At 45.8% G+C, this 70,381-nt stretch overlaps 3 protein-coding genes across 6 annotated transcripts; 1 reads left to right on the forward strand and 2 right to left on the reverse strand.

Annotated features, from left to right (window-relative positions):
• Positions 1-295: 295 nt before the first annotated feature.
• Positions 296-32,405, reverse strand: SMC1A (structural maintenance of chromosomes 1A). 3 transcript variants are annotated; one of them, XM_068533030.1, is made up of 25 exons: positions 32,211-32,405; positions 27,262-27,450; positions 27,031-27,143; positions 25,841-26,044; positions 25,509-25,747; positions 24,610-24,868; positions 24,376-24,516; positions 23,049-23,131; positions 22,687-22,894; positions 21,158-21,343; positions 20,885-21,064; positions 20,638-20,784; positions 20,401-20,538; positions 19,307-19,423; positions 19,094-19,200; positions 15,838-15,979; positions 13,953-14,098; positions 13,708-13,861; positions 12,548-12,658; positions 3,720-3,876; positions 3,091-3,245; positions 2,820-2,971; positions 1,632-1,701; positions 1,236-1,346; positions 296-802 (listed from the first exon to the last, which is right to left on the reverse strand). In XM_068533030.1, the coding sequence occupies exons 1-25, from the start codon at positions 32,317-32,319 to the stop codon at positions 719-721; spliced, it is 3,702 nt and encodes a 1,233-aa protein (XP_068389131.1). In that variant the 5' UTR covers positions 32,320-32,405; the 3' UTR covers positions 296-718. The 3 variants fall into 3 exon arrangements, with proteins under 3 accessions (XP_068389131.1, XP_068389132.1, XP_068389133.1); XM_068533031.1 differs by lacking the exon at positions 27,262-27,450; XM_068533032.1 differs by lacking the exons at positions 27,031-27,143; positions 27,262-27,450 and having other exon boundaries at positions 32,211-32,301.
• A 171-nt stretch (positions 32,406-32,576) lies between these two features.
• On the forward strand, positions 32,577-47,032 carry RIBC1 (RIB43A domain with coiled-coils 1). 2 transcript variants are annotated; one of them, XM_068533325.1, is made up of 8 exons: positions 32,577-32,735; positions 33,062-33,154; positions 38,897-39,013; positions 40,631-40,712; positions 40,917-41,267; positions 45,719-45,837; positions 46,279-46,673; positions 46,789-47,032. In XM_068533325.1, exons 1-7 carry the CDS (start codon positions 32,664-32,666, stop codon positions 46,660-46,662), a joined length of 1,218 nt encoding a protein of 405 aa, XP_068389426.1. In that variant the 5' UTR covers positions 32,577-32,663; the 3' UTR covers positions 46,663-46,673; positions 46,789-47,032. The 2 variants fall into 2 exon arrangements, with proteins under 2 accessions (XP_068389426.1, XP_068389427.1); XM_068533326.1 differs by lacking the exon at positions 32,577-32,735 and adding an exon at positions 36,760-36,852 and having other exon boundaries at positions 33,067-33,154.
• Positions 47,033-47,187: 155 nt separating this feature from the next.
• HSD17B10 (hydroxysteroid 17-beta dehydrogenase 10) lies at positions 47,188-49,570 on the reverse strand. Its single transcript, XM_068533327.1, has 6 exons — positions 49,493-49,570; positions 48,969-49,133; positions 48,166-48,330; positions 47,909-48,037; positions 47,722-47,830; positions 47,188-47,522 (listed from the first exon to the last, which is right to left on the reverse strand). The coding sequence occupies exons 1-6, from the start codon at positions 49,517-49,519 to the stop codon at positions 47,332-47,334; spliced, it is 786 nt and encodes a 261-aa protein (XP_068389428.1). The 5' UTR covers positions 49,520-49,570; the 3' UTR covers positions 47,188-47,331.
• Positions 49,571-70,381: the final 20,811 nt, after the last annotated feature.

The following is a 70,381-nucleotide window of genomic DNA, read 5'->3' on the forward strand; positions in this document are numbered from 1 at the left end:
CTCAAATTCAAAGTACCTGTACATGATTCAGCTAACCACGGGAACTCATGAACCCACTAGCATCTCCTTAGTAGGAGGGTAGAGATCATGTCTGATTCAGTTCTGTATTCCTAGCATAGAGTCTGACAAAGAGGGTGTTCAGTACGTATTTGATGAACACACGAAATGAATGAAAACATTAATGAGTGAATGAGGGTGGTTTCATGTAACTGCCTGAATCCTGAGGTCTGGCTATGCCCAGCGCCGGGGTGCTGTCATACTAAGCTCTCTTGGAATCAAATTCAGCCTAGGCTCCTTCTAAAATGGGTCTCCAATATCTTTATTATTTTTCAAACACACCCACATGCGCACATGTGGACACATATACACACACGTACATACCCACACACAAGCAAAATGCAGGGGGCCCAAGGAACCCATGATTATGGGTGATGGGGTAAGGTCCAGGGTGGTGGAACGGGGGATGCACAGATGGCCCTGTTCAGCTCAGTTCAGCTCAGCACCTCCTTCCAGAGGCCAGGATGCTCCCTGAAGCTCAGGGATTTTTGCTCCAGAACTAACATCACCTCTGTTCCTCTTCATGCTCGATAGCAGTGCCTAAATTTCATGATTATACCAAATAGGGACAGGAGGTAGGGAAAGGTTGGGAGCCAAATATCCAGAGATTGGGAGAGGCGTAACTTAGGGATCTAGACAGGGCAGGAGGGCAGAACTACTGCTACTGCTCATTGGGGTTGGGGTTGGCATCTGGGTACTTGGTGAGGTCGAAGGTCAGGACTTTGCTGATCACACAGTCCCCTTGCTGAAGGAGGAGGGAGAAAAAGAAAAATAAAATTGTAAGGAGAGAATTAAGAGGGGTCAAGTGCCCCAGGACTGTGGGGCCTCAAACCCTCCTCCCTACATACCTGCCCAAAGCCCAGGCAATGGTTCTCTGGGTATGAGAGGATGTGCTCAGTCCCATGTGCCTTCTTTTCCTGCCTACCTCTGCACTCTCCTCCTTTTCTCTGCTGTCTGGCTGCCTCTGTCTCGCCTTTCCACCTGTCCCCAAATGCAATGGCCCTGCCCAGGTGAGCTGGCTAAGCCTCCAGGGCAGGGCTCCAACAAGCCCAGATGGTCATTCAGGACCTGAGTCCCTATGCTCCCCCACCCCCGTGCCCCTCCACTGCAGCCTTCCCTTCCTGCCCTGGGGAGTCAGGCAGGGAGTGGGGCTGGCTCCTGAGCCAGGCCCGCCCTACCTCGGGGTAGACTCCAATGAGGCTCTCAGCCTTGGTGTAGAACTCCTCCTTGAGAGAAATGACGATGGCCTGGAAGTTGCAAGTCGACTGCTCCTTGATGTAATTTGCTACCTGTGGGAGGGGCCGTGGAGCACTTAGCAGGGCTGAAGCCCTAACACTCCCTGTCTTATCCAGTCAGAACCAGAGGCAGATGGGGTGGGGTAGGGGGTGGAGGGTTGGGGGAAGAGAGGCTGAAAGGAGGCCACTGACTAGCACAGTGCTGATGACCCTGGGCCCAGCCTCCCAGGCACAGAGAACAGGCTGCAGGAATGGCTAGGGCGCACTCAGGAGTTGTTCCCTGAAACCCAGCCCCAACCTGGGGGCCTCCCTCCCGGGCCCCACTTTCCTTGCACCCACCTTGCCAATGTTGGTGTTATCCAGGGCGGCATCGATCTCATCCAGGACGAAGAAGGGGGCTGGCTTGTAGCTGGGAGGGAACCAGTAGGTGAGCTGACACTGATGGGGGCAGGGGCGGGGCACGACAGCCCCAGAGCCCATCATACAGGCCAGCACCCGCTTCCATTTCTTCAGAGATTAAAAAACCCAGGTCTGAATGTTGCCTGAGCCCCTAAAGGCCAATATACCAACTGAGTCCTCCTTTGCATCCAGCCCTGCACTCCAGGATCCCACAGAACAGAAGACATGGTCCTCTCTGGAGCGTCCAGGTTGGCTGGGGAGATAAAGCTGTCCTAGGCTCTGGCCATACTGACCAAGCTACCTGGAGGTCTACCCCACCCACTCACACCATGTCTCCCTGCCTCTGCACATGCTGTACCCTCTGCCTTGGAATGCCTACTGGTCTCCCTGGCTAACTTCTACTTATCCTTTGCATTTCCTACTCAAGTGTTAGCTGCCCTTGAAAGGCTTTCCTGGCTACCCACACCCTCCCAGATTGGGTTGGTGGCTCTCCTCTGTGCATCCACAGCTCACACGCTCAACCGGTTACAACATTTAGCTCACTGTCTGTTTACACATCTGGCTTCCACTAGACCATGAGCTCCTCGAAGACAGAAACCATGTCTGACTCATCTGTGTCCCTAATCCCCCAACAAGGTCTGGTACAGAGCAGCCATCAAGAAATGCTCACTGAATGATGCTGTACAATCAAGCACTAAGTTGTGGGGGGGAGTCAGATTCAAGTACTGTTGGCATTCAGTAGGGGGAGGTCAGGGTATGCCACAGTGGTCGAAGCAGGCTTCCTAGAGGAACAGGAGGAAGACAATGAGATGTGAAGGGGTGGAAGGTGATGGCCAAGCTAGATTTGCATGAAAAGGGCTTATGAGCCAGCAACCATGTGAGCAAAAGCCTGGAGGTGGAACTGAATACATGCAGGGGAGGGCATGCTGAGTGGATGAGGCTGGATTGGGAAGACAGGTCCAGGAAACCAAGGCCAGATATGCTGTAGTAGGTAGGGAAACAGGGATTCAATCCAGAGTCTACCAGATCATCTTCACCTCGGCATAACTCTGCATATCCTTGGACCCCAGAGCCTCCAGTGGCCTCAGTACAGTCTCCACCAACTGCCCTGGGGGGGCACAGCCATACCTGTGGATGGCAAAGAGCAGGGCCAGAGCTGCCACTGTTTTTTCCCCCCCTGACAAGTTGTCCATGGGCCGGAAGCGTTTGCCAGGAGCCACACAGTTGTAGTTGATGCCATCCAAGTAGGGCTCCTCGGGGTTCTCAGGGCCCAGGAATGCCTAGGGGGAAAGGAGATGGGTCAAGGGTCTGGGTCTAGATGGGGAAGAGGACAGGAAGCCTAGAGGGAAGGGCAAATGAGGATGGGTAGGGGCTAGTTGGGTAAGGGGCTCCAGCCTACCTGGGCACTGCTGTTACGGGACAGGGCCTTGTAGATCTCATCAATGTTGGTGGCCACTGATTCGAAACAGGCATTGAAGCGGTCAAAGCGCTCCTTCTTGATCTGTTCAAATGCCTGCTTGGCCTTCTTGGCTCGCTTTCGGGCTGCCTCAAACTCTGCCACAAGGGAAAGACAGGTGACCCCTCAGTACCCAGGCTCTGCCAAGGCTGAGGACCATGCCCTGGCAAAAATGACCTACAACTGACAATCCACAGAGCAGGGACATCCCACAGGAAGAGGAATGCCTGCAGAGGGGCCCCGGAAGACAGTTCCACGATCACCTGTATCCAGTGGGCCAGCCACATAGTGCAAAGGAAGAAACATGGGCTTGCAGCCACATAACATGATTCTTCCCTGGGCTCTACCAGCAACCAGCTGTGTGACCTCAGGCAGGTCACTCATTCTCTCTAAACCTCAGCAGTTTTCTACTCTATAAAACAGGTGTGATAATCCCTACTGTTTAGGGCTCTTGGAAGTTTCGAGTAAGAAAGCACGTAAAAACAGGAGCTGTTGTGATGTATAACAGGCCCTTGCCATACCTCTAGCCTCCTGCCTTCATCTTAGAACCAAGAAGAAGAGGAAACCCTTACCATCTGAGGTTTCCTGGAACTTGTCTCGGACACTTTCCAGCTTTTCCATGGCCTTCATGTTGGGGGCAGCAATACGCTGGAGCACACTCTGCTGCTCATTCAGCTTCTGCTGCAGTGTGTTCATCTCCTGCTTGATCTCCTCCTCGGCCTGGGCATCCTGCAAATCCCAAATCCCAGGCCCAGCAACATCAAGAAGGGCCAGGCCCCTACAGAGATACCTGATCCGAGCGGGGGCCTGGGGACCTACTCCCACGCAGAAGGCAGGTTCTTTTTCCCTAACCCTGCTCCTCTCATCAGGTCCTGCCAACAGTAACCATTCCCACCGTCCCTAGAAATTACAGGCTGATGTCGCTTTTCTCATCTCTAGCCCTTCCCCCAGGCCCTGTCAACCTCTCCATCTCTCAGGAGGAGCAGCTGGTGGTGCCCCTCTCTGGCTCTCAGCCCAGGCCATGAGCCAGCGCCATCCCAGGGTGACCTAGAGGCTCCCACACAGGCTGGTCTGGACTCCACTTACAGCTCGACAACGAATAAGGCAACTCACGTTTTCTGCTCAGATCACCACACCTGAGCAAATTCCATTTGAACTTGGTTTTAGGTCTTATGGATGTTGTGATGCATGTCTGGGCTTGTGCCTTTCTGCCACTTTTAGTCAATAAATATTTACTGAATGCCTTCCAATGCCAGGCACTGGCCACTCATATCCTGTGAGTCATGGCTCCTGTGTTCACAGAGCTCATGGACTAACAGAGGAATGCATATAAGCAAACAATCAGAACATCGTATGGTGAATACCCAAACAATGATAAACAGATGGTGATGGGTCAGCACACAAGAAGGGCACCTAACTCAGACAATGGGGCTAGGGAAGGCTTCCAGGAATATTTTTAAGCTCAGGCCTGTAGGATGAATGGTGAGGACAGAGAGAAGGAATAGTCTTCTATGCAGACAGGAGTATCACATGCAAAACCAGGGTTTATTCATGGTTCATTCAAGGAAATCAAAGCAATTCAAAAAAGTAATCAACTTTAATGAACTTCAAAAGCCAAACAGGGGAATTCCCTGGCGGTCCAGTGGTTACGACTCAGCGCTTTCACTGCTGGGGCCCAGGTTCAATCCTTGATCAGGGAACTAAGACCCCGCAAGCCACACAGCACAGCAGAAAAAAAAAAAGGCCAAACAAATAAGCAAAGGGCAATTCAACATGGCAATAGTAGCAACTGCGTGTGTGTGTGTGTGTGTGTGTGTGTGTAAGCACACGCGTGCCTGTGCGCTAGGCAAAGAGACAAAGCTGGTGGCACATGAAGAAGCCCAATGATAACGGGCCTTTTAAGAAATCTGGACTTTATCCCAAGGGAGGTGAGGTACCACTGAATGACTTCAAGCACAGGAAGGACATGAATATATATATGTTTTAGAAAAGCCTTTCTGAACATCTCTCTCTATATATATATGTATGGAGTGATTCGTGGATACAGTATAAGTAAAATATGAAAGGTACACAATAGAATGCTATCTTTTATCTAAGAGAGGAAATGTGAATAATTTACATACAAATATATTTGTATTTTAAAAATACAACAACAACAAAAAGATAATCCAAAAACTAAAATGGTCACACATACAGGAAGGGGGGTGAAGTTGGACAAGAAAGGAAGCTAAACTTCTCTTCACATACCTTGTATTATACTTTTGGTTTTAGAATCAAATGAAGAATTTACATAATTATAAAACAAAATTAAATTGAATCAAAATGTGAAAGCCACTGGGTAAAAAAACTGTTGGGGAACAAGATACTGACAAGATGCCAAAGAATCACCCTAAAGATTCCTTATTACTTACAAAGGTAAAAGTGTATGCTTAGCATTGAGATCTGGCAATTGATACCTTAACTGAGGATCAAACCTAGCATCATGAATAGTGGGACACCCTAACACTATGTGCCTCCTGGTGTGGTGCAATATAAAGTACACAGTGGGGAGTTCCCTGGCGGTCCAGTGATTAGGACTTGGTGCTTTCACTACCATGGCCTGGGTTCAATCTCTGCTCGGGGAACTAAGATTCTGCAAGCCACGTTGCACAGCCGGCGGGAAGGGGGAGTACACAGTGAAATGTTTTTGCCAAAAACTTACTTAACCCAAATCTATCAAGCCTCTAAAATAGTTCAAACTTCCAATTTATAGGAAATACAAGGTTAGGTAGAACAAATTAAACAGAGTAATGAAAGGAAACTAACATATCCATAATGTACCCATAACATATCCTGTTCTTCAAGACAACATGTAGACTGTTCAAAAGACCAGTGTTATGAAAAAAAAAGTGAGGGGACTGCTCCACATTAAAAGAAACTAACTAACTAAATAAAAGAAACTAAAGAGACAGAACAACCAAAAGCAATGCATGAATTTGATTGGATCACAGCTTAAAAAAAACAAACTACTGGGCTTCCCTGGTGGCGCAGTGGTTGAGAATCTGCCTGCCAATGCAGGGGACACGGGTTCGAGCCCTGGTCTGGGAAGATCCCACATGCCGCGGGGCAACTGGGCCCATGAGCCACAATTACTGAGCCTGCGCGTCTGGAGCCTGTGCTCCGCAACAAGAGAGGCCGCGATGGTGAGAGGCCCGCGCACCGCGATGAAGAGTGGTCCCCACTTGCCGCAACTAGAGAAAGCCCTTGCACAGAAACGAAGACTCAACACGGTCATTCATTCATTCATTAATAAATAAATAAATAAATAAATAAATAAATAAATAAATAAATAAATAAATAAATAAAAGAACGTGAATTTCTTTAAAAAAAAAAAAACCAAAAAACAAACTACTACAAAAGACACTTTGTAACAACTAGGGAAATTTGAATATGGGTGGAATATTAGATATAAAATTATTAATTTTCTTAGGTATAAAATTGAACTGTGGTTATGGAAGAGAATCCCTTGTACCAGCATGCTGAAGAATTTAGAGCTGAAGTCTACAACTTCCTTCAAAAGGTTCAGCAAAAACAAAAAAAGTGTGCAGTGCAGAGGGAGGGAGAGAGTCAAGAGAGATAAGAGAGAAAGCAAACTGGGAAAATGTTCATTGGTCAATCTAAGGTGAAAGGCATATGGGTGTTCAACTGTACTATTCTTTCAGTTTTTCTTGTAGGTTTGAAAAGTTTCAAAATTAAAATTGGAAAAAATAAAGGAGAATACTAAAAAGCAAAATCCTTTAAAAATTGAAAACTAAACAAAAGAAATCTGACTATATATTAAGCTGGTTAAACACTCAGAAGATTCTTTCAAATCACTTTAAAACATAGGAACACGACTATCCATGCCCAGTGAGCCATTAGCTTAATGAGCCATTAGCATCAAGGAAATCTTAAATAGCATTCAATAATCGAATTGTTACTAATAATATCTTATTATGATTTTCTATATATATGATAGGCTAAAGTAAATATACTATTGAATACTTGCTAGAAACCAGATTTTCAGCAAGAATAATTGGAAACTCAAACATAAAATCAACGTTAAACTGTGAAAATTACAATTTCAATTGGAAGTATCAATATGAACTCATGATACATTTTTCCCTCAAAATAAAAAATGCATTTTGTAGCCCAGTCTACTGAAAAGTTCTAGAAGCACTGAGCAACCCAGCAGTCATGAACATTCCAGTGTCCAGATGGTAGTTGCTAAATAATAGCACTCCCTACTAAAAGAAGTCAGAGCTTCTCAGAGAAATGGCTAATTCCAGATCTGGGGTGGGAAACGTAAAGGATGAGCCTGGACATACCAGAAAGCAAGGAAGATATCAAAGACTACAAGAGGGGACTTCCCTGGTGGTCCAGTGGTTAAGAATCCGCCTTCCAATACGGGGGGGCGGGTTCAATCCCTGGTCGGGGAACTAAGATCTCACATGCCATGCGGCACAGCCAGGAAAAAAAAAAAAAAAAAAGACTACAAGAGTTGTGTCAAAATTATTCAGAAGGGGCTTCCCTGGTGGCGCAGTGGTTGAGAATCTGCCTGCTAATGCAGGGGACACGGGTTCGAGCCCTGGTCTGGGAAGATCCCACATGCCGCGGAGCAGCTGGGCCCGTGAGCCACAGCTACTGAGCCTGCGTGTCTGGAGCCTGTGCTCCGCAACAGGAGAGGCCGCGATAGTGAGAGGCCCACGCACAGTGATGAAGAGCTGCCCCCGCTTGCCGCAACTAGAGAAAGCCCTAGCACAGAAACGAAGACCCAACGTAGCAATCAATCAATCAATCAATAAATAAATCGTTAAAAAAAAAAAATTATTCAGAAGCCAACTTGAACGAGTTCCCACTGGCCAAAGATACAACACCTTGATGCAATGAGAAGGATAATAACCACAACAGAGTGCAACACATCAAATGTGTTTAAATCCATAAGTTCATAATAACATGAAAACAACTCAGTGGACAAATCTTGAGAATGCCTAAGAACCAACTCATTATTTTATAAACTGGTAAATAAAGGGCAAGAATCAAGCACATATATCCTGCCTTTCCTATACAAACTACCTCAGGGTAACCAAATAATTGACGAGAGGAAATCTCTTTACAGTATTCCAGCTAATAAAGAAATGATAGAATAAGATGACCATTTTGCAACCCCTGACAAATTATGTAATGGATCTAGGCAATAATCATCATGGCTGCAAGCCACACAAAAAGAGCCAATGACCAGACATTATAAACCTCCTGATGGAAGTAATGACGTCATATGAAGTAGTCTTGACCAAAATAAACCCCAAAACTTGAATCTAATCAAACCTCTAGATCTGAGCTGTCCAATACAGTGGCCACAAGCCACATGTCACTACTGAGCATGAAAAATGCAGCTAGTGTGACTGAGGAACTAAAGTTTTAATTTTATTGAACGCTAGCTAATTTAAATTTAAAAACGGATACTCAATTCAGTTACTACAAAACTTCTAAGTATATTTGGAACAACTTAGGTATGTGGTTCTCCTTTTTCAATTGTAAATTTTAGGATATCTAAATACAGATCAAGTATTTCTGAGTAAAATTTAGCATCCAAATTGAGATGTGCTGGAAGCTTAAAATAGATAATGAATTTTGAAGACTTAGTACAAAGAGATGGTTAAATTTCTCATCAATAATTTTTATACTGTTTACGCATTGAAATGATCATTCTTTTGGATATACTCGGTTAAACAAAATATAGTATTAAAATTAATTTCACCTTTTAAAAGTTACACATGTGGGTGATACTGTATCTCTATTGAACAGCACTGATCTACATGTAACTACCCACTTACAGGAACTATGGGGGACAGCAGAACTTATTTTTTTTGCTTTGTTCTGGGGGAACATTTTAAAAACCACAGGATACAATCAACAAAGTACAGAATGTAGAAAATCCTTCAGGAGAAATGAGCAAATTTCTTCAACAACAATAAATATTGCAGAGAAAAATAAAAACAGACAGAGGGGGAACTTTTGGATTAAATGAGACTTAGGAGACATCATCAACCAATCACTATATCAATCATCTATCCCTCTTTCATCTTACTTGACTCCCAGTTCAAGCAAGCAAACTGTGAGTGTGTGTGTGTGTATAACAATCAGGGAAATGTGAATACTAATCATAATATTATTATTAAGGAATTATATAATAATATATAATTCCAGTGTTAAGTAATTGGGTTTTTTGTATGATAATGATTCTAAATATTTTTAAGGATTTTCTCTTATAGAGATACATTCTGAAATATTTACAAATGAAATGACATGGTGTCCAGAATTTTTTAAATAACCTGGGGGTGGGAAGGGGAGGATGGAGTGTGTGGGGGTGCATATGAAACAAGTTTGGCCATGAGTTTATAACTGCTGAAACTGGTGATGGCCACATGAGACAGCACTGTACTATTTTACTTCTGCATATGAAATTTTCCATAATAAAAATCTAATAAGAACAATAGCAAGAATCAACTTGAAGTGGCTCCCGCTGGCCAAGAATGGGACAATTTGAATATCAAAAAGAAAAATGACTCCAAATAGACTGAAACATACCAAAATACATTTAAACACTTAAGTTTATAATAAATATAAATTAGAAACGTCACTGGTCACCTTTAAAGGTTACAAGGGCAACCAACTCATTCTGAAAGCTGGTAAATAAAGGCAAAGAATTAAGTATTTATTCTACCTTTTCTGTACTAACTGAATTTCAAGGGAACTAAACAGTTGATGTGAGAAAGTTCTTTTTTAGAAATCCAATTAATAAATGTAGGAGGAATGAAAGAATCAGAAAATTACCATTTTGCAGCCCTTAATAGATGTAGGCAATGATCGTTCGTTAATAGCTGCTAAAACCAGCTGTGAAAGGCTGATAGGGAACTTTATAAGATTGATGGGGCTAACAACACCTGAACATGGTGATCATGATTGTTTTTCCTTTTTTAACTTTACATTACGTAAATTTTTAAACATTCACAGAAATGCAGAGAATAATACAATGAACCCCACGCACCCAGCTTCAATAATTATCAACTCATGGCCAATACTCTGCCATCTATATCCAATTTCTTTCTATATTCAACTATTTTAAACCAAATCTCAAATGTTTCATCCATAAATACTTTAGTATGTACCTCTAAAACAGGGTTTCTGAATCTCAGCACTAATGATATTTTGAGCCAAATAATTTGTTGTTGTGGGGGCTGTCCTTTGTGCACTGTAGGATGTTTAGCAGCATCCCTACTGTCTACCCGCTAGATACTGGTAGCAACCTCTGCCCCAGTTGCGACAACTGGGTGTGACAAGAGTATCTCGACATTACCAAATGTCCCCTGGGGAGGCAAAATCCACCCCACCCATTGAGAACCACTGTTGTAAAAGGTAAGGACATTTTAAAAATAAAACCACAATACCATTATCACCTAAAAATATTAACAGCAATTCCTGAACATCATAAACTATCTGGTCAGCGTTCAAATCAGCCCAATTGTGTTACATAAAAAATTTTTTGCAGGTTTTTTTCAAAGCAGGTTCCAAATAAGGTGCCCACATTACAACTGGTTGATATGTCTCTTAAATCTCATTTAATCTATAAATTCCCCTGTCTCTCTTTTCTTTGCAATGGATTCAAGGGAAGGCCACACATTGTAACTGGTTGATTTGTCTCATAAGCCTATAAAAGTTCTCCCTTTCTGTTTCTTTCTTTCTTCCCATTTATTTATGGAAGAGACCAGGTCTTTTGTCCTTTAGAGTTTCCCACAGTCTGGATCTAGTTAACTGCATCCCTGTGCTTTTATTTAACATGTTCCTCTGGCACCAGTGTTTCATATAATTGGTGGACATAAAAGCTTAATCAGATCCTTGTTTGAGTTTTTGGCAAGAATATTTCATAGGTAGTGTTGAGCATTCATCAATCTTATCATTACAAAGATAGAGAGAACGAACTGACATTCAGTGTCTACTGATGCGATGCAAAAGGAAGTTCATAAGTACACGGTACCACATATGATATATTCTTGCCAAAAATAAAAAATGAATCTGAATCCAATCAAACCACAGATTTAACTACCAGTTTATAGGAAACACAAGGATGGAAGAACATGTTAAAAAACATCATGGGACACAATCAGCCAAATTCAGAGTATAGAAAATTGTACAAGACCAATGACCCAGTTTCTTCCATAAATAGCAAGAAAAAAATAAAAAGGGATAAAAAAATGTTATAGACCATAAGAGACCAATTTAAACACATGGACCTCACTTGAATCCTGACTTAAACACAGAAACAATATTTTTAAAAAAGATATTTATGGGACATTCATGGAAATCTAAACATTTATCGAGTATCAGATGACACTACACAGTTAGTGCTAATTTTTTGGTATAATATCGTGGTTACATTTTTTAAAAAGGTGTCCTAGAGACATATACTGAGGTAATTATGAATGGAATATCTAGAATTTGATTTAAAATGTGCCAATCAGGAGGGGGAAGGGTATAAAAAACAGGATTGGCCATATGTTGCTAATTACTGAAGCTGGATGATGGGTACCTGGGGTTCATCATATCATTCTCTCTACTTCTGTATCTGTTTGAAATTTTCCATAATAAAAAAGTTAAAAAAAAAAATCAAGTCCCCCTGCCTGGCTATAAGGAAAGATTGGAAAGCATCAGAAACTATTTGGAAGGCTCCTACAGTAGTCCATGTGAGTGGTGAAAGCAGCCTGAACTAGAGAGACAGTGGAAACAGAGAAAAGTAGAATTCAGTAGATATTTGGAAGGTAGAATTGACAGGGCTTGGTAATTCATTGAATATGCAAAGTGAGAGAGAGAGTTAAGGACAAGGCTCAGATTTCTGGTTTGAACCTGGGGCTGGCACTGAAGAGAAGAGGCCGATTTGGGGAGGAAGGCTGGGGTTTGAGGTACCTGTGGGCCCTAGCATAGAGACGGCAGCTGAAGCCAGGGGAGTAGAGGAGATACCCAGGATGAGAGAACACCAAATGAGAAGGAAAGGATGCCTGGGACAGAGCCCTGAGGAACCCCCGAGGTCTATCTGTTCACTGTACAGGAGCCTGTTCTCCGTGTATCTGGGCTGAGATGTGTACACAGGTGGAAGGGGAAGACTGGCAACAGGCAGGGATGGGGGCAGGTGGAGGTGGAAGATGTGCCTGTGTCTGTGTTTGTATATGGGGGGAAGCCATGGATCACAACTCCACCCCACCCCCCGCCTTGCCAGCTCGCCCCTCTTTCCAGACGTGGTCTGTCTCCACAGGGCCCCCAGATGAGCTGACCCTCTCTCTGGACAGCTGGGAGGATGTACCCACTCCCCGAGGCTGAGCCTCACCTTCAGATCCTCACACAGGTCGCCGTAGTCAATCTCGATGAGGGCCTCTCGTGCATAGATATTGGAAGTTCGTTGGGAGCCACTCACTGAATCCTCCCCCTGGGAGCTACCCTGCAATGGCGAGAGGGAGATTCAAATGGAGCCGAATGGCCATAAGAGCACTTGCTCCTCTAGAGGGGGCTGAGGGGCTCCTTTGCAGCCTTCGATGTCTTTGAGAAGCACCTTGCTAGAAAGTACTTGTGGCAAAAGGAAGAGCAGCTCTGACAGCAGAAAGATCTGAGTTCAAAATTGGGCTCTACCGCCGACTAACCGTGTGACCCTGGGCAAGCCATGCTGTTGCTTGAATCCTCATTTAAACACACAAACCCTCATCTGCAACACAGGACGATGCCTGCCTGGCAGGGTTGTGCTTAGGATTAGGAGTAATTATATCACATGCTACCATGATGCCTGGCACACTGCCGGTGTTCAAAATATTTTGCTGAATTAAATGGAAATGCTATTTGGGAAGAAAGGAGGGAGAAAGACATGTGGGACTGAAATACATGTTCAGGACAAAGACAAGATATCTGCAAACCTCCTCTCAGTTAACATTCCCACCCCCTTGCTACCAAGCTTCACTTTCAGTGGATAAAATGCCTTGGCTCTTCTATTGGCTGGTGTCCCTCCCTTTCCCATAACTAAGCTTCATCACCTCTGCATTGCTGATGTCCCTTACCCAACTCTCTCCTGGCCAATCTCCCTCACTGCAGCTAAGTTACCATCCCTCAGGTCCCTCAATTCCGTCTTCCTTTGCTCTTGGCTAATGTCCCTCAATTCCCACTCCTACCAATATCCATCACCTGCTGGAACTATCTTAGCTCAAGTCCCTAAGGTTAATGAATGACTTCCTCTTCTCCTGGCTTACCTCCCTCACCACCTACTGACATGCAGCCCTACCCCCAGCAACTTCCCTCTCACACCAAAGCTATTACCTTTCACCTCACCTGCCTTCACAGCTTCACCCTGCCTCATCTCCCCTGCATCCCTCCTTTTGTCTCTCACCACCTGCACCCACCATCCTTTTCTCTCTCTCTCACCTGCCCTCCCTAGCGACCTTCATCCCCCATTCTTGGTTATGTTATTCACAGCCCGCACCCACCACCAGCCTTAATACTCACCTCTTCCTGACTAATATCATCCATGGTGCCCTTAGACAGCGGCAACTTGATGTCCTGCATCTTGCAGGCCTGTAGCAGGTTGTGGCGGTCACTGCGTTTCTGTTCAAGCTTGGTCTCAATGGCTGTCACCTCCTTCTGTAAATGGGTCATTTCCCTAAGAAGATCCAGGAAGATAGGTGAGACCCAAATCCAGCAAGCTGCCCGTACTACGTACTTCCCCCAGGCCCAGGCCTGAACCCACTCACTTGTTGGCGCCCCCCAGTTTCTTACGAATCTCCTCCATCTCATGGTTCTTGTCATTCACCTCTGACTTCTTGGCCAGGTGCTGATTCTTCAGGTCTTGTAGCTGGGCCATGGTCTCATCTATGATCTTCATGTGTCTTTGTTCCTCCTGGTCCCAGCACGGTGAACAGGACAAGAAGTGAAGGCTTTCCCCAGCTCACCTTGGGATCTTCTCCCATTGTCCCCACCCTTTCCACCAGACAGTTTGCTGGAATCTGTTTCAATGAGCTCTGCTTTTACAAACCCCCATCACCCCTCTGAGTTCTTTTACCTTTTTCCAAATTATTTTGTTGACCTCCCCCTTACCCCAATATACAAGTTGCCTGCTGTAGAAAAGTTCAAAGTATAGGAAAAGTATGAAGCAGGAGGAAAAAAAGAAATTACTTGTAATCGCACCAGCCAGAGAGAACCAATTAACATTTAGCCTATTTCCCCCTCAGCATTACTTATGGACAGGTCTACATAGCTGAGACTAGATTGTAATTAAAAGTCTATATTCTGACTTAATGTTATTTAAGCATCTTTTCCACACCAAGACTACTGTCATGAGCAATAACATCAATGTTTTTGAAACACCCACAAAAACAATACTGTGTACTTTCCATGAGTACATATATATGAATGCAAAAGTATTTAAGTAAATGCCTATAAGGTCTGGAAGAATACACCCTACATGAGATTAGCCCCAGGAAGAGTAAGGGGACTGGGATTGAGAGTGGTCAGTCAAAGGGGACTGTCATCTTACCTATTATGTTCTGATTTTTTTTTAAAGGAGAATGTTTTCATTTTGATCTGAAAGTCACAGAAGGGGACATATCTGCAACTTTCTCTCAAATGGCTCATAAGAAATAATATGCAGGGCTTCCCTGGTGGCGCAGTGGTTAAGAGTCCGCCTGCTAATGCAAGGGACACGGGTTCAAGCCCTGGTCCGGGAAGATCCCACATGCCGCGGAGCAACTAAGCCCATGTGCCACAACTACTGAGCCTGCGCTCTAGAGCCCAGGAGCCACAACTACTGAGCCCGTGTGCCACAACTACTGAAGCCCGCACGCCTAGAGCCTGTGCTCCGCAACAAGAGAAGCCACCTCAATGAGAAGCCCGCGCACCACAACGAAGAGTAGCCCCCGCTTGCCACAACTAGAGAAAGACCATGCGCAGCAATGAAGACCCAAAGCAGCCAAAATATAAAAAAAATAGTAATAAAAAAACTTAAAAAATAAACAACCTGGGGGACCTCCCTGGTGGCGCAGTGGATAAGACTCCGTGCTCTCAATGCAGGAGGCCTGGGTTCAATCCCTGGTCAGGGAACTAGATCCTACACGCATGCCGCAACTAAGAGTTCGCATGCCAGAACTAAGGAGCCCGCCTGCTGCAACTAAGACCCAGCACAACCAAATAAATAAGTAAATAACAAAACAAAAAACAAAAAACAAAAACATCAACCTATGTGTCAGCATTTTGGATTTCCTCATGTATTACTGAGGAGAAATGTATTCTGAAGACTCTCAATGGATGGTGCCATATGGCCTAAGAATGTTGGTTTTGTGCATCATGGCCAGTATCCTTTTTTTAAAAAAAAAAATCTTGGGTGATGTGATAGGAAACAAATTACACATAATTGTTTTAATTTGCATTCCTTTGATTTCTACTAAGGCTAAATTATATATACGTGTTTATGGGTTATGTGAATCTCTTCTTGAACTGTTTGTGCCACTTACTCATTTTTTCTCCCTATTTAGGTCTTGGTGTTCTTCTTATTTAGAAGAGGGCTTTATAAATTATGGATATTATCTCTTCCAATTTTTCCTCTTAGCTTTTAGTTTAGTTTTTCATGGTCTCCTTCCTTACCTTCTTGAGCTTTTCTATCTCATTTTCATCTTTTTTCACTGTCTGCTCCCACATGTGTACTTTATCCTGGTCCTCCTTCAGTTGGTTCTTTTCAAAATCCAATTGGATGCCCAAGCGAGTCTTCTGATTCTCGAACTCCAAACTGTGGGGAGAAAGGAGAACTAGGCCTGGGGCACAGGGACTCAGTTACTGCTGAATTTTAGTCACCACTCAGCTCATCCACATAAAACTGTCCCCTGAGGTTACAGAACTAAGTTCCTTGGCCTAGCTTTGTAGATATGGCACAAGGCAGAGGAGATTGGGCCAAACTCCATGAATCCTCCTTTAAACACTGGAGCCCCTGTTCCGAGTTCCTAGAAGGAGGCACAAAAAGGTCCACCTGAACCCACCAGCTAAGATAATTCCTATTTATTAAGCTTCTATGTAATTTACATACATTACCTCTAATCCTCTAATGAACAGCTCCACAAGAAGGCATTATTATCCTAATTTTACAAATGAGGAAACTTGGGCCAAGAGGTAAAAGACCTTGCCCAAGGACACAGAGCTGGCAAAGTGAGATTAGATCCCAGGTGTAAACACCAAAACCTGGGTTTCTTCTCCTACGGCATCCTTGCAATATAATGTGGTGGGATAAGGGGACTGGTATCCCAACTCTGCCATTTACTATGAATCTCAGACAACTTAGTCATACTCTCCATGCCTGTTTTATCACCTGAAAAATGGAAATAATAATTAATAGTACTTACCTCAGAGTTATTGGGAGTTAATATGTATAAAGTCCTTAGAACCATGCCTGGTACACAGTAAGTACTCAACAAATTTTAGTTATCATCACCATCTCCAGGTATACTGGCTGTATTCAGTTCATATCCAGTTCATGGGCTTTGACTCTTTCCAACTACCCCCTAACCCCCGCATACACCTCTGCCCCAACATTCCAGAATCTCTAAAGGGGCAGAGCTTGGGTAGTAAAAAAAAAAAAAAAAAAAAATGGAGAAAATAGATTCCTGCTAGTTCCCTCCTCCCTATCTCTATAGAAACTCAAGAGTATGTAACCAGCATACGCAGATACTAGCAGGACAGGCAGGTCTAACTTCCAACTGTCCCTCCACCCCCCAATATGGTGTGACAGATGCTGCCAGATGTCATGCTAGCAGCTTAAACCTATTAGTCACTATAATCCAAATGGAATGTAATTAACTCTATAATTTTGAGCTATGCAATTTTAAGTTCAATCTCCTAAGCATGACTCACAAAGCCTTCTGTGATCTGGCCCCTGCTGACCTCTCCAACACCTCCGGCTTCCTCCTGACCCCATTTTTCTGCTCCAGACATTCAATACTTAGTTTGCAGAACAAGGTATGCTCTCTCACACCTCTGAGCATGCTGTTCTCACTGCTTGGAACTCCCTTCTTCTGTCTACTGCTTGGTTGGCTAAATCCTACTCACTCTACAGGTCTCCAGTTCATCACTCCTTGGTCTGCAAAACCTCTCCTGACAATTGTGAGCAGGTTCTTAGTTTCTACTACACTTTGTTGGGTTCCTCCCTTTTTGGTATAATCATACCCCATAGTCCATAAAACACTTATGATCGCTGTGTGTACAAGACCTTTCCCTTGTCTCCTTTGGTTCAATCTGATTTCTACTCCTATTATCTTCCCTACAGTGAGCATGTACACCCAAGTGACATACATACATACATACACACATATACATACGTACGTATATAACCTTAAAAATGCATATCCTTGTAAAATGTTGTTTTGTTTTTAAATTTATACAAATGTACAGTGTTATAAATTTATCCTGTTACTGCCTGTAAATCTAGTTCTTGTCTGAACTGCTACACAGTATTCCATAGTCTGTATAGTCATCACATTTAACTTATACTGCTCTGCAGTGATGGCCATCTACATTGCCACCAATGTCCCACTATTACAAATTATGCCAAGATGAACAACTTTGAATGTGTCTCTTTGTCACCCTGTGGCCAAGACTCTCTCTGGGATATAGACTCAGGAGTGGCTTTGCTAAGTCATTGGGCTCGTGTAGACTTATTTTCACCAAATACTGCTAGATTGTTTTAATTCGCATTTCCTCTAATTAGGAATGAGATGGAACATCAATTCACAGTTACTAGCCATTCAAGCTTCTCTTTCCATGAAATGCTAACTACATCCTCTCTCCATTATTCTATTGGGTCTCTAGGTTTTTATTTTTCCTTTTGTTGATTTGCAGCTCCTTGAACATTTTCCTCTGTATTTTCTATCTACCTCAAGTACAGCATCATTCTGAAACTGCTGATCTACTTGTTTGTCTCCCTCATTACTCCATAACTCCCTGAGGACAGGGACAGTCTCTGATTCAATTCTATATCCCTTGAGCCTGACTTGGGGGTAGGAGAGCAATGAACAGTTACTGTATGGGTGATGGGCTAGACGAACTGCTGACTGAAGCCCTGGGTCCAGGGGGTGACCTCCTTCAGAGAGACTGTGTCGTGTTCATCTATCTTACCCTCATCTCCCCACCCTCTCCAATACCTAGCACAGGACAACTTGGCACAAGTAGGTATTCAAACAAGGTTTGTTGAACAAATGAATAAACTAAAGTGGGAAAGAAAGGAGAAACTTGCTTTGTTCTTACTATTCTTCCAACCTAGAACTTTGGTCCTCCTCTCCCACATCACCCATCAGGACAATGACAATAATAAAAGCTAATATCTATTGGGAGTTCCCTGGTGGTCTAGTGGTTAGGATTCGGTGCTTTCACTGCCATGGCCCAAGTTCAATCCCTGGTTGGGAAACTGAGATCCTGCAAGCCACATGGTGCGACCAAAAAAAAAAAAAACTAATATCTATTGCTCTTAGTAGGTGCAAAGTATCATGCTAAATACTTTATAAGGATTAAGCCCAACCTCTGATCCACCCCAACAATTCTATGAGATAGGTATCACAATTATCCCACTTGACGCATAAGGAAACTGGGGCTTAGAGAGGTCAAGTCACTGCCCAAGATAAATGAACCATGGAGCTGGGATTTTAACCCAGGTAAACCACGTTTAAAGCTGGTACTCTTAATCCCTATACTGTGCCACATGCTTCCCTGATGTCCCTGTTCTTTAAGGATGACCTACCATAAATGCCCATCGTTGTAAAAGCTGCTCCCTGCCTTATGATGGCATTTGACTTCCCAGATGTCAGGCTAGGGGCTCAAGGGCACCCCAGTCTCCCCTTCTAACCACACTTCCACCTACCGCTTCTTGGCGATTTCATTCTGCCGCTTCACCTTCTCTTCCTCAAACTCCCGGATGTTGCGCACACCAATCTCCCGACAAAACTCTTCAAATACCTCATCCTCTACCTGAGGGGAGAAGCAAGGGAGAGAAAAGGCCCTCTGGGTCAGAGTGCTGCTTCCAGCCTCAGTCCTGCCCTGATGCACATGCTGGCATGGCTCATCCTCTACCAACCTGGTTCATTTTCTCCTTCAAGTCTTTCATTTCCCTCTCTCGACTCTGGATGATCCTCTTGATATCATTGATTCGAGGCCCAAAGTTGGCTAGCTCACTCTCCAGCTTGGACTTTTCCTGAAGGAAACAGGGTTGAGAGGACAAAAGAGACCAGGATCCTTGGAGAAAAAGAGCCACCCTGAGTATACTGGCCCCATGGACAAAAAGGGCTAACTCGCCACATGCTGAGAGAACCTGACTTAGCACTGCTGTCAAGGCTGCATCATATCTCACTTGGACCATCACATGGCTTCCTCCCTGGCCTCTAGTCAGCCAGCTTCAATCCAAAAGGCTGGGCACACAGTAAACATCATTACTTACAGGTCCACACTCCCTCATCAATAACCCCTGGGGCCAGATATGTTTTGGAATTCAGACTTTTTGATTTTAGAAAAATGATACATATACTACATATTACATAACACCTCCAGGGTGAGCTGGGGAACCACCCATAATCAAACACATTAATATGTCTATAAAACTACCCCCACCCACAGGGACTGAAATATCTGTAGCTCACTTTGAAAACTTTCAGAAGAAACTCAAATATTTGTTGAATGAATTAGTTATGTTAATAGCACCTAACATTTACTGAACATTCACTGGCTATGAGGAATCAGTCTAAATACTTCACATATATTAACTCATTCAATCTTTGTAAGGACCCTATAATTCTAACCCCACTTTACAGATTAAGATGAAAAAATTGACACTGAGAGGTTTATTTTGTTTGTTTTTTGTTTTTTTTCCTGTTTTGTTTTGTTTTTTGAGTACCTGCAATACATATGTTTGACAAAGATATTGTTTCTGGAATATATTTTTCAAAAAACTTACAAACCAATACAAAAATGAGCAAAAGATTTGAACAGATACAACACAGAGGTTTAGTAACTTGCCTAATGTCATACAGAGCCAAGATCTGAACCCCTGCTTGTCTGACTTTATGCTATGTCTGGTCCCCAAAGGAAGTGGGACAAGTTCCCCACCCCCAGAAAAACCTAGGCCAGGAATGTGAAGATGGCCTTTGGCAAACAGGGCTGAAGGCCAGGCCCCACCTGCAGATTCAGGGCCAGATGTCGTGTCTTGGTCTGTTCTAGGTCACTCTGTGAGTACTTGAGCCGCATCTGCAGTCCGTGGGCCTGAGACTGCACCTGACGTAGTTCTGCCTCTTTCCGCTTTGCCTTCATCTGCTCCTAAAGTGGACAAGAGAGGGGGGCTAGGTGGTAAGAAGGTGGGCAGCTGGCCTGGGCTTCGGACCCCCATTCCTAGGGACAGCCCTGCCTATGGCTTACCTTCAGCTCTTCTGTCAACCGCTCTTTCTTCTCTTTCAACTTGTCTACTGCTTTCTCATCCCAGCGCCGGGCCTTGGCCTTCAGATCACTAGCCCCGCCAGAGATCACCCCTGACTTCTGGAACAGGGTCCCATCCAGTGCCACTGTCTACATACAGCAGGGAGTAGAGAGGAGAGGGGAGAAGCTAAACAGAGGAATCGCCAATACTAAGCTTGTCCAGCTCCAATTTGGGCAAGGGAATCCATACCTTGTGGCGCTGGTGGCCTCCAAAGGCAATGCGGCGGGCATCCTCCACATTGTCACAGACAAGGGCATTGCCACAAGCGTACTGCAGGGCTTTTTTGATGTGAGGTGGCTCATAGCGAATAACATCAATCACCAGCTTGGCCCCCTTCAGCTCCCGGAGTTTCTCATCTGTAGGTTTCACCTGTGAGAAGAAGCTCAGTTAAGTGGCGGAACACGGAGGGCTAGGAAGAGCAGCCCTCTCACGCTGCCCTGACCCCATCACCACCAGCTTCACCTCCAGGTAATCAAGAGGCAAGAAGGTCTCAGGCTCCCCACGCTGCTCCTTGATATACTGAATACAGTCCCGGCCTGTCTTCTCTGAGTCCACGATAATGGCATCCATGTTCTTACCCAAAACCTTGGTTACTGCAATCTGATACTTCTTTTGTGTGGGCTGGCAGAGGTCAATGAGGCGGCCGTACTAGGGAAAGTCAGAAGAGAAAAGTGAAGCATGAGGCTTTTGGGAGCTGGCCTGGGAACCCCAATTCCCAGCCTGGAAGGGGGTGGGAGCAGGTCAGAATTTCTACCAGGAACACTGCCCCCACACTATGGAAGAAAAACCTACTCTGGCCCCAAAGCAACAACAACTTCAGGCAGTCATGTCTGAATCCAAAAATCATCTTTCTAAACCTCACTTTTACCATTTCACAGACCACTGCCACCCCAGGCATTATGCCAGAGACCCTATATGCATTATATCAAATTCTCACAAACACCCAGCAAAGTAAATCTCTTTGTTTAGTTCACTTCCCCCATGCCCCCCAAATCAACCATGGTTCCCTAAGAACTATCAGATAAAGGGTAAGATCTTTAAGGGCAGTGACTGAGCTTAACTCCTTCTTATCAACTCCCCAGCAGTGTCTATAGGAAATATCAGGAAATAGTTGTGGAACTCAATTAAGTTGAACCCAGGGATGGAATTACAGCAATAGAGGAGTAATATTCAGGGAATCTGGGGACTCAGGATTTGGTTTAAGAGGCCAAGAGATCTGATAAAGCCTAGTGAATGAGCTGGTTGTTACATGCCAAAAAAGCTCATACTGAAGCCTGCACAGAGCTACTTCCTGGGAGCTAATTCCTGCCCTGTGGCCCCTTCCCTTCCCAAAGCCCTCTCCAGTTTCCCCACCTCCCACAGAGGAGTGGACACAAGCAAGACAAAACTTTCAGAAAGATACAACTGGTGTGATGAAAAGAACACGAGGTTAAGAATCAGAACAAGTTGGGTCTGAACTGCAGTTTTTTTTTCTTTTTTTAAATTTTATTTATTTATTTATTTTGGCTGTGTTGGGTTTTCGTTGCTGCACGCGGGCTTTCTCTAGCTGCGGTGAGCGGGGGCTACTCTTCGTTGCGGCGCGCGGGCTTCTCACTGCGGTGGCTTCTTTTGTTGCGGAGCACGGGCTCTAAGCACGCGGGCTTCAGGAGTTGTGGCGTGCGGGCTCTAGAGCACAGGCTCAGTAGTTGTGGCGCACGGGCTTAGTTGCTCTGAGGCATGTGAGATCTTCCCGGACCGGGGATCGAACCTGTGTCCCCTGCACTGGCAGGCGGATTCTTAACCACTGCCCCACCAGGGAAGTCCCTGAATTGCAGTTCTTATACTTATAAGCTACGCTGTTTTGAGCAAGTCATTTAACCTCTCTGACCCTCAGTTTCCCTAACTGTAAAAATGGGATTAGCAATCCTGTCCTCACAGGGCTGCTGTGAAAATTATCTGACAGTGAGTGTGAAAGTAAGTGCTCAGGAAATGAGTTCCCTCTCCACTCTTACCACAGAGCCAGGGTACAGGCGCTTGATGCTTTCCATAATTTCTGCCTTTCGCTGTTGGCGGCTGCTCTCCTGGCGGTCAATGCGTGCATCCCCCAGCTGCTCCATCACCTGGTTCAGCTCCTTATTGATCTCATCAATTCGCCGCTTGGCCATCTCCACCTCCTCTGTCAGCTCCCCCTCTAGCTTCTTCTGCTCCTCGAGGGACTGCCTACAAAGTAAGGAAACACAAGGGTTACCCTGGCTGGCCAGAAAATATTCCTGGCCGAGAGGGACTCTGTGGGTCCTGCCTGGAGAGGGGCAGGACAGGAAGGGTTCACAAGAACAGGCCTGGAAGTAAGAGGGAAGGTTACAAGACCACATACTTGCTAGTTGTGATGTATTCCTCCAGTTTCTCAATCCGCTTCTGATTCTCTTCAATCTCCCTCAGCTTTTGCTTGATCTTGGCCTGGGAGAAAGACAAATACACTACATCACCATAGGCTGAGTAAGTTAACTCCAAGACCATGGGGCCCTGGCTCACCCTCCCCATGTGCCTGCTCATCCAAGAGCCCAACAGTCACGGACAATGGGTCACTAGTGCAGGAGGCCCATTAAAAAGCAGACACACAGGGACTTCCCTGGTGGTGCAGTGGATAGGAATCCGCCTGCCAATGCAGGGGACACGGGTTCGATCCCTGGTCCGGGAAGATCCCACATGCCGCAGAGCAACTAAGCCCGCGAGCCACAACTACTGAAGCCCGAGCACCCTAGTGCTCGTGCTCCGCAACAAGAGAAGCCATCGCAAGGAGAAGCCGGCACACCGAACAAAGAGTAGCTCCCGCTCGCCACAAAAAGAGAAAGCCCGCGCGCAGCAACGAAGACCCATCGCAGCCAAAAATAAATCGAATTAAATCTTAAAAAAAAAAAGCAGACATACAGATGGTGTTCAATGTGGCTCTGCTAACTGATGGGGTCACCCTGGGCCCTATGAAACCCTCTCATAGGTGTTCTACCCAGCCTGGGCTAACTTCCTCACCAATCAAGAGAGGCTCGAACCAAAACAAAGTAAAGCTTTCTGGGCCTTTCTGCACCTCTGTTTTCTCATCTGTAAAATGCAGGTAACCTCCACTTCATATGATATCCATTAAGTGCTTAACATACTTAGCTGTTAATACTAATGCCTAACGCCTTCTTTTAAATATTTAAAAGTACTTAGCATAATGTCTGGAACACTGTAGGCTCTTGGGGTACTATAATAACTTTCTATCATTCTTATTATTTTATTATTATTGTTATTAGGGAAACAGTAAGTGAAGTATACTTCAAAGTGTGGGCTTTAGGGACTTCCCTTAAGGTCCAGTGGTTAGGACTCTGTGCTTCCACTGCAGGAGGCGCAGGTTCGATCCCTGGTCGGAGAACTAGGATCCCACATGCTGCAAGGTGCGGCCAAAAAAAAAAAAAAGTGTGGGCTAGACTGCCCAGGTTCACATCCCAGTTCTGCCACTTAATAACCTTAGGCAAATTACTTCACCTCTGTGCTGTACTTTCCTCATTTGGAAATTGAGGAATTAAATGACTGCATACATGTAAAAAACAGTGTCTAGCACACAGTAAGTGCTTGCTAGATGTTAGCTATTGTCATTACTGTTAAGACTATCATTACTTCCTTTTCTCTGGACCATCATTCCTAATCTTGTACGGCATGCCCACCTCTGTCTCTACTTTCTTCCGCTCTTCCAGATCCAGCCGGTCCTGGTCGGCCTTCTGGTCTCGATTGAACTTCTCCAGCTCCTGGGCCAGGGTAGCTGCTCTCTTGCTGGCTTCTTCTTTCAACCGGTGATATTTCTTCACCTGTGTCAGGGACAGGGAAGGAGGACAGGGATGACCAAGTCAGTCCATGTCAGCCCAGCGATCTCTCTACTCCCCACCCCCCCAAGAGCTTACCTGATTCTCCTCCAGGGTCAAATCTCTGCCCTGACTCTGACTCTCCTCTTCCATCCGTTCCTCAAACTCCTGCCGGGCTTTCTCCACTGACAGCATCTCCTTTTCCAGCTCGTCCATGTCACCTTTACGCTTCTTGTAATGCTTCTGAGCATTCTGTAGGGACTTCTTGGCTGCTTCCAGCTTCTTGATTTTGTGGGAGGTATTCTCCTTGGCTTTGATGTACTGAGGCCGCTTCTGGTTCAGCTCTGAGTCCTTCTCCCTTTTGCCAGAGGGGAGGGGGGAAACCAGTTAGCACTGTGGGAGAAGGGAGGGTTCCAAGGCTTTTTAATCCAAAGGGGGCCTAAACTCCAAGCCTCAGGGAAGTGCCTAAAAGAACAAGGGCCTGATGTCCCACAGATCCTCAAAAAAGGGGCTACTCCCTAGAAATGATGGCTTCAGCCTGGCATTCCAGCCACTCTATAAGGTAAAGCTACCACCCCTGCCTCAACCCTAGCCAGGCCAGGCCCCTCAGTAACAACTCCCAAGAGTAACCTGTGTTCACGTAATCTGACTTAACCTTTTCAAATTTCTGTCCTTTAAACTTCAAGCTCCAGTTTCCCTCTTCTAGGAAGAGACTACCAGCCACGAGTGGCTTCCCATCACTTCCTCTCACACTTGGCAAAGCCACCACCCCTTTCAAGTTCTCCTCTTCTGAGTACCTATCTACCCAGAGTCTGAGTACTTAAATACTCTATTTGTCTAAAATGCAAGTCAACAAATGTGCCTGATTCTAGCCAAAGCAAGTCAAGGGGAAGATAGAGAAACTAGTATAGGCACTGGGCTCTGGGCTCAGAGGAGCCCTAGGAAACAGCACAGCCTCTTGGCTTTCCACAAGTCACATGCCCAGGTCTGCCACTTACTTGATCTCCTTCTCAATCTGCTGCTGCTCCCGCATCATTTTGCCCAGCTCCTTCTTCTTCTCCTTCAGCTCATCCTCTACCTTGTCCATCCGCTTCTTGTCCTTCTCGATCTCCTTGTTCTTAGAGGCCAGTTCTTTGTTGAGCTTCTCGATTTCCACTTCATTATGATAAAGTTTGAAAAGTTGCAACTGTACCTGAGCTCGCACCACCTCATCCTTCAGGCGCTGGTAGCGGTCAGCCTGTGCAAATAGGGGTGTGGAGGCAGGGGTGCATCAGTAAGGCACTGGCTTCAATCTGGCCTCTCAGAGCCCAGAGGCAACCTGGCCACCTACCTCTTCTTTTTCTTGTTTGGCCTCCTTGCGTTCAGCTGCGATGTTTTTTTTGCGATGGTAATTAAACTGCGTGTCCTCTTCAGCTTTCACCATTTCCTTTTTTCGCTTGTCATATTCCTGGGCCAGCTCCCCAGAGCGACTGATCTCTTCAAAAAGAGCTGTCCTCTCTTTGGGATTCTTCATGGCAATAGATTCCACAGCGCCCTAGTAAAGGTCAAAACACTCTCCCCACTTAGACCCTAGCCAGTCCAGTTCCCGCTACCCACTCCCACTCAATCATTCAGAAAAAGTTCACTGATCCCTTCCCCACACTGGGTGGCACATTTCACCATTGAGCTTTGAGGACACATTCCCTGCCTTTTGAGGTACATGGGGAACAGAAGAGATAGAAGCAGAGACAACACCGTGTGTTACATACAATGACAGCAGTAGCACAGAAAAAGAACTAAATGAAGCTTGAGGGTAGGAGACTGGTAGGGGTACCTATGTAGGAAGGTTTCCCAAAGGTGACATCTAAGCTGAGTTTGGAAGATGGGGAAGAAACTAACCAAGAAAGTAAGAGAGACGAGGTTATTCCACGTAGAGGAAAATTAATATTGCAAAGGCCTGCAGGCCAAAGAAAGCAGGTGAATTTGGGGAACTGTAAAAGGCTTAATTAGGCTGGAAGGCAGGGCTAGAAGGGAAGAGTAATGGCATATGAGGCTAGTGAGGTGAGCAAGAACCAAAGGGTGGTGTTTCATGAATGATAGGAGTTGGATTTCATGCTAAGGCAATGGTTCTCAAACTTTAGTGTGCATCATAATAACCTGGAGAGCCCGGGAAAACACAAATTGCTGGGCCCCACCCCATACTCTCTGCCCCTATAGGTCTGGGGTAGGACCTGAGAATGTGCATTTCTAACGTGTCCCCAGTTGATGCCGATCTGGAGACTACAATTTGAGAACTGCCATCAGAAGGCAATGAGAAATCACTGAAATGTTTTAAGGAGAGGAGGGAAAGAAACATATTTGTGCTCCCATAAGATGATCCTGGCCCAGGGGATGAACAGGAAGGGGCCAGACTGGAGTCGGGAAGCCCAGTGAGGAAGCCGTTACATTAGTTCAGGGGAGAGATGATGAAGCCAGAGATGCGGCAGGTCCAGTGGGGATAGGACAAAAAGCAGGTAGCCAATAATTGTTAAAAATGCCCACCTGGAAGACGAGGAAGTTACGAGCTTTGATAAGAATGCCCAACTTCTCTAATTCCTCACTGTATTCATGTAGCTGGACCACTTTGTTGTTGATCTTGTACTCAGAGGAACCCCCTACAAGACAATGCATGAGTCAGCCGAGGGTTAGGCCTCCCTCCTACCCCAACAAACTAGTCTAGCCACCCCCCGATGCTCGTGGACCCAAGGAGAACCTCTGGCCAGCCTCACCCACCAACAATGACACGGGCAAAGGTGCGGTCCTCAGCACCCTCCTCAGAGTAGACCATGCTGACAAAGGCCCGGTTGGCAGCTGGCTTGCCCACAGGAGCTCCATGGATCAGGTCCCTCAGGGTCTTTACCCGCAGGTTGCTGGTTTTCTCACCCAACACAAAGCTGATGGCATCCATGAGATTTGACTTACCTAAGGGAGGACAGGACAAAGTAGAGGAGGGGAAGTCAGGAAGAAGGGGAGAGGAAAAGGAATAAAGGAGACATTGACAAGAACATAAATGTTCCCTAATCACTCAGTGCACAGACTAACAGGAGGACAAAATACTGCTTTGCCCCTGTAAAGATTGGGCCTGACCAAAGCCCTGGATCAAAGGCTTAGAAAAACAGCTCCTTTGCAGTTACCACTTACAGCAGCCAAAAACTAGAACCCCATCTAAGGAAATGGTATATTCACAGAATAAATCGTTCTACAACATTTTTTTTTTTTTTTTTGGCCATGCCGCGCAGCATGTGGGATCTTAGTTCCCCAACCAGGGATCGAACCCAGGCCCCCTGCATTGGAAGTGTGGAGTATTAGCCAGGGAAGTCCCTCTACAACCTTTGATGACATGGGAAAATACCCACAATAGGAGAAACAAGCATGATACAAAACTCAACATAGTTTGATCTCAACCAAGTTTAAAAAAAAAAACACACAAAACAAAAAAACACACAGGGGCTGAGGGAAGGGGGAAAATGCAGAGCTGTTATTTGATGAGTATAGTCTCAGTTTTGCAAGATGAAAAAGTTCAGAAGATTGATTGCACAAAAATGTGAATATATTTAACACTACTGAACTGTACACTCAAAAATGGTTAAAATGGTAAATTTTATGTTATGTGTATTTTAACATAATTTTTTTTAAAAAGGCATATTCCTATAGTGATACAACATGAAGCACACAGCATCACCTATGAAGTATCTTACCAAAAATATTTGACCTGAATCTAAACAAACCTTTAGACCTACCTTCCAGTTTATAGGAAATACAGCAGTTAGAGAAACATGGTAAATGACACCATGAAAAAACCTTAAGACAAACACAGAATGTGGGATATTCTACAAGACAACTGGTCTGGTCTTTTCAAAAAGTCAATGGCTTTTGGGGAGAACCATTCCAGGATACAGAGATTACTGAGACATAAGCAAAGGCAGCACACAAACTTTGATTGGATTCTGGTTCCAAAAAGATCCCAAAAAGACATTTTGGGGAGCAATTTGGGAAGCTTGAATATAAACTGGATAACTGATGACATGAGGAAATTAATTCTCTCAGGTGTGATAACAGTATACTGGTAAACAGGAGAATGGTGATCTTAGTAGATGAATGCTGAATCCTTTAGGGGTGAAACGTCATTATGTCTGCAATTTACTTTCAAATGACTAAGTAAAACACAGGTGTAGGTTTGAAAAGTTTCATAATCAAAACTTGGGGGGACTTCCCTGGTGATCCAGTGGTTAAGAATCCGTCTTGCAATGCAGGGGATGCCAGTTCGATCCCTGGTAGGGGAACTAAGATCCCACATGCCGCGGGGCAACTAAGCCCGCATGCCACAACTAGAGAGCCCACGCACTGCAACTAATGAGTCCACGTGCCACAACTAGAGAGAAGCCCACACACTGCAACGAAGAGCCTGCACACTGCAACGAAAGATCCTGCATGCCACAACTAAGACCCAATGCAGCCAAAAAATAAATTAAAAAAAAAAAAAAAAAACTTGGGGAGAGGGAAAGGCATAAAAATATAAACAGTATAACAGTGGTCATTTCTGGGAAAGAAAATAGGTAACAAGTCAGGGAAGGGAGAGAATCTTCTTTTTTTACTGTATATCCTTTGGGATTTTCTGAATTTTATACCATGTGCATATATTCACTATTCAAATAAATAAATAAGGCTTTTAACATTAAGAGTGATTATCTTTTCAGTAGTGGAGTCACAGTTTTTACTTTCTCTATTTTAGACTCAGAAAAAAATATATTTAAAAAAATTTAGACTGGGGTTGTGGGTAGGGAATAGTTTAATCTCTACAAATTCTATCTCAAGATTCCCCCCAACATGCTATCTGACCTTGAACTGAGGACCTGATTTCTAAAACCCTTCTACCCAGCTATAAAAATGGCAGCCCAGGTCCTTCCACAGAGGCAGTACAAGACAGTGATTAAGAGCTTGGGTTCTAGTCCAACAGACCAGGTTCTAATCTTAGTTTCACCACTTTTAGCAGACCTTCCTTTCCCTCACCTGCAAAATCTGAAAAACCATGACTCATGGGTAAAGCATCTAAAACAATGGTTGGCACATAGTTCTCTGTGGGAGTGGTGGGAGCACAGGTATGACAGGCACAGGTTCTGATCCTGGCTCTGAGAATCAAGTGTGCAAGTGATCACAACTCTTTGTGCCTGGATCTTCTCATCGATAAAACAAAGATAATGGTATCTCCCTCCTAGGGTCATTGTGAGAATTTAAATGTAAAGTGTCTTAATAAATAAAGTACTTGCCACACAGTGAATGCTCAATAAATGGCAATCCTATCCTAACCAGGTTTGGACTCTTAGCTTAGTCTCTCTTATCACAGCAGGACTGGCACATCATGCAGACCAGGAGTCAGCCTTTTAGGCACCCATTTCCAACTTCTGGGCTTCTCCCATGCTCTCCAAGGATGGCAAGAACATCTCACAACCAAAGGCCTCCCTACTCTCAATCATTCAATATTGTAAACATTTTTATAACATGCATTATGACCTGAACAATGATATAATGTTTCAAGGAATGTCTTCTTTGGGGCACTCCATAGACCAGTGATGAAGATACAAAACAGAATAAACGTTAACATGTAGAAAGTGTCTCCTGTGTGGCAGAGAGGAATTCACTGAGGGGAATCAAAGAATGCCTCGTGGAGCTGGGCACTGAAGAATGGGGTCGGATGTAAGCCTGACATCTACTCGAAGAATGAGGAAGAAGGCGGTCTCTTCCCCCTCCCCAACTTTCCTTTGATTATAAAAATGTAGCTCAACTTAATCCTTGGAGCAGAGCTCCCTCGCCTTCCCACTTGCATCCCTCACAAGCATCCTATAAATCTACTTCTTGCCTGTCAAAAAAAAAAAGAACGGGGTAAGGGAGGGCCAGTCAGACCAAGGGCCTTTTCGGAATACCTGGGTATACAAATTTACCCATGTTGGGGAGACTGAATGCCAAGAGGTGCATCTCAGCTCTTTCCACAGGGGCCACCACACCAAAATCCTAAGAAACTGCAGTGGAACCCCAAGCATTAGCCATCTAGGCCAGTAGTTCTCAAATGAGGTGGGGGAGGGTGGAGTGATTTTGCCCCTCCCCCCTGGGGACATCTGGTAATGTCTGTAGACATTTTTGATTGTCACACCTGGAGGGGGTGGGGGAGTTGCTACTGTCACCTAGTGGGTAAAAGCCAAGGATGCCACTAAACATCCTACAAGGACGGACCCCACAGCAAAGCATTACCTCACTGGAAATGTCAACAGTGCTGCTGTTGAGAAACCCTGCTTAATAGAGAGCCATATCTAGGCAAGACTCCAGGGAAGGTCATCAGTTACAGCTACTTCAGCAAGGGCAGTCCCTCAGGCTAGAAAGTGATTCAGCTAGAACACCTCTGAGGTGAAGGAACACAGCAGGATTCCAAACAGATCTCTAATGTCCGTAGATGGGAGGACTCCAGGGTGTATAATTTAGAGATGGGGAATTTAGATATGAAATAGAGGCCTTAATCTGACTAGCCTTTCTTTCTTCCTTTCCTTCCTTTTTCTTTCTTTTTATTTTTTCTCCCAGTTTTAACAAGATATAACTGACATACAACACTGTATTACTTTCAGGTGTACAACATGATTCTGTATTTGTATATATTGCAAAATGGTTGCCACAATAAGTTTAGTTAACATCCATCACCTCACAGTTAATTTTTTTCTTGTGACTTTTTTAAGATCTACTTTAAAATATACAAAATATACAATACAGTACTGTTAACTAATGACCATTCTTCCTAAAAAGCCATCCAAGTCACTCTATCACATCACTGTATCACATCAATCCTGCACAGCACTTATCACAGCCGAAAAATAACTTATTTCCTCCTTTATTATCGTCTTTCCCCTCTGGAATGTAAGTTCTCCGAAAGCATGGCTTATTCTGTTCTCGGCTGTTTCCACAGCACCTTGACTGAGTAACTCCTTATAAAGCAGTAAGCATTCAATAAATTTGACGAGCGAATGAGTTCTGACTTTTGACGGTTTCAGTGGTAGGAAAGGCATGCCTCGAATTCGAGGCATCCCCACCTCTCAGTTGAGGCCGGGGAGTCGAGACCCCAAGCACTCCGGAGACGCGAGCTCGGAGTCCGAAATTCAAAAGTGCCGCCTCCAGAGAAGAGTTTTTAAAAGAAAAAAAAAAAAAAAAAAAGGAATTGGAATGTACCAACGCGAGGCAGGAGGGGGCGCTGGGATGAAGCAGAAGTATACCGTTTGGCCCGGAGGCTACGGGAGGGCCACGAGCGGTCCCACATCTGCCGGGGGGTTCACACAATGCGTGGAGGCCGGATGCAGCTGCTCCGGGGAGGAACTGCGTGGCCAGCTACTGGCAGCCGGCTCCGGACGCGCCACTTTTGGCTGCAGGGGGCAGTGGGCGGGGTAACATACACTTCGGCCCGTACCACTCGGGCCAGGAAGGGGGTCGCGCAAAGAGCGGGCAACTGACACCTGGGGAAAAGGTTCGCGTCAGAGCACCCGAGCGGGAAAAGCGGGTCCAGGTCGAAAACCCTCAGGAGGGCAAGGAACCTGTTAGGGTTCGCGACATTTCAGGCTGCACAGGCTGGGTTGTACTACTGTGCTGCCGGATAGGGGGGGTCCAGGCTGGGACGTTAAGCAGGGCCGCAGCCGGGTTTATCTCACCAGAGCCATTGGGTCCAATGATGGCGGTGAACCTCTGAAATGGTCCGATAATCTGCCGACCCTTGTACGACTTAAAGTTCTCGATCTCAATCAGCTTCAGGAAACCCATGACCGTGGCGGCGCCGGCGGCTGTAAGAAAGGCCGCGCCGTACACCCGCGAACTGTGATAGCCCGCGCGGGAAACACCGCAGTGCAGGCCGGGCGGACGGCAAACCTCGCGAGAATAAGTCCAGGCCTAACGGCATTTTCGGCTTCCGGCGCGGGCGGGGCCTTCGGGCTGACGTGGAGGTTTTCTTGATCCGTTGCCAGGGCGCGAGGTTACGACAGGCATTTGGGCCCCTCCCCTCTTTCTTGTCGCACGGCAACGCAAACCGCCTCTTCACCCAACATAGTCTTGGAAGGAGGCAGGCGGGGCCGGGAGGAGTCCGCAGCTGTTGGGTTGGGGGAACCTGTATGAAGGAGCCGATCCTTGCGGAGACAAGCCAGGAGTCACAGCAGGATTATGCCCTCCAGGGCAAGAGGAAGGTGGGAGCTCGGCTGCGGCTTTTGCCTGGCCGGCGGGAAGGCTCAAACAAGAACGGGGTCGGGAATTGGAAGGACCCCAGGGAGCGGAGGGCTGTACGAGAAGGAGGGGCCAGCGGGAGGATTCCGTGTTAGAGTTCAGATCTTGCTGAGGGTGGAGTAGGGTCGGAAGTGGAGTGGGGTGAGGTGATAGGTGGGATGGGGTGTGAAGGGGGATGGGGCGTGGATGGAGATGAGGGTACTCTGGAGCGACTGGGATACGGGCTGGGGAAAACTGTGGCCAGAGGTACTGTCCCTATCCCCCGCCTCCCTCCTGTTTCTCCAAGCAGAGTTCAGAGACTGCCGCTATAGCTGCTATAGTCTTGGACCTGATCCTAGACCCAACCTGGGAGCTTCAAAATTGGGACTCCTTGCTGAGAAAGGTATTTTGTGTGAACCCCTGGGAGTCAGGGTCCCTAAGCCAGTGCTCTCCACCTCTGTCCTTCTTCCCTTCTCCCCCCTTCATCTCTCTCTCTCCGTGCCTCACCCCCATCCCATTCCCTCCTCTCCATCCCCCTCTGCCGTCCCTTGCTTCCTCCCTTCCTCTTCTTCTCTCTCTGCCCTCCACCCCTATCAACCGCCCTGTTGCCCTCTTTCCTCTTTTCTCCCTCTGCCCCTGACTCTGCCCTTTCTGTCCCCTTCCCCTCTGTTTCCCATCTTTCTATCCCTCTCCTCCATCCCCTCATCCCCCATCACCTTATACCTGCTTTTTACTAAGCCATGGCCTTAGCAGTCCAAGAGGCTGTCTGTGGAATCTTTCCCTTCAGTGTGACCTTATATTGTCGTGACAGATGGAATGAGTAGGCTGGCGTTGGTGCTTAGACTTAGACATGAAAAGGGTCTGGTGGCTGCCACAGCCATTCCTGTAACTATTTTTTAAATGATGTCTGGAGGCTGGGAAGAGTCTTAAAGTCTTAGGACAAGTCCAGGAAAGTGAGAAAGCTTGGTTGATGCAATCTAGTAAATGAAGTTCAGTTGGGAGAAACAGTCATGATCAGGCTGAGGGGATAAAATGACCAAAGGACAGCAATCTCATATAATTGACAGGAACTACTGTTCCATTTAAGATGAAATGGAGCTTGGGGGGAAAAAAATCAAATTGGATCCCTACTTCTCACACCATATACAAAATGCAATTCCCAAATAGATTAAAAACTTAAATGAGAAAAGCAAAACTTTAGAAATTTTAGAAGAATATATAGGAGAATATCCTTATGACCTCAGGGGATTTCTTAAATAATAAAAACTTTTGAGCTTAAAGGAAAAGATTGGTAAATTTGACTACATTCAGATTCCTCCAAATTACAACATAAAGTGAAAAGATGGTAAGTGCACACAGAAAGCTTCTAAAGTATTGATACTGTTCTATTTTCTGGGTTCTGTGGAGGGTTCACAGGTGTTCATTTTGTTGTTATACTTCATAACTTACATGTGTTAACCATATTCTTTTGTGTGTATCAACTGTTACCATAAAATTATTATAAAATAATAATAAAGTGAAAAGACAAGCCACAAATTGGAGATGTTTGCCACAGGTAAACTAAGAAATGATTAGTGTGTAGAATACATAAGGAACTCCTAAAATTAATAGGAAAAGGACAAACTGATTTTTTTTTAATGAGCAAAAGATATGAATGGGCACTTCACAGAAAAGAAAGAAAAATGGACAAAACACACATGAAAAGATGTTACAACCTCATTAGCAATAAGGAAAATTCCAATTAAAACTGATAATTATAATTTTATACCCACAAGTTGGCAAAAATTAAAAAGTCTGTAATATCCAGTGTTGCTGAGGATGTGGAGTGGCTAGAGTTTTTATACACTATAGTGAAAGTATAAATTGGTACAATCTCCTTGGAAAACAACATTATCTCGGAAAGTTTAAATAGGCTTATGCCCTGTGATCCAGCACTTCCGCTCCTAGGTATATGCTAGGGAAGCTTTTCCACCTGTATATATGTCTCTTTTAATCTACAAGTCCCTCCTCTTTTCCTCTTGCAATTAAAAAATAAACTGGGTTGTTTGACTAGAGTCCTAGTCTCTCTTGAACCCAGTTCAGTCAGGCCCCACCAAAAATGTTCTAATCAAGGTCATCAGCAACCCTCCCCTTCAAATTAGTCAGTTCTCATCTTCATCTTACTTAACCCATCATCGGTTGCTCACTCTCTCCTCCCAAAAGCACTTTCTTCACTTGGCTTCTCAGGCATTCCCGTTTTTTCTCCCACCTCACTGGCCACTCCTTAGCCTCCAGTGCTGGCTCCTCCTCTCCCTGTCTCCCCTGAGGCATTCTTAACTATCTACAGTCCCTTAGAGATCTCTCACTGCCTCATAGCTTTAAATTCCTTATATCAGGATGGGCTAAATTATGCTGAGGTTACAAACAACCTCAAAATCTCAGCAGCTATATGTGGAAGCTAATAAATACAACAAACTAGTAAATATGACATAAAAGAAGCAGACTTACAGATATTGAGAACAAACTAGTGGTTACCAGTGAGGGGGTAGGGGCAATATAGGGGTGAGAGAGTGGGAAGTACAAACTACTGGGTGTAAGATAGGCTCAAGGATGTACTGTACAACATGGGGAATATAGCCAATATTTTCTGATAACTGTAAATGGAAAGCAGCCTTTAAAAAACTGTTTAAACGTGTGTGTGTGTGAGTTGTGAAAAAAAAATAATATCTACTTCACAGAAATATTAAGAAGAATACTAGTATGTCAAAAATAGTCAAATATCAGCATTTTCATATGGTGCAACCTAATAAATGAGTTACTAATACAACATGCTTATAATTGCACCTTTACAGTAAATACTCAGTAAATGTTAACTGTGATGACAATAAAAAAAAGAAAAAATAATAAAATAAAATCATAGGCTATATAAAGCTTAGTAAAAATATGTGCTACATAAGAACAAATTGTTTCTGACAGAGGCCCTGAGAAAGCCTTCTATAAATGAGGAGCAAGAGCTTTTGTTTAAGTGATCTATTTTTGTTTATTTTTAGCTTCAAGCTATGTTACGGGTGGGCGAGGTTGCTGGTTAACTAAATTCCAGTTAGGTAAGGTCTTGCTATACAGAAGCAGAATAATAAAATTATCAAAAAAAAACTGTTTAACAAAAAAAAAAACCTAAGGACAACCAATCCAAACAGCCACCTAGGCTTTCTCAGATAAAGCAAGCGCTTCAGCTATAGCCAATCAAATAATTTCCTTGCTTTCCATCTCTTCTCTTTAAAGATCTTTCCCTGAACTCTTCTTAACCACTTCTGGTTTGACACTGCCCGGTTTGTTTTTTGCTCAAATAAACTCTTAAAAACATGTTTTTTTAAGGCTCAGCAGTTCATAAAAACAAAGATTTCTCACTCCTGCTTCTTGTCCACTGTGGGTTGGCTACATCTCTGCTCTGTCATCACTCCAGGACTGAGGCTGAAGGGGCAGCGCTCACCTGGGACATTGCCGGTCCCACAGCAGAGAGTGAAGAGAGAAAGTGGCTATCATGTAATGGCTCTTAGTTCTGCTTGGGAATGGCACATGTCAATTCTCACATTGCAGAGGGCAAAGCAGATCATGTGGCTAACCTTGAGGACAATAAGATAAGGATATAGAATCCTTCTGTAAGGAGGAACAGCAAAATTTTTTTTTTTTTTTTTTTTTGGCCACATGGGGCTTCTGGGATCTTAATTCCCCAACGAGGGAACAAGGGATCTAACCTGTGTCCCCTGCAGTGGAAGCGCAGAGTCCTAACCACTGGACCACCAGGGAATTCCCAACAGCAAATCTTTTTGAACAATAACAAAATTTACCATACTATATGTATGCTATCAATGGGTATCTAATCAACCTCTCAAACTCAACACTTCGAAACTGATCTCCAGATCCTCATCCCATTCTGTTCTCCCCACACAGACTACTCAGTTGATAGCAACTCCTCTGACTGCCCCAGCCAAAATCCTTGAAGTCATTCTTAACACTGCTCTCTCACAGCACATCCAATCCATCAGGAAGTCCTGTTGGCTCTGCCTTCAAAATATATCCAGAATCTGACCACTTCTTGCTACATCCGCTGCTACCAACCTGGTGAGTCATCATCATCTCTTGCCTGAACGACTGCAATAGCCTCCCTGCCTCTAGCAGGGCAGGTCTGGTCTCCCTGCCTCTAGCCTTGCCTCCCCTCCCCTCCAGTCTATTCTTAACACAGCAGCCAGAGCGATCCTTTAAAAATCAAAGACAGGACACATCACTCCCACTGCTCAAAATCCTCCAATGGCTGCCCATTTCTCTCAGAGTAGAAGCCACAGCCTTTACAATGGTCTATAAAGCCCTACATGCTCTGCACCCCCCCACCCAATCTATCTAATGTCATTTCCCACTCCTCCTTGCCTCCCTGCTGTCCCCTTGAACGTGTGCCTCTTCTGTCCACCTTAAGGCCTTTGCACTTGTTCCCTCCGCCTGCAGTGCTCTCCTAGTTATCTGCATAGGAGACTCTCTCACCTTCTTCAAGTATTTGCTCAAATATTACCTTCTCAGTTATGCCTCCCCTGACTTCCATATTTAAAATTGCAACATGCCCCCCACTTTCTTGGCACTTCCAATTCCCCTTATCCTGCTCTGTATTTTTTTCCGAAGCACTTATCATCTTCTTACAAACTGTTTAATGTACTCTCTATAGTCTGTCTGTCCCCACTAGAAAGTAACTTTCACAAGGACTCAGATTTTTGTCACTTTTGCTCCTTGATGTCTCCCAAATGCTTAAAGGATCATCTGACAGTAGGTACTCCATAAATATTTGTTAAATGATAGAATGAACATGGGTGAAAAAAGCAAGATGCAGAAGAATGCATACTGTGTGATACTCCCTAAAATTCTGAGACAAGAAAATGTTTTAAAATATTGTTCAGGGAATTACGCACACACAGTATATTAATGCATATTAGTAAGGGAATGGTAACATTTTGGATAGTGGTTATGTCTTAGGGTAAGGATGAGGGAGGAGAGACATAAGACCCTTCAATAGTATTGATCATTCACTATTTCTTAAGTTGGGGAGTTGGTTCATGGGTCTCTTTTATCATGCTTCCTAACTTACATATGGCTTATATATATTCTCCTGTATGCATCAAATATTTTAGTTACAAAATGGTTAAGAGAGAGAGAGAGAGAGAGAGAGAGAGAGAGAGAGAGAGACCGGAACTAGCTATATGAGGAGTTGAAGAATGGTGTTCCAAACAAAGGAACACAGTGTACAGAGGCCCTGAGGTGGGAACAGTTGTAGTGTTGGAGGACTTGATAGGAAGCCAGTGTGCCTGGAGCACTGTAAGCAAGGGATAGGGAGGCATGAGATGAACTGGAGAGGTGTGCAGGAACCAGATCTTGAAAGCCCACAGTAAGGAGTTTGGATCTGATTCTAAGTGCAGTAGGAAGCCAGGGGAGGATTTTAAGCAGGTGCAAGACATGATCAGATTTAAGTTAGCAGAAGTGGTTTGGGCTGTGGCTTTGGCTGGCTCACGTGCCAAAAGTGGGCCTCCCAAAATATGAAGGAACACAGGCAAATTGAAGCCCTCTAGCCTTTCATTTGACTGGAGAATAAGTAATAAAAATAAAGGGGGAATGGTGGTGGCATTTACTGAAATGGGGAAAACTAAATAGAACATAATGCAAAAGGGATGTTGTAAATGAGTTTGAGACTTGGAAAGGTGAGCAGGGGTCAGATCATGAAGACTCATAAATCTGGCAAAGGGGGTTGGACTTGATCTTGTAAACACTGGGGAGCCATTTGCTTTAAAGCTGCTTTAAAGGGTTTTAAGCTGAGGCGTGCCATGGTCAGATTTGCTTTCAGAAAAATCACTTCAGTAGCCAAGGCAGAGAAAGAGGTAGAGAGCATAACACTGGAGCAAGGGAGGCCAGTGAGGCTCCTGGGAATATTGTCTGGCACCAGCTTGTGAGGCCTGAATTAGGGTGGTGACAGCAGAGATGGAGAACACAGATATGAAATATGTCAGGAAGTAAAATCAGTAGGAATCAATAACTAGTGAGATACTGTGGGGAGAAAGGAATGGGGGTGGGGGTGTAGTCAAGGAGGATGGTTAGCACTGATTGGCCATTCACCTCACCCTTGCTCCAGATGTATAAGGTAGACCCACCACCAGATCCCAAGGAGGTGGCAGCCATCGAGGCTAGAAGAAATCAAGAAAAGGAGCAACAGAGCCGATTCTTCAATGTGTGGACCAGAGGAATGCGGGTGAGTGGGCAGCGGGGACATTCTCTGGACCAGGGGCCACCTCACTCTTGCACTTGGAGAGGAACATAGCAGTGCCCATCACAGCCCCTCCCTGATTCAAGCAGACTGTAGAGCTAGAAAGGAAGGAGGAGGGTGAAAAGGCACCCACCCCCACATGTGGGAAGGGCCTGGGAAAGGGGACTGGGGGTGCAGGGGAAGAGACTGGGGGAAGAGGAGCCAGTGACAGCTGACTTCTCCAGTCAGCTCAGGGCCAAGTGGCCTGGTTCTCAAGAGACAGGCAAATGGAGCCGAAAGAAGTCTATAAAGAATATTTGGAGGCTTCCCTGGTGGCGCAGTGGTTAAGAATCTGCCTGCCACTGCAGGGGACATGGGTTTGAGCCCTGATCCGGGAAGATCCCACATGCCGCAGAGCAACTAAGCCCATGCGCCACAACTACTGAGGCTGTGCTCTAGAGCCCGTGCTCCGCAACAAGGTGCAATGAAGAGTAGCCCCCACTCGCCATAACTAGAGAAAGCCCACGCCCAGCAACAAAGACCCAACTCAGCCAAAAATAAATAAATAAATAATAAATAAATAAATGTATTAAAAAAGAAAAAAGAATATTTGGTATTGCACGCATATGCCTAAACTCTTTCTGGAAGGCTACATAAGAAACTGTTAACTGTTCCCTGGTGGTCCAGTGGCTAAGACTCCGCGCTCCCAATGCAGGGGGCCCGGGTTCGATCCCTGGTCAGGGAACTAGATCCCACGTGCCACAACTAAAAGATCCCATATACTGCAACGAAGATCCTGCGTGCTGCAACTAAGACCCAGTGCAGCCAAATAAATAATAAAATAAATAAATATATTTAAAAAATAAACTGTTAACCAGCCTGAGGGACAGAGGTGGGAGGGACACTTACTCTTCACTAAACTGTATTCCCTTTTGCACTATTTTGAAACGTTTTAAATGAATTATAATCAAAATAAAGAGAAAATATTGATAGTTTAAGAAAAAATAGATTGCTGGCTGGGTGGATGAGTGGTGTGACTGAGATCTAGTTGGCAAGCGTTTCCTCAGGGCCTGCTCTGTGCCAAGCACTGGGTTGGGCAGTAGGGATACAAAGCTGACTAAGGCCCAGTCTCTGCCCTTATCAGGCTCACAGTCTGGTGTAGGAGATAATCAATAGAGGCAAACTTCATTATAGTGTGGGCAGTGGGCCCTAGATTCTATGGGAGTAGCACCTGCTGGAGGGGTCAGGAAAGTGAAGTCTGAGCTGGTCTTAAGGGATGAATAGGAGTTTGGGTAAAGAGGGGAGGAAAGAGTGTTCCAAGTGGAGGGAGATGCTGGAGCAAAGGCTATCAGTATGAAACAGCCTAAGATGTGCAGGGAACTGTAAGCAGAGCTCCTGAGGGTGGGAGAGGGGAAGAGGGTGAGATGAGGCTGGAGACAGAGGAAGAGGCTAGACCACTGAGGGACTTACAAACCATGCTGAGATGGTAGAACATTATCCAGTAGGTACTGGGGATCCTATAGGAGGATTCTGAAGCAGGTAAATTCTGAGCAGTCTATGTTAGAGCATTCAAGGCCCACTGCTGGGCCCGTACCTTGATTTAACTCATTTCTTTGGGATCAGGTGGATGCTGAAGCCCTGAACAGCCAGGCGGAAGAGAAAAAGCTTCGGAAGGCAAAAAAGCAGAGCGAGGTGGCAGCTTATGGTAAAAGCCCAAGGCCAGGGGCCAGCCAAAGGGGAAAAGCAAGGGCCTGAGTGGGATAAGGCAGGGCAGTTCTGCTTCGGAGTGGGGCCTGAGGCCTGGGGTGTGGTAAGACAAACCAGACTGGCCTTTGGGAACAGTGGCTGTGCTGAGTGGGCTCTGTCCCTCCCGTGGGGCCTTCTCCATGCCCCTGCCCACCACCCCCAGGTACCGACCAGGTGCAGTATGATATGGTGGCTCAGATGCTAGAGAAGGAACAGGCAGAAGGGACACATCGGCTGGACAAGGAAATGCAAGAGTTTTGGAAGCAGAAGCAGCAGCTCGAGAAAAGGCGTGAACTTGACCTTTGGGATTCAGACCCACTCTGGGGGGAGTTTCCAGCTCATCTTGGTGACAATGATCCCTACTGGGGCCCAGCCAGCCTGCAGTGCTTCTCTTGGGAAGATTTGGACAGGGCCACATGCCTGAGAATGCAGCAGGAGGAGTTCATGCACAGCCTGGAGAGGCCACTGCAAGAGCAACAGCAACAGCAAGCCAGAGTTGAGGAGAACTGTGCAGGTAAGCAGCGGGGCCCTCCAGGCTGTGACCTGAGGCCTAGTGGGGAGTCATCCTGAGCTGGATACAGCGCCCAGAAGACCAGAACTGTGTGGGGAGGTCCAGTTACCCATAGGGGCTGATGCTGAAAGGTTAGACTGAGCAGGCCCCAACCTCCCTGACTTCCTTCATCAACTGACAGTATAGCCACTGATCCCCAATCAGCCTGGCACTCCATTACCTGGAGGCAGCAGAGTGAAGACAAACCTAATGGCTCTGCTGCTTACTAGCTGGTTTGGGCAAATGAACTTTCCTCTCTGTGCTTCAGTTTCCTTATCTTTAAAATGAGGAAATTAATCCATACCACATAGAGCTCGTATGAGAATGAAATGAGATACTGTAAGTAAAGCACAAGCGTCAGTGCTCAATAACCAGTAGCTACTATCAATATTACTATGACATCTGTGGCCATGTCCCCCTCTTCCATTAGAGTAAGCCTTTCACGGGCAAGGACCATCTCTTATCTACTCACGCTGCTCACCTTTAAAACCACCCGTTATAGCACCCTGTTCTGTTATACCGCTTATCATGGAGGTAACTAAGTATCTGAAAGTATTTGTGGAATGTCTGTCTTCTCCCCAAAATGTCAGCTCACTGAAGATGAACCACATATCTCATTTCCACCCCTATATCCCAGTTGCCTAGTACATTGTCTGCCACAGTGTCAGGAGCTCAATAAATCATTGTTGGATGAACAATTGAAGACCAAAGTAAACAAGAAAGGCACCCTACCCTCCAGGAACCCACAGAACCATGCCTTCCAGAAAATCAGTGTAGAGTAAGAGGAAAAGATACATGCACAAGTCATTTACCAGCACATATCTATACTTTAACACTGCGTTAGGTACTATGAGAGGTACTGTGATAGAAGTATATATAGGACATGGAGGGAACATCAATATGGGAGTGGTCAGTTCCCACAAGGGAAGGGAGGCAGGGTAGGGGGTTGGCACAGGCCCGCTGTCAGGAGCCAATTTTGGAAAGTTGGGTACAATTTCGGCAAGGCAGAGAGTGGGAATGAGAAAAGGTCATTCTAGGCAGAGCGGGTAGCAAAAGGAAGAGCTAACCTTTGCTGAGCACCTACTGTGTACCAGACACTGTGCCAAGATTTCTACCATGTTTTAACTCATTTTATCCTCACAACAACCCTATGAGGCAAGTACTAGTAGTATCCCTACCTTCGGTGGAGGAAACTGAAGAACAGAGATGTTAAATAACTTGCCCAAAATCATACAGCTAGTGGGTGATGGAGGTGGTAAGTGAACTCAGGCAGGCTGGCTCCAGAGCCTGCACTCTTGACCGCTACGCCACACTTGCTGTCAGTCACTATGAGAAACTGGGGACTCAGAGGCCAAGGGAGAAGTTTCAGAGAGGGAGTCATCAATAACGTCAAATGCCCCAGAGAAGTTCAGATAGGAAAAGAATGAGACTTGAAAATGAGATTTGGAAAATGAGATTTGGAAATTAGGAGTATTTGGTGATTTTTGTCAGAACAGTTGCAGTGGAACCAGGGGCCAGCTGCCCAATGGCAGCAGGCAGGTGTACAAGAAGGTAGAGCAAGGCAACAGGGACAGCAGAATGCTGGGAGAGGGTCTGTGTAGTGTCATGGAAGGAGCATGGGCTGATTCCTCAAGAGATCTGGATTCAAATCCCAACTTACTACTTGCTGGCTGTGTAACCTTGGGCATTTTACTTCACCTCTGGACCTCATCTGAAAAATGGGGCTGATCTTTCCTCTCTGGGTTGCTACAAAGAGTGAAATGAAACAAGGCACCCCTATCCTCCCTTCCCCCGCCCTCCAGTCTCTGAAATCTGTGTCCCTGTGCCTCTCCAGAGCCAACCCCTCAGCCTATGCTCTGGACCCCATTCCCCCTGCCTCCCACATAGGCCATGCTCCCTTAGGTACTCCCCACTGGGTTCTCAACACTTGCCCTTCCACTGGCCCCTTCTGTGAAGGCTGTAAGCATGCTTGTGTCTAACCCTTCTTAAGAAAAAAAAGTCTCCCTCCACTCTGTGATTCCTCTAGATGCTGTGAGCTAGCTGTTTTCCTTTACAGCCATACTTTCTGAAAAATCTGCTTCCACTTGCTCTTTCCTTCCGAACTTTCCAGTCACACCTCAACCCCTGAGATCTCATTTCTCCCCACACAACTTCACTGACACTACTCTTACTAAAATCATCAATGCCCTTTGTGTTATCAGGTACAAGAGGCTCTGTTCAGTCTTTTCTCCTTGACTGGGACTTTCTTGCTACACTTGACTCTGATCACATCTTCCTTCTTGAACCTCTCTCTTCCTTGGCTTCTGTGACAGCACATTCTGCTTGTAGCTCTCCGATCATTCCTCCTCTGTCTGCCCTTTATGGATTCCTCTTCCTTCTACTTCTTCCTTCCTTCCTTCTTCCTTCTTGAGACTCTGTCCCTGGCGCACTCCTTACCCTGCATACTTGCCTCAGGCGCCCTCGGTCCTCATTCTGGTTTCAGCTAAAATGTCGCTACCTCTGTGCTGAGGACTCTCTACCTGCAGAATCAGATATCCAGGTGCCTGTGGACCACCTCCAACTCAGTTTCCTAAACAATTCATCAGTGCTCCCTAACCTGCTCTGAATTCTGTATCCTCTAGTTCCAGTGGTGGCCACACAATGCATGGAGTCATCCCAGCCAGGACCCTGGAAAGCATCCAAGTCTTTCTTCTCCCTTACTCCCTCATCCAATCCATCAAGTACTGCTGATGTAACCTCCATATATTTCCCCTCCATCCTTTCCGTCACTGGCCTGGTTTGAGCCCTCCCAACTGGCCTACTGCCTTAGCCTCCAAGATGGCTTCCCTACCTCAACTGTCTCCCACCAGCCTGACTGTCCTCTATTACTGGCCACCAAAAGGAGCTTTCTAAAATGCAAATCTGTGTCACCCCCTTACTTAAAATCCTTCCATGTTCCCCACCACCTTCAGGGTCAAGTTTTTAGCCCTTAGTCTGGCCCCTGTAGAGCTCCCTAGTCACTTGCATTTTATGCTCTAGGAAGAGCGGACTATTTGTAATTTAAGATACAGACCATGCTGTTTCTTGACTTCATTCATTTGATAAATATTTACTGAGCACCTACTATGTGCCAGGCTCTGATGCAGGTGCTAGGGCATGGTAGTGGATAAAACAGACAAAAATCCCTGCTTTCACAAGGGTTACCTTCTAGTGACGAGAGAGACAGGCAATAGACAAAAATAATTAAGTAGGGCTTCCCTGGTGGCGCAGTGGTTGAGAATCCGCCTGCCAATGCAGGGGACACGGGTTCAAGCCCTGGTCTGGGAAGATCCCACATGCCACGGAGCAGCTGGGCCCGTGAGCCACAATTACTGAGCCTGCGCGTCTGGAGCCTGTGCTCCGCAATAAGAGAAGCCGCGACAGTGAGAGGCCCGCGCACTGCGATGAAGGGTGGCCCCCGCTTGCCACAACTAGAGAAAGTTCTTGCACAGAAACGAAGACCCAACACAGCCACAAATAAATAAATAAATAAATAAACAACCCCCTCTAAAAAAAAAAAAAAAGGAATTGTTACTTAAAAAAAAATAATTAAGTAAAATGTAGGGTGTATTGGATGGTGACAAATGCTAGGGAGAAAAATAAATCAGAGAAGGAGGATAAATGTTGGGGGCAGGCAGGTGGCAATTTTAGGTAGGAGAGACAGAAGGCCTCACTGAGGCGGTAACATTTGAGCAAAGACCTGAGGGAGGCAAAAGAGCATGAGACAAGAGCAACGTTTACTGCAAATCCCTGAGGCAGGAACGTCTGGCATGTTCAAGAAACAGCAAGGAGACTGGTGTGGCTGGATTGAAGCAAAGTTTCAATACATTTGCTCATGCTGTGCTTGCAGCCTGGAATGCCCTTTGCCCTTTCTGACTATATGCAACATGTATTTCAAGGATCACCTCCTCCTGGAAACCTTCCTCTCACCCAAAGCTCTCTTAATGCCCTACACACATCTCTGTCATTGCCCTTACCACATTGTGGTATGATGATCTACATTTGATCCATCTCCTCCATTAGACAAGGAGCTCTCTGAGGACAGGATCTAATTCCTTGGTATCCTCAGAACCCAACACATGGCCCTTAGACTGAGGCTCAGAGATGAAATGATTTCCCCAAGGTCACACAGCCCAGAAGCAACAGAGCTGCATTGAGACTCAGGTCCATTGGAGGCATCTTTCAGTGAGGCACCTGAGAAATTCTTGTTGCTGTCACTTTGGTTATCCCTAGCCCCAAAGAGTAGCTCCTTCCACACATCCCTCCAATGAGGACATTACCCCCTTCCCAAACATACATACACATACATCCACAAAGCTCGCTGAACAAATGGCTGAATGAGTGAACCAGGAATGCAGCAAGCCAGTACAGTGCCCTGACCATATTTCTCTGTGTAGATACGCTCAGTGAACAGCTGTGCCTAGCCATGGACTTGCGGGCCACCCAGCTGGCCAAGCTGGAGGAGTGCTGCCGCAAGGCCATAATGTTTGCCAAGGCCAACGCCAACAAGGCCCAGGTACGTATGGCCAGAGCCATCCAGTGCACCCGGCTCTCCCCAGTCCCCTGAACAAAGTCCTGGGGAACCTCAGCCACATCTTTCCCCTCACAACCCTTCTCGAATTAACACCAGCCCTCTCATCTACCTGAGGATTTCCCCCTTCACCCAAGGGCCCTCTTAGGGCAGAAGGTCCCCTTCCCCACCTCCAGACTCAGGATGACCTGAGAACAGAACACTGCCCTCCCTTCCCCAGCCTCTTAGTCTAAGGGCTTCCAGAGGGCAGGGGAGTTCCCTGCCCATTCCACCCCTTCCCCCACCTTAAGTCACTCAAAGGCCATGCAGTACCTGTTCCTTCTCTCCCTGAGATGGAGGAGAGTAGGGCCATGTCTCCCCCTCCCCTGTGACTGAGAGTTCCCTGAGGCCGGGCATCCAAATGCTCACATTCGGGGGCCCCACCAGGTAGCTAAGATGGCTAAGCAGCAGCGCCGTGAGCATCAGCACCAACGGAAGGCCAACTTCGTGGAGATCCAAAACCAGATCACAAGTGACCTACTGACTGAGAGCCCCCAGGTCGCCCAAAACCCTATGGCTCCGCACAGGGTCCTGCCCTATTGCTGGAAGGGCATGACTGCAGAGCAGAGAGCTGCCATCAGGAAAGTACAGGAGGTGCAACACCATGAAAAGGAGGCACAGCGCCAGACCGAACAAGCACTGGATACCAAATGGGAAAGCCAGCCTATGTGCTTGGCCCAGGCGGCAATGGAGCTAGAAGAGCAGGAGAGGGAGCTGTGTGCTGAATTTTGGTGGAGAGTAGGCTCCTTCGACCAGTGGCTGGCTAAGTAGCAAAAAGACCAGTGAGTTCTAGGGGGTGGCAGCAGGGATGAATGCCAAGGGAGGGTGGAGACGGATGGCAAGGGCCAGGGAGAGAGGGAAAGCCCATCACCTGAGGCCTCTGGATTTCTTTCACAGGCAGAATTATCTGAATTCAGTAATGTACACCAATCAACCTACAGCCCAATATCACTTGCAATTCAACACCAGCAGCCGCTGAGCTCAGGATGGTCATCTCTCCTTCCTCCCCCATCAAGCTCACAGAGGCTAAGAGTCAAGAGAGGAAGATGATGCAGACCCCCTCCACCAATCCATTTCCCAGTGGGAGAGCTGAGCCAGCACCCCCACCTTTGACCCTAGGTAATAAAGTTATTCACTAAAATCAAGGCCACGTGTTGTAATAGGACACAAAAGGTGTGAGGTACTGCCTTTCCCGCCCCACCCCTGGAGTCTGAGCATCCAACCCTGTCAGAGTCTCACCCATTCACCTTTCTTCCCCATGCCAGTTCCCCCAGCACACAGTGCTGCTCACTCCCCTGTGAGAAATAGACTTTATTAGGCACGAAGGGTGACTGGTGGGCAGAGGTTACAAAATGGCTACTGGGCTTCCTCCCAAGCTGGAGTAGAGTACTCCAGGAAGAGGAGGGACAGAGGAGCCTGTGTTTTCTCTGCCTTCCCCCTTCAAGGCTGCATGCGGATGGCCCCATCCAGCCGGATGACCTCTCCATTGAGGAATGGGTTCTCGATGATGGCCTGTACCAGATGAGCATACTCAGCAGAGTCACCCAGTCGGCTGGGGAAGGGCACCTGGCTGGCCAGGAAGTTGCGCACTTTATCTGGGAGGGTGGTCAACAGCGGAGTGCCAAATAGGCCTAGACAAGACAACCAGAGTCAGAGACCCACCCTCGCTTTCATATTTACCTGGTCCCTCCTCACCTTAACCCTACTGGTGGTGCTTCCCTATGCCCAGAGATAGAAGGCTGCTGCTGTTTAGATGGTAAATACCTTCCCCTCTCAATTGCCCACGGATCCCATCCAATCCCAGGTGTGGCAGGGAGGGGATATGTCTACCTGGAGCAATGGTCATCACCCGGATGCCCATGGGAGCCAGATCCCGAGCAATGGGCAGTGTCATGCCCACTATGCCCCCCTTGGAAGCAGAGTATGCAGCTTGTCCAACCTGGAGAAGGAGTGGAGGTCATAGGGGGAAGGGCCCCAACAAGTCACCAAGGCACAAGCCTTGCCCCTACTCACACACCTGGCCCTCAAAGGCAGCTACACTGGCTGTGTTGATGATGACCCCACGTTGGCCTCCCTGGTCTGGTTCATTCTGGCCCATCTCACCAGCCACCAGGCGGATCACATTGAAGGTGCCTATGAGATTCACCTGGAGGACCAGTAGAGACATGGTGTAGGACCTAAAGCAGAAGCAGCCTTTTGTCCCCTAAAAGCTTTGGGGACACCCACAGCCAGATACTTCTTACTACTGCCCCTGGAGAACCTCTAAGGCCTTACATTGAGAACTCGCTGAAAGTCCTCCAAGGTATGGGCCTGGCTCTTCTTTAAGTTGTATGTCTTGCTGGCCACTGCAATGCCTGCACAGTTGACTGCCACATCCACACGGCCAAACTTTTCTTTTGCTAGAGTCAGGGCTGCTTGCACGTCCTTCTCTGAGGTCACCTTCAAAGGGAGAAGTGGAGAAGGTATTCATCTCCCATCACACACATACCACTAAATCTTGAGGAGGGGAGGGCAAGGCAGGTTCACTCTTTTGAGTGACAAGAGAGTTGTGTAAGCAAGGGAGAGGCCAGGAGAAAGAAAACTCGAGAGTGGGACAAAGGTGAAAATGTTAGGTAATACAGAGCAGTGTTTCAAAACATTTTTGAAATCCATACCCTCTTCTGATAAATTCACATACCCCTGGAGATTCTCAACTGCTGTGGATCAGAGAAGTTTTGAGAATTATTGATATGAAGATAAACTAGCTTTTTTGTACCCCTACCTGCTAAGATAATTTCGTCAAGCTTTACTTCTGTAGTTTGTTTCATGAAAAGTTTTTTGACTTTGTAAATATAAAATTACAGGGCACAATATGCATTTTCAAACTACACATACTTCCTTGAGGAGATTCTGATATGGCCAATTCCCAACCCGCCCCCCCACCCCCCGCGTTGTGAAACCCAGCTTTAGAAATTCCTTACCGCAGGCGTTTGAAAACGGCTCAGGCCAAAAGGGAAAAGGAGATGGGTCCACTGCCCACATAGACGGTACCCTTATGAAAAGGGACCCCATGGGAGAGGTGAGGTAATCCCACTTACGTCCGCTGGGGCAAAGGCGCAGTTCTTCCCTAACTTCTTGGCCTGGGCCTCCCCATCCGAGTTGGGCAGGTCCAGAAGTACAGCAGTGGCCCCCTGCCCCACCAGTCGTTCCGCCGTGGCCAAGCCTAGGCCCGAGCCTCCACCAGTTATTACGGCGACCAGACCCTGTGAAGAGGGGCACGGTCAACAACTATACTGTACAGACCACCCCCACCCTTGCATCTGCCCATTTTCCAGGCTTCTGCGAGGGAGGCTCCCGGTCACCCCTGCGGTTTAACCCAGATGTGCCTCCTCACTTTAACGATGGGACCTCTGGGTGTCTCATCCCCAAAAAGCCCATCCAGACACCCCGCATGCACGTGCCCCAGAGAGCTGACCTTCACCTCCCGAGGCCAACCGCCGCAACAGCAGGCCTCGATAAGAGTAACCCTTTCTCCCAGCACCGATCTCTCCCCCCTAGTTCTACGGCCGCGCCGTCCCAGCGGGTGCAGAGGGGCAAGAAGCAGGGGCGAAGACCCGGTTACCTTCACGCTCCGACACGCAGCAGCCATCTTGCGCTGGCCTCTCTACAAGCAGGACTGCCGGGCGGTCGCTGGTTGGCCGAGGCAGAGCCGCGGGGCGGGGCCGGCGAGGCTGGCTGTCCGCGGCGAAGGACAAACGGCGAGTGTCGGCGGTTAGCGTCCAAGACCCGAGAGCAGGCCCAGGCAAGGTCCCGGCCGAGAGTTATTTCACCCGGGGGAGAAAACAACGAGTAGCAGCATCGCACCGCCGCAACCTCCGGCCTTTGGGCAGACGGCCAGCTCCGCTGGGGGGAGGGGGACAGGCGATTGAGAGTGTGTACCTTACTCCTCGGAAAAAGCCTCCATTCAACATTCATATGTTTATATCTGAGAGACTCCTATATGCCAGGCTCTGTGCGGGGCACTGGGGATAACCAGAGGAATAATAAAAGGTTCATGCCTTACGAGAGGGAAGTTGGAAAAAGTTCAATTGGAAAAAGAGATAATTACAGTACAGACACAGACGAAGGAAGGGACAAAGAACCAGATTCTAGAACCCAGACATGGATATCCAAAGACGGAGATTCTGAGAGCCATGTGCAGAGAAATATGTCGAGGAAGAGATTGAGAGGAACAGAGATGACCGACAGATTCTCAGAGATATGGATGTGGAGAGCCATTAAGAGAGAAGCTAGGAGACAGACATTCTGAGACAGCTGCTGAGCAGCACAAACCCAAAGAGGCATAAACAGAGAAGCCAAAAACATCTTTCATCAGGTCAGCCTTTGCTACTGTCTTCTACGTCTAACGTATTTTAAACCCCAAAGCCCAGATCAGATTGGAAACATTTCAGATTGGACCTCAACGAGAGACTGTCATTTAAGACCCAGAACATCCTGGAACATCTTTTAACCAGTATCCCAATTAGAATCCTGAGCCCACCTAATCTACGTAATCTGACTTCTTTCTATGGAAGTATACTTCTCCCCAAACCGAGGTCTTCAGACCATAACCGTAGTCTACATTTTCAGCCTCATTCGGTTGTATGTTTAATCTATCTGAAGTATCTCCCTTTGTGTTTTCCCATCCAGGAAGACTTCCCTCTGGGCCTCCTAAATGTTGACCACCGCCACACTCATGGTCACTACACCATGTTCATCAAAGGATTTAATACCAGATTCACAATCTTTCTGACAACATGAAGCCCCCCAGCAGTCTATAGCACTCTTCACTGAGCCCAATATGCTCCAACCACAGTGCCCTCTTTGTGTTCATCTTTGTTTTGTTTTGTTTTTTAATTTTTATTGGAGTATAGTTGATTTACAATGTTGTGTTAGTTTCAGGTGTACAGCAAAGTGAATCAGTTATACATATACATATATCCACTGTTTTTTAAGATTCTTTTCCCATATTGGCCATTACAGAGTATTGAGTAGAGTTCCCTGTGCTATACAGTAGGTTCTTATTAGTTATCTATTTTATATATAGTAGTGTGTATGTGTTAACCCCAATCTCCCAATTTATCCCTCCCCCCTGTGTTATCTTTGAATTAGCTATTCCCTCTGTTTGGAATGCTCTCCCCCTGATCTTTGCATGACTGTATTTGTTGCTGTTGTTGTTGTTGTTGTTTGGTCATTCAGAACTAAGCTTAAATGTCACCTCCCCTCCCGGAACTCTCAAGCTGTAAGCCACCTAGTTACTATCCCATTGGCTTGGAAGATGTCATCAAGAGGACGTGACCTCTGGTTGACCACAGAGCTGGACCCAGGCATTGGGAGACTCCTTACCCCCTCCTCTGTCCTTGGAATATATCCACCGTTCCCACAGGTGGAGCTGTTTTAAGGATGCAGCCTTGAAAGAGTAAGGTGTTGAGACCATCTGGACTGAATACATGACTGAACCCTCTTAACGCCTCTATATAAACTTTTAAGATTCTGGCAGGTGGGTGCGGAGATCTACTCGCTTGGCCACCCAAAACAAACCTTGGAAGTTCCCTTGCTCATTAAATCTGCCACCTACCAATGCGGAGTGGTCTGCCTCTTTCTTCAGTTTCTCCTTGCCCTCCTTGTTCAGGGGCCAGTTTTTGAATCAACACATTGCATGTTTGAATTCTCTGCATAGCACTTACAGTTCCATCATCTTTTTTCCAAACTTGGGGCCAGATGTGCTTTGGAATTCAGAATTTTTTCAATTTTAGGAAGGAAGACATATACCCTATATTACATAACTCTATATACCGCATATACTCTATGTTACATAACTACTTAGAAAGGTCTGGAGCATCACTTATAATTAAACATTAATTTCTAGAGTCAAAAGTATGAAAATTCACACTGAGTGAATCAAGACTACAAATAACCTCATGCTACTTCAGATCAGGTTTTGTCACCTAATGAGTTTGGGCTCCAAAGTATGAAAAAACAACCTATACTTTTCAGAACTTTTGGCATTGTGGAATTGTGCCTCAAGGCTTTTGAGTCTTGTCTAACCTGGCCTTGTTTGTGTGTGTATTTGTGTTGTTCTCCCTGTGCTGGAAGGTAAACCCCATGGCAGCAGGGTCTTGTCCTGCTGGTTTACCTCTTGGCTACCTAATGCCAAGAACACTGCCTAGCGTGTACTAGACACTCAATACAAATGAAGGAATGAATCAATCAATCGATCAGCCAATCTTGGAAGAATTTGCTGGCCCAGCTTCATGATTCTTTCATCTGCTCAGCTCCAGGGACCTTCACCTCCTCTCTACTTTAACCACCTCTGTCTAAACCACGTTATTAACCTTGTCACGCCCTGGAATGACTCCCCCACATCTGCACACCACTGTCTCTCACTCTGACCGTGTTCTCCCAGTCACCTCAGGTCTTCTCCTCTCCACCACTTCTTTTATCTCCTTGAACCCTGTTGATCTGTGGGCCTTTCTATTTTCTCCAGCCCAGCAGCCTCTTCCTACTTTTCTTCTGGACAGTGTAGACTCTCTCTCATTCCTTCTCTCTCTTTACCGTTCTCACCAGTGCCCTCAACCCACTTACCCCTTGGCATTCTACCAATTCACCTCCTTGACTTTTCAGCAAAGGCTCTGAAGCCAGAGGTCTGGGTTTGAATCTCAGCTTCATCATTTACTAGCTGGATGACCTTGGGCAAGCTACTTTACTGTTGTGCCTCATTATCCTCTTCCATAAAATGGGTGTAATCAAAGCACCTCCCTTGTAGGGTTGTTACGAATAAATGAGTTAACTACATAAGGAAAAGAAAAAGGTACTTAGAACAGTACCTGGCCTTTAGGAAGAGCTATGTAAATGTTAGCTACTGTTACTCTTCAGAGCAGTGTCTCTTAGCCTTTTTTATGCTAAGAACACTTCTGGCAATCTGGTGAAGTCTAAGGAACCCCTTCCCAGAATAATGCATGCATGAGATAAATAAAGATTACAAAAGAAATATTAGGGGCTTCCCTGGTGGCGCAGTGGTTGAGAATCTGCCTGCCAATGCAGGGGACACGGGTTCGAGCCCTGGTCTGGGAAGATCCCACATGCCGCGGAGAGACTAGGCCCGTGAGCCACAACTACTGAGCCTGCGCGTCTGGAGCCTGTGCTCCACAACGAGAGAGGCCGCAATGGTGAGAGGCCCGCGCACCGCGATGAAGAGTGGCCCCCACTTGCCGCAACTAGAGAAAGCCCTAGCACAGAAACGAAGACCCAACACAGCCATAAATTAATTAATTAATTAATTAATTAAAAAAAAATACTATTACCAAAATAAGAAAGACATCTGTAATGTAGTTATATCAGTGCTTCTTTATTAATACATTAAATACCAAACTCTATCAACAGGTCTAGTGACTACCATGATTTCAAATAGTGATGTAATTTTGAGAGATCTGCAACAACCATGATATGCTATGAAAATCTGATTTCTATTGGTGACAAAGCCACAGGTACTGCTAATACTACTGTAGTTTGTTACCCACATCCCCTAGAAGGACATGCTACATATCTGTTGGTGATAGTGAAAATAAAGATGCAATTCCCACCCCCACCTCCAAGTCCACGGGCTCCTTGAATTCTCTCTACAGACCCTGAAAGGGCTGTGGACCCTGGGTTAAGAACTACTGCATTTAAAGCAAACAGAGGCTATTGGGTGAACACTTCCTCTCTTTTCACCTCCAACCTTGTCTCTACCCACACTCTCCTTTCCTTGGGTCTCAGAGAAGAGAGGTCCTGTTTGAGGCTTGCCCTTCCCACTGGGCTCTGGATCCCAACCCCTCCCACTTCCTTGGGGATTTGTGCCATTGAGCATCCCCTCTCTTATTGTTCGCGCCTCTCTCTGAAGATAATTAGAAAATAGGGAACAGGACTTCCCTGGTGGTCCAGTGGTTAAGACTCCACGCTTCCACTGCAGGGGCACGGGTTCGATCCCTGGTCGGGGAGCTAAGATCCCACATGCCGCACCACTTGGCGCGGCCAAAAAAAAGGAAACAGAGCAAACTCAACTTTTGCACACAGTCATCAGTTAGGGTGCATGAGAGCCAGAGGTGAGCAAAGAGTCATGTCAGGGACACCAGAACCAGCAACATCCAGCATTACCCAGGGGGTATTAGCTCTACCAGGAGGTGAGAGAAGAACAAAGGTGATCTTCACTCTTGGGAGATAAAAAAACCACAGGATAACCCATTTAACCCTCGTGGGTGCCTGCAGTTATCCCTGCAAAGGCAGAGCTGCACTAGCTCTGACTCTGAGGTGACATTGGCAAATATAAAGGCCCTCAGCTGATGAGTATGGAGAGCATCTGAAGGTGTGCCTGTAATTTCCGAGTGAGTTGGGGCACAATTCAAACGAATGGTTTAAATTCTGAAGGACTGTGTGGGATGTGAGAATGATTGTGATGTTTATCTGAGAGCATGCTGAGGACGCATGCTAGCTGAGTGTTTATCATTTGAATAAATGGGACTGATGTCTAAATGAGCCTGTTTGATGCCAGCCTAAGGTCATGATGACTTTACCTTTGCCCAAATCAATGGTCATTGTTCAGCCTTTGTGTAATCAGGACTTTCTGGTTGCATTTGACATGGTTGATCACTTCCCCCTCCTAGAAACCACCCCTTGGCTTCCATGACACCTCACTTTCCTGGTTCCTCCTGCTTCCCCGCTTCTTCTTGGCCTTCTCCCTGAGTTCCTTTTCTGGGGAGCTCATCCATCTCCTGGTTTCAATATTGCCTCTCTGCTGAAGACTTCCTAATCTCCAGGCTTACCTTCTCCACCGAATTTCAGAATGAGATAGCCAATTATTTGCTGGCCCCCTACACCAGATGTCCCTTAGGCACCTCCAACACATGTCCTAAACTAAACTCAGTCATTGCCTCCAACATCTGTTCTATCTCAGTTGGTAGCAATACCATCTTTCCAGACTCCCAAGCTGGACGCTGGGAATGATGCCCTCTTCACTCCATCTAATCAATTGCCAAATCCTGTTGATCTAACTCCTACATACGTCTTAAATCTGGCACTTCCTCTCTCCCATCTTCCTACTATCACTATCCAAAATCTATTGCCTGTACTATTATAACTAGTGAGATCCCACTGTTGTCCCTCTTAAAAGGATCCTCCAAGAAGCCAGAAGAAACCTCTTCCTAAAACTAAAATTTTATTATGTTACCCCCTCCTTGCTTTAAACCCTTTGAGTGGTTCTCCCCCACTTTTAGGGCTCTCCATAAGTTGCTGCATTCTGATTGTCTGACTTCAGCCTGTATAACACTGTACTTTCCAGCAACGACGAGTGACTTGATACCCCCCACAGTAGTGCTGCCAGATGAGATACAAGATGCTCAGTAATGAAATTTGAATTTCACATAAACAACAAAAAATTTTTAGCATAAGTATCTCCCATGCAATATTTGGGACATACTTACACTAATATTATTTGTTAATAATTAAAATTATTTGTTATTTATCTGAAATTCATATCTGAGTGGGAATCCTCTATTTTTATTTGCTAAATATGGCACCCCTACCCCACAGATAACCTCCAGGATGGTGAGATATTCCTCTTCAGGCTCCCACGGCTCTCTATGCCCACCTCTGAACCAATACTTACCCTCCTGAGAGATCAGGGATGTATTCTGATCTCTTTATCCTTCATTTGCCGTACAGGGCCTGGCGCAGAACAGACGGCAGTTTGCTGAGTGAATGAATGCATATGTGTGACATCCCAATAAACCTGCATCATTTGGTGGAATCTATGTGTTGTGATCAGTACACAGCGTCAGTTCCACTTGTAGCTACCTTCCCTTCACAGATTTGGAAGAATTACCTCATGGTTTACATACCCACCCAGCAGGCGAGCTAAAAAGCTGGGAGTCATCTGCAGGCTTAGTGAAGCCATTACATGACCAGTTGGGTTTGTTGTTTGTTTGTTTGTTTGTTTGGAGGGGAGGAGTGGGAGGGAGACAACAGTATTCTGGCAATATGGAGGTCGAGGAAGGCAAAGAGGACGGGAGCAAAGGAGGAAGTGGGGAAGGAAGGGAAAGGGATGTGGACAGCGGGTGGGAAGGCAGGAAAGCGAGCAGGTACGCATGAAGGCGAAGAACTAGGAGCCAGCTGGCGCTGGAGCGAGCAGTGACAGCCGCCGCCCTCAGTGGGCGGGAGCCGGGAGGAGGGAGGCTCCGGCAATACGGGTGGAAGCATTCTTCTCCCTACGGGCTCCTCATCACTCCTCCTCCAGGCGGCGCGGAACACCCCCGCCCGGCTCCTGGTCAGAGGCGGACACAGGGGCTGGCCCTCTCGGGGCCTCCCAGCTCTCCAGCCAGGGACTTAGACTAGTTTCTCCAACAACTCTGCGGGCCCCCAAATCCCCTCCGCGCCCGCCCGGGTCGAGTTAGGAAAGACTCGGAACAGAATAAACGGGTGTGAGGGAGATGAGCTAGCCCGGGCGGGGCGGCAGTGCCAGTGAAACCCCCGCCAGTGTGACTGGGCGACACCCAGAAGTGGGGGGCCCGCGGGGGCAGGGGTGCCCATTCCGGGTGCGAGGCTTTAGAGGCCCTGTCTGTGATAAGTCTTGACCATGCACCCACTGAAGGGGCGGCTGGCGGCTGTGGGACCTGGGTCGAGTCTTCTTCGTCTTCCGGCCTCAGTTTCCTCCGCAATCAAGTGGGAATACGAATACTCGCTTTATCCTAGTGTATCATGTCTGGTATAAAAGGTGGTCAGTCAGTAGTAACTGTCGTGCTTAGTGCTTGTGCCCTCCACCCTAGGCCACCTGCGCCATGTGAGACTGTCCCATTGGCGGGGATATGGGACACAATGGGGGAGACCCTGATCCGTCGGCACAGGGAGCCCAAAGGTGGCTCAGGCCCTCAAAGAGACTGGCGAAGGGGCTCGTTAGGAGGGAACCCAAAGAGTCCAGCGAAGGGGATCGGCAGGGGGCAAGTTCCCCTTTTATTTCTGCCACTCCCAGGTGGGGAAGAAGAGTCGCCTGCTCTGGAACCAAGTATTGGATGGCGATGTACAGGCTGCACCCACTCTAAGCAAGTCAACAGATTCAATATGCTTGTTACTCACTCATTCTTTTTCTTTATTAGAGGGGTTGCTAGCTAAACGGAAGGATTCACACTAAGATTCCAATACGGGGCTGTCCTATAGTCCTGACTGCGTGTGGGACGACAGGACCCAGGGAGAGGAAGGAGGGCGGCAGGGGGCTCGGAGATGGACAAGTATAGCTTCGCCACCACCCACTCAGCCCATCTTCCCTTCTGGAGCGGTGCACAGCATCTGCGCATGCGCCACCCCCCGCCCCGGCCCTCCAGCGGGGTCGAGCTGGCCTCCGTGGAGGTGCTGTCCGCGCATGCGCGGCCCGCTCATGTTGTGCTCCCAGTGGGGTCGGAGAGTCCCTTGAGGAGCTGGAGGTGCGATTGAGGGGAGGATTGCGGCCCAACTCATAAGGGGTGGCTGTTAGGAGATGCGGACAAAGCGGCGTGTGACAGCGACAGGTCACAGAGAGAGGAGGAGGAGAAGTGCGGCCGCTCGGGGCGTTTTAGGCAGGCGCAGAGCCCTCAGAGGTAGACAGGCACTAGTGGTTGCTCCTTTCTCCCGGATTGCAATTTGCGGGCCCCTGGAAAGGCAGAAAACCAGAAGACCGAAGGGGGTGGGTGTGTTAGACCCGGAGGAAAGCCCTCTCGATCCCGTCCTCACATCTCCGTGCTCTAGAAGGGACTCAATCTTAGGTCCAGTGGACCCCAGATCATCCCCCGAAGAAAAGCTAAATTTGGACAGTAACCGCGCCGGACCCCACCCCCAGGCTTTCGGTCAGTTCCAGGGGCTCACCCCACCTGCTGGGGGACTCTTGAGTCGAAAACGGGGTCCCTGGGGCAGGGCAGGGTCGAAAGAATTGCTGTGGAGTCGTCTCTGTGGCCTAGGAAAACCGCTGCTTCCTCACTGGCCACTGAGGTCGAGGAAGACCCCAGACACGACCAGCCAGCATCCAGAGGAGTGACTTCAGACCACCGACCAGGCAGTGAAGACTGAAGGAGATGCGAACTGGCCCAGTGGGAGACTGGGTTAATGACTCTGACCTCTGACCCCCAGACCCCTGTAAGGAAAGGGAAGGAAGCCTTTGGCTGCTCCAGCTGCAGGTGTGAAGTCACCGAGGCTCCAGGGACCTTGAAGCCTGATGCTTCTTATGAATGAGGATCCCTAGGCCCAGTCACACTATTTAACACTTATATATGACGTTATATATGACGTTGTCGTGAGGACTAACAAAGTAAATACACTCACTTTGAGTGTACTTACTTTGCTAGTCCTCACGACAACGTTATGTGGTAGGGATTACAATCATCCCCAGTTTACAGATAAAGAAAGTGAGTGCTGAGAAGTTAAGCCACTTTCCAAAGTCACATAACTAGTAAGGAGCAAAGCAGGACTTGAAACTCAAGGCAGTCTCGCTCCAGAGTCTGCACTCCTAAGAGCACAAGCTGTAGGCTCTGGGTAAGAGGCCAGATAAGAGAGACCCAGTAAAAGGTCAAGCTTGGAACTCATTTCCTGAGCACCTTCTCTCACACTATTGTGTTTCTCTCACACCATTTCAGTCTTCCCAACAGTCCTGTGAAGAAGGAATTGCTTGGTAACGGAGAAGAAGAGAGGTTCCATATCCTGCCCCAGATTACACAGATAGTAGTTGGACCAAGTTGATGAAGCAACTTTTTTTTAAATGAAACACCCTTTCATTTATTTATTTATTTATTTACATATTTTTGGTTGCGTTGGGTCTTTGTTGCTGTGTGTGGGCTTTCTCTAGTTGCGTCAAGCGGGGGCTACTCTTTGTTGCGGTGCGCGGGCTTCTCATTGCAGTGGCTTCTCTTGTGGAGCACAGGCTCTAGGCACGCGGGCTTCAGTAGTTGTGGCATGTGGGCTCACTAGTTGTGGCGCACAGGCTTAGTTGCTCCGTGGCACGTGGGATCTTCCCGGACCAGGACTCAAACCTCTGTCCCCTGCATTGGCAGGCAGATTCTTAACCACTGCACCACCAGGGAAGTCCTGATGAAGCAACTTGATTCAGGTAACAAGTTATCCAAGACAAATGATGAGACTAAAATCTAGGTCTCCTGTCTCACAATCTTGGGGTCTGTATGGTCAGACCACTGAAGATGGCTGTTCTCTGGCTCTCTGTACGTCCCCTGCTCGACCAGTGCCTGCTTCGCCTATCCCCTACTCACATGACTGACCTTCCTACATACTTGCCCCAGGCCCCAGCTACTGACGAATGTTCTTATCAGTGGGGCAATGAGGGGCATGCTCCTCTGCTAGTTTCCCTGGTAACCGATGAGCCAATCTGACGTCAATTCCCCCTATAACTGGCAATCTCCCCTTCCCCCGGAGCAAAGATTGCAGCCATGTCCTGCCCGCCATCCGCAGCACACGGTGGGATGTCGCTCCAGGACCTTGCTTCAGACATGTAAGATCCCCCCATCCATTAAACCACTGATGTCTCTGTCTCAGACTCTGGGCTCTTTCTTCAGTCTTGAAGCTGGGCAAGCACAGGGCTTATAGGCCTGCGGGGTGCAGCCCAACAGGGTCTTTTTACTATATGCATTTTAACAAACATTTATTTGTTCATTCAGCAAATGTTTGTTGTGCCTGTCATTCTTGGAGACACTTAGAATTCAGCAGTGAACAAAACAGACTTGGTCCCTGTCCCTGAGTCTCTGAGGGAGGGTGACGGTGGAGAGTGTCAAAGATCAACAAAGCTGGACTTTAATTAAAGCAGTGAAAACAGATTTTGTTCAGTAACTACTGACAGTAGGGGAAAGAGCTGAGCTCCGTTCCAATTTGTGCAGGGTGTTTTAAAGGGAGAATGAGAGAGGAGGGAGGAGGAGCAAGCAGGGGCTCAAGTAGAGTGAGGGAAGTGAAAAATTACTAAAAGCAGGTAAGAGGGTTGGTCAGTGTAAGAGCAATTATGTTGCTCAAAAACTAGTTTCGCCTCTTGGTGGGTGTCAAGCCAAAAGATACAACCAAGTCAAAGAGCAGGAGAAGGAAGGATTTATTACTTGCAGCAAATAAAGAGAACACTGGGGATTTTTCCCAAAGCGGTATCTCCCCGAACAGCAAAATTGGGGAAGTTTTAAGCTAAGGGTGTATGCATATTCATGAAGGGGATTGGGCGGTGTATGCATATACATGGAGGGGCTTGAGCAGAGGAGAATTCAGCATAGAACTGGGGCAAAGGTCGTCAGAGTCCAAGCTGTAGTTGAAGTCATGATGGTCAGCAAAGGTCAGCATCATCATCCTTTAGGTTCCAGTTGATCTGGTGGTTGAGCGCTCGAGGGGGGTTTGAATTCTGCAAAACAGCTCAAGAAAGTGCTTCAGGCTAATCTTTACCCTTGAAACAGAACTGGGAGTCTTTACAACTGATTTATTATCTTTGCTATTATTACTTCTCTTGCCTGACAACAGTTTGTTCTTTTGTTCCCTTAAGATCATTATTACTGAGACCTGTTCAAGAGCAAGCATTGTGGCCAGGCTTAGATCACAAAATGGTTTAGGCCTAAAATGGCTTCTCTCTCTCTTTTTTTTTATTGAAGTATAGTTGATTTACAATGTTGTGTTAGTTTCCGGTGTACAGCAAAGTGATTCAGTTATACATACATATATATAATTTTCATATTCTTTTCCATTATGGTTTATTACAGAATATTGACTATAGCTCCCTGTGCTATACAGTAGGACCTTGTTGTTTATCCATCCTATATATAATAGTTTGCATCTGCTAATCCCAAACTCCTAGTCCTTCCTTCCCCCACTTCTCCTCCCCCTTGGCAACCACAAGTCTGCTCTCTACGTCTGTGAGTCTGTTTCTGTTTCGTAGATAAGTTCATTTGTGTCATATTTTAGATTCCACATATAAGTGATATCATATGGTATTTGTCTTTCTCTCTCTCTCTCTCTTTTCTTTTTTTTTTGGCATGCTGCATGGCTCGAGGGATCTTAATTCCCTGACCAGGGATTGAACCTGGGCCCTCAGCAGTGAAAGCGCCGAGTCCTAACCACTGGACAGCCAGGGAATTCCCTGTCTTTCTCTTTCTTGATTTACTTCACTTAGTATGATAATCTCTAGGTCCATCCATGTTGCTGCAAATGGCATTATTTCATTCTTTTTTATGGCTGAGTAATATTCCACTGTATACATATACCACATCTTTTTTGTCCATTCATCTGTTGATGGACATTTACGTTGCTTCCTGTCTTGGCTATTGTAAATAGTGCTGCTGTTTCTCTGAATATATGCCCAGGAGTGGGATTACTGGATCATATGGCATCTCTTTTTAGTTTTTTGTTTTTTGAGTGAAAGCAGATTTATTCAGGGAAATACATACTCCATAGACAGAGTAGGCCATCTCAGAAGGTGAGAGCTCTTTTTAGTTTTTTAAGGAACCTCCATATTTTCCATAGTGGCTGCACAAATTTACATTCCCACCAACAGGGTAAGAGGGTTCCCTTTTCTCCAGCCTCTTCAACATTTGTTATTTGTAGACCTTTTAACAATGGCCATTCTGACCGGTGTGATAAAATGGCTTCTTTTTTTTTTAATAGTTTTTAATTTTTATTATTTATTTGTTTATTTATTTATTTTGGCTGTGTTCGGTCTTCGTTGCTGTGCACGGGCTTTCTCTAGTTGAGAAAATGTATTTTATTTTGCTTTATTTATTTTGCTTTAAAAATGTTTATATCTTTCTGTTGTATAGTTATTTTATTATCTTCTTTTCAAGTGTGCAGAAAAGTAGAGAATAGTATAAAATACCCCAGTTTTTTTTTTAACATCTTTATTGCAGTATAATTGCTTTACAATGGTGTGTTAGTTTCTGCTGTATAACAAAGTGAATCAGCTATACGTATACATATGTCCCCATATCCCCTCCCTCTTGCATCTCCCTCCCGCCCTCCCTATCCCACCCCTCTAGGTGGTCACAAAGCACTGAGCTGATCTCCCTGTGCTATGTGGCTGCTTCCCACTAGCTATTTTACATTTGGTAGAAAACACCCCCAGTTTTATCAAACCTTCACATTTTGTCATAGTTACTTCAGATTTGGCTTTTAATTTTTTATTTATTTAATTTTATTATTTTTCCTTTTGGCCACGCCCCTCGGCTTGCGTGATCTCAGTTCCCCGACCAGGAATTGAACGGCAGTGAAAGCAACGAATCCTAACCACTGGACCACCAGGGAACTCCCCAGATTTGGTTTTTTAAAGAGAGCATTAACAGTACAGTTGAATCCCCCTTGGCAATTCCCCAGGCTCATCCCCTTCCTCCCCGAGTGACCACTGTCCTGAATTTGGAGTTTTTCATGTCCATGCATGTGTCATTATTTTGCAAACATGATATAGTCTTTTTTTTTTTTTTTTTTTTTTGGCTGCACTGCGCAGCTTGCGGGATCTTAGTTCCCCGAACAGGGCTCGAACCTGTGCCCTCTGTAGTGGATGCTCAGAGTCCTAACCACTAGATCACCAGGGAATTCCTGATATAGTCTTGTTTTGCATGAGTGGTATTAACACTGTGTGGCCCCTATGCTGGTTGTGCAGCTCTAGATATTCCCTACATCTCCACAGAGCTCTCCAGCACACAAAGAACTTAAGGGTCCAATATTTCCTGTGCTCCTCACACAAGCCTCTTAAGAAGACAGAACAAGTGTTATGATCCCCCATTCGACTCAAGAGGAAACAAAGATCCAGAGTGAAGGGCCAAGACCACAAAGGGGCAGAGGTCCAGGCTCGCTGCAGGCTTTCCCAGCTCAGTGCGGTTTCCATTACTCAGTTGCCATGCGGGTCGTATCAACACAATAAGTATGAACGACTGGAGAACAAGCCAGTGAGAGGGAGAGGAGAGGAGCGTGGAGACAAGAGTAGCAAGGAGGGAAAAATAAAAGGCAGAGCTGGTGGCGGGAGCTGTATGGCTTTAAATCTACCAGTGGCTCTCAACCTTGACCGCTCTTCGGGATCTGGGGATCCCGCTCTGGGGAGCTTCAAGAAACACTGATGCTTGGAACCCTCCCCCAGAGATTCTAATGTAACCGCCTGCCAGGCGTCCTGAGCAGCAGGATGTTGAAAAGCTCCCCAGCTGATTTTTTAATGTATAGCCTAGGTGAGGACAATTGACTAAGCAAAGCAATTTGTCAGGCAGTGAATTGGTTGAGGGGGTGGTACTGAAAGGCTGGCTTGTTAACCTTAATAAGATCTTAGACCTCAAAGCCTGGCTTGATAATGCAACGTAAATAAGGTATTGAGATCTTAGCCCTAGATTCTATGGACAGAAATGGGCTAAAATGAAATAGGTGATATAAACCGGTTTCCTCAGTGATGTTCATACTAGTCTTAGATTATTTTGTTCAGTTATCAGGGCTTTAACTTGAAGGGAAGACCAGCAATTTTCAGAATGAATACCAGCAAACCCCCACAGAGTAATAGAATTCGTCAAACATTCTCTAAGTACTTCCTTTGTGCAGGGTCTGTGCTATAGGGAAGTAAGAGAGATGGAAAAATCACAATCCTTGCCCTCCAGAAGCTCAGACTAACTGGCAACCCAGACAAATATACGACAATTAACACAATGTGCTGTTAGAAATAAGTCCAAAGTGCGAGGGAACAGAGGGCAGAGAATACCTAACTCTACCTCAGGGAGACTAGCAGAGGGCCTCAGAGTAGGCTTCACAGGAGTGCTGCAAGAGCTGGGTCTTGAAGGATGAGTAGGAGTTGGTTAAGTGTATGGTTGAGGCTGGGGGTTTGGAAGAGTATGTGCAAAGGCTGAGGCATAAGTGCGGCTGCAGAAGGGCAAATAGTTTGGTATGGTACAAGCACAGGGAATAAATATGTGGTGGGGGAGAACTTTATCCTGTAGGCAGCAGGAAATCATCAAATGGAGGAGTGTGCGGAGAAAAGCAAGGTCCTTATGGAGCCGAGGGCATCTAAATTAGGTCTTGGAATATGAGCAGAAATTCAACAGGCAGGGATGTGGGATGGAGGAGAAGGCTTCCCAAGTCGGGGTGGGAGTGGGACGGGGAATAGTGTGAGCAAAGGTGTGGAGGCAGGAATGAGCCTGACGTGTGTCAGGTGCATTGAGGGAATCCATAATCTGGTAGGCATGATCAAAATCATCTGGGGTGCTGTTTAAAAATGTCAATGCCTGGGCTCCACTAACCCACTTCCCTAGAGATTCTGATTTATATGGTCTGGGGTGGGGGTGGGGTCCAGGCCTTAGTATTTTAAAAAAAATCCCTGTGATCCTAATACGCAGTTGGGCTTGAAAGCCACAGCTGTAGGGAAGTTGTTGAGGACGTGGGTGGGAAGGTAGGCTAGAGCCAGATACTTGTGATGATAAATGAGCTAACGTTTATTGAATGTTAACTATGCGCCAGACACTCCATTAGTCCATTTTATCCTCATAACCCTATGAGGACCGGTACTATTATCCTGTGTTGCAGGTGAAGAAAGAGTAATTTGACCAAAGTAAGTGGCAGGCAATCTGGCTTCAAAGCATATCCTAGAAGGATTTGTATTCCAGGCCAAAGAGCTTGGGTTTTCTTCTGTAACCATGTTTATTAGTTTAGTGTGTATCTGTCCAGAATACCTTTATGCATGTACAAGCAGGTATGAATACATATTCCCCCCTTTCTTACACAAAAGGTAGCATACTAGATACACTGTTTTGCATCTTGCTTTATTAACCATATATCCTGGAAATCTTTACAAATCAATACATAGAGAACTTTCTCATTCTTTTTTTACAGTTCCTGAGCATTTGTTTGTGTGTATGTACCATAATTTATTTATTCGTGAGTTGTCCTGTTTCTAACTATCAAAATGCTGTAATGAATAATCACATATGCATTGTTTTGTACATTTCCGGAAATGAAATTGCTGGGTCAAGGGGTATATGTGCATTTGTAATTTCAATGAATACTGCCAAATTTTTCTCCATAGGTCCTGTATTATTTTGCATTCCTACCTGCAGTGTATGACAGTATGTAGGCACATTTTTTTTCATGAAATAAGTTTTACTAATCATTTCAAAGGTCAAAAAAATTGAAAAATTTCTAGCAGGACTGATCAAGAGAAAAAAGTGAGAATTCAAATTACTAACACCAGCTATAAAAATTAGGATATCACTACATATCCTACAGATATATGAAGGATAATAAGTAAATACAATAAACAACTTGAACAATTTGATATCTTACATAAAATGGGCAAGTCCCCCGAAAATAAAATAACTAAGATTGACATTAGAAGAAATAGAAACTCTTAATTGTTCTATAACTGTTAAAGAAATTGGATTCAACAACATTCCCCCACAAAAAAACTCTAGGCCCAGATGGCTTCACCAGTGAATGCTATCTAACATTTAAGGAGGAAAAATCAATCCTACATGGTTACTTACAGAAAATGGAGAATAAGGGGATATATCTTACCTCATTTTATTTCAGCTTACTGTGACCAAAACTTGATTGTCTATATCTTCTCATGTTCATTTGGAGAGTTGTGTTTTTCAAGGAATTTACCTATTTTAATCTAAATTGTGAAATTTATTTGCATAAAATTGTTCATAACCATGTTTTAGTACTTGCAATGTCTATAAGATCTGTAGTGATGTCCTTTTTAAAAAAAAAATTTTATCTATTATTATTTTTTTGGCCACACTGCACGGCATGCAGGATCTTAGCTCTCTGACCAGGGATCGAACCTGTGCCCCCTGCACTGGAAGCATGGAGTTTTAACCACTGGACTGCCAGGGCAGTCCCCTGTAGGGATGTCCTTTTTATTCCCGATATTTGTTATTAATATCTTCTCTCTTTATTCTTGATTAGTTTTTCTAGGTGTTTATCAATTTTTTAATTTTTTAATTTTTGGCTGTGTTGGGTCTTTGTTGCTTTGCGTGGGCTTTCTCTAGTTGCGGCGAGCAGGGGCTACTCTTCGTTGAGGTGCGCGGGCTTCTCATTGCAGTGTCTTCTCTTGTTGCGGAGCACGGGCTCTAGGCACCCAGGCTTCAGTAGTTGTGGCACGCGGGCTCAGTAGTTGTGGCTCACGGGCTCTAGAGCACAGGCTCAGTAGTTGCGGTGCACGGGCTTAGTTGCTCTGCGGCATGTGGGATCTTCCCAGACCAGGGCATGAACCTGTGTCGCCTGCACTGGTAGGCGATTCTTAACCACTGCACCACCAGGGAAGCCCTTATCAATTTTTAAAATAAGTTTTCTAACAACCAACTCTTGGTTATTAATATATATTTTTTGTACATTTGTTTTCTACGTGTTTGTTTTCTGTACTTCCTTTTTTTTTTTTTTTTTTTTTGGTACTGCCTTGGAATTTCAGGCTTTTCTTTTCCCAACATATGCACTCAAGATTATAAAAGTTTCTTTAAGGACCGCTTTGGCTGTACCCCCTAGTTTTCTAATTTCTAATTTGATTTCTACATTGACCCTTCTGTTATTTAGTGATGTACTACTTAATTTCCCAGCAGTTCTGGATTTTCTAGTTATCATATTGTTATTTATGATATCACATATTTCTACTATGATCAGAGAATGTGCTCTGAATTATTTCAATACTTTGAAATTTATTAAGCTTACTCTATAGCTCTGGATATGGCTAATTTTGGTAAATGTTCTACATGCATTTCAAAAAGTTTATTCTGTTTTCATTGGCTCTGGTGTCCTGTATATGTCAAATTTTTTTTTTAAAGGTGGGTGTTTTTTTTTTTTAATTTTATTTATTTTTTGGCTGTGTTGAGTCTTCATTGCTGCGTGTGGGCTTTCTCTAGTTGAGGCGAGCAGTGGCTTCTCTTGCTGTGGAGCACGGGCCCTAGGCTCATGGGCTTCAGTAGTTGTGGTGCGTGGGCTCAGTAGTTGTGGCACGAGGGCTCTAGGGCACACGGGCTTCAGTAGTTGTGGCACATGGGCTCAGTAGTTGTGGTGCATGGGCTTAGCTGCTCCGCGGCATGTGGGATCTTCCCAGACCAGGGCTTGAACCCATGTCCCCTGCATTGGCAGGCAGATTCTTAACCACTGCGCCATCAGGGAAGTCCCTATGTCAATTATTAATAGTTGTTCAGATATTTTATATCCTTCCAGATTCATGGAGTGGAACTGGAGATGTTTGGGTCTAAGTTCTTATTTTTTATATTGAAGTATAGTTGATGTACAGTGTAAGTTTCAGGTGTACAACATAGTGATTCAAAAATTTTAAAGGTTATACCCCATTTATAGTTACTATAAAATATTGGCTATATTCCCTGTGCTGTACAATATATCCTTGTAGCTTATTTATTTTATACATAGTAGTTTCTACCTCTTAATCCCCTACCCATCTCTTGCCGCCCCTTCCCTCTCTCCACTGGTAACCACTAGTTTGTTCTCTGTATCTGTGAGTCTGTTTCTTTTTTGTTATATTCACTAGTTGTTTTATGTTTTAGATTCCACATGTAAGTGATATCATACAGTATTTGTCTTTCTTTGTCTGGCATTTCACTTCATAATACCCTCCAAGTCTCTCCATGTTGTTGCAAATGGCAGAATTTCATTCTTTTTTATGGCTGAGTAGTATTCCATTGTATATATGTACCACATCTTCTTTATCCATTCATCTGTTGATGGACACTTAGATTGCTTCCATATCTTGGCTATTGCAAATAATGCTGCTATGAACATTGGGGTGCCTGTATCTTTTCTAATTAGTGTTTTTGCTTTTTTTTCAGTTAAATACCCAGGAGTGGAATTGCTGGGTCATGTGATAGTTCTATTTTTGTTTCTTTGAGAAACCTCCATGCTGTTTTCCATAATGGCTGCACCAATTTATATTCCCAACTACAGTATACAAGGTTTCCCTTTTCTCTACATCCTAACCAACATTTGTTATTTGTGGTCTGTTTTTGATGATAGCCATTCTGACAGGTGTGAGGTGAAATCTCATTGTGGTTTTCATTTGCATGTCTGTAATGATTAACGATGTTGAGCATCTTTTCGTGTTTTTGGATGCACTCCTACTTCCAAAGGTACCTGATACTGTTAATTTTGGAGTCTTTTGGGGATTCCACTTTCAATATTATGCTGATTTTTATCCTCCCAACTGCTAGTATATAATTTTGCTTTCTCTGGTCTGCTATATCTATTACCACTCATCCATATGCCTCCCACATACCAAAATACATTCTAGAATTTTCTTCTATAATTCTTTTTGTCCTTATGGGTTGAGGTCTTTTTTTTTTTTTTTTTGTAGGCACAATTTAAAGAATTACTTAAATTTGGAATAGATGATATGCATTTACTTCAAAAATGAAGATTAAAAGGTGTACAGTGGACAGACTTCCCTGGTGGTCCAGTGGTTAAGACTCTGTGCTCCCAATGCAGGGGGCACGGGTTTGATCCCTGGTCAGGGAACTAAGATCCCGTATGCCACATGGTGTGGCAAAAAAAAAAAAAAAAAAAATGTGCAGTGGAAAACTTCCTGCCATCACTGTCCATCTACCCAATGTCCACCTTCCCCAACATTAACATTATTCTTTTTTTTTTTTGCCACAAGGCTTGTGGGATCTTAATTCCCTGACCAGGGATTGAACCTGGGCCCTTGGCACTGAGAGTGCGGAGTCCTAACCACTGGACCACCAGGGTATTCCCTAACATTATTCTTTATTAATAATATTCTAGTGTTTTCATTCTCTCACCACATCCCCCCCCGCCCCAACTCTCTCTCTCTCATAGGGATTTAAAAAAATTTATTAATAGAACTTTTCATACATACACAAAGATAAAGAATAATTCTGAAAAGGAGGAACAGTCTGAGTCCTATGAACTGTCAAAACAACCACACTGGAAACACTGGGAATAGAATCCAATGTGAGTAGGAGGAACATAGTGTTAAAGGAGAAAGAAGGTCCAGATAAAAGTGAGGGAGGAGAACAGAAACCCCAATATCTCAGAGAGCAAGTACCCATAATTTTGAGCTCTTCACAAAAAATAGAAGAGGGAGCTATAGAGCCATGAAGTTAAAAAAGCCATCCTGAACCATGCTTCCCTTCTAAACATTCAAGAAAATTGATTTCATATAAAAGAAAGGAGGTCAAATCCCATATAACGTTATTATAAGAAAAAAGACGATAAGGAGCAGAATAACATCCCTATGGATAATGAGAGAATGCCAGAAAGACATGCCTACGAAACCAATGAAAATTCCATACTGGTATTTCCAAATGAGCTAAGAGATTAACAAGTGATACAAGATATGAAAAAGCAGCATAAATCAGAATGAGAAAAATCCAGAAATTGGACTTCCCTGGTGGTGCAGTGGTTAAGAATCCACCTGCCAATGCAGGGGACATGGGCTTGAGTCCTGGTCTGGGAAGATCCCACATGCCGCTGAGCAACTAAGCCCGTGCGCCACAACTACTGAGCCTGCGCTCTAGAGCCCGTGAGCCACAACTACTGAGCCTGCGTGCTACAACTACTGAAGCCCGTGCACCTAGAGCCCATGCTCCACAGCAAGAGAAGTCACCGCAATGAAGAGTAGCCCCCGCTTGCCGCAACTAGAGAGAGCCCGCGTGCAGCAATGAAGACCCAACGCAGCCAAAAATAAATAAATAAATAAATTTTTAAAAAAGAGAAAAATTCAGAAATGAAGTAATAGAATTAAAGAATTAGAAACAAAACAAAAACTCGTTTCAGAAACGAAGTCTAAAGTAGAAGGAATGTAAGAACAAATAAACACAACAGATAATGGCTTAAGAGAAATAGATGAAAAAGAGGAAAGCTGTTAAGATAAAAAATAAATGAAAAAGGGACTTCCCTGGTGGCACAGTTGGTAAGAATCCACCTGCCAGTGCAAGGGACATGGGTTCGAGCCCTGGTCCGGGAAGATCCCACATGCCACAGAGCAACTAAGCCCGTGTGCCACAACTACTGAAGCCCGTGTGCCTGGAGCCCATGCTCCACCAACAGGAGAGGCCACCGCAATAAGAAGCCCGCCCACTGCAACGAAGAGTAGCCCCCCCCTCACCACAACTAGAGAAAGCCTGTGCGTAGCAACGAAGACCTAATGCAGCCAAAAGTAAAATAAATAAATAAATAAATGAAAAGACTTCTGGTTTCAACTTGGACATGTAAGGAACTGAAGAAAAGAAGCTCCCATCCTTACAACAAGAAATAAGTTGGACAGAGAGCCAATTAACAACAGTGTGAACTCATCAGAGAACTGAGATCACAGGACAGATGGTCATCCTGAAATCTGGAGAGAAACTAGTGCCTGCAGGGAGACACAGGACCAGAGCATTTGCTCACCTGGGGCAGAAGCCACTGGAAGCTCTATGAGCTGAGAGGAACATTAAACCAGAAATTTTGACAGATTGCCAGAGGCTGAGTGCAGGCTAGGGAGAGAGTGTGAAGCTTCTGGGGG

Source organism: Eschrichtius robustus, chromosome X, assembly GCF_028021215.1.
Source record: "Eschrichtius robustus isolate mEscRob2 chromosome X, mEscRob2.pri, whole genome shotgun sequence".
Lineage (NCBI taxonomy): Eukaryota > Metazoa > Chordata > Mammalia > Artiodactyla > Eschrichtiidae > Eschrichtius > Eschrichtius robustus.

Excerpts from the sequence above, each read along its gene's own strand:
- SMC1A (XM_068533030.1), bottom strand. The coding sequence starts at position 32,319 with ATGGGTTTCCTGAAGCTGATTGAGATCGAGAACTTTAAGTCGTACAAG. Across the intron at positions 2,972-3,090 it reads CCCGTAACAGCAGTGCCCAG|GCATTCCTGGGCCCTGAGAA; the intron begins GTAGGCTGGAGC and ends CTTTCCCCCTAG. Across the intron at positions 1,347-1,631 it reads ATAACACCAACATTGGCAAG|GTAGCAAATTACATCAAGGA; the intron begins GTGGGTGCAAGG and ends CCCCTCCCACAG.
- HSD17B10 (XM_068533327.1), bottom strand. The coding sequence starts at position 49,519 with ATGGCTGCTGCGTGTCGGAGCGTGAAG. Across the intron at positions 49,134-49,492 it reads CTGCGTGTCGGAGCGTGAAG|GGTCTGGTCGCCGTAATAAC; the intron begins GTAACCGGGTCT and ends CCCTCTTCACAG. Across the intron at positions 47,831-47,908 it reads TAGCTGCCTTTGAGGGCCAG|GTTGGACAAGCTGCATACTC; the intron begins GTGTGTGAGTAG and ends CTCCTTCTCCAG.
- RIBC1 (XM_068533325.1), top strand. The coding sequence starts at position 32,664 with ATGAAGGAGCCGATCCTTGCGGAGACAAGCCAGGAGTCACAGCAGGAT. Across the intron at positions 33,155-38,896 it reads GGGACTCCTTGCTGAGAAAG|ATGTATAAGGTAGACCCACC; the intron begins GTATTTTGTGTG and ends CCCTTGCTCCAG. Across the intron at positions 40,713-40,916 it reads GAGCGAGGTGGCAGCTTATG|GTACCGACCAGGTGCAGTAT; the intron begins GTAAAAGCCCAA and ends CACCACCCCCAG.